The following is a 72,089-nucleotide window of genomic DNA, read 5'->3' as shown; positions in this document are numbered from 1 at the left end:
GGACCTGGGCCTGAGTTTAGATTTTTTCCATGTGCCCTAACCCGACTTGAATTTTGGCGAGAGCCCTCATGGCCCGACAATGAGTCCGGCCAAATTTACACCCCTACATAAATTTTCCTAATATATTTATCTAATTATATAAGGAGTAATACTACCGACCCGAAAAGTTTTACTAAATTTTTTACCACTCACATCTAGGGCTGCAAACGAACCGAGCCAAGCCGAGCTTTGCTGAGCTCGAGCTCGGCTCGTTTACTTATCGAGTTCGTTTATTGAGCTCGAGCTCGGCTCGATAAGGAGCTCGGCTCGAGCTCGGCTCGGCTCGTTAATTTTAATGAAACTCGAGCTTGGCTCGACTCAGCTTAGCTCGATAAATTTTTTTTAATATTATTTATATATAAATATTTAAATAAAAAATATTAATTATATTATTTAATGTATAAAAAATGTATTTATATTATTATTTATATATATATATATATATTTATATATTATTTAATATATAAATAATATATTTATTATATAATTTAAATAAAGATAAACGAGCCGAGCTTAACGAACCGAGCTTATGCGAGCTCGAGCTCAGCTCGTTTGGTAAACGAGCCTAATATTCTAGTTCGAGCTCGGCCGAGCCGAGCCGAGCCGAGCTCTTAATGAGCCGAGCTGAGCTTGTTCATGAACAGTTCGATTCATTTGCAGCCCTACTCACATCATGTGAATCCCATACCTATATAAGACATTTAATAAAAATTTTAATAGAATTTTCAAAAGTTCTACCATTTTTGTTATATAAGTAGTTAGTAAATGGTTTGTCCGCTTGTCACACTGCTTTGAAGGTTCATGAATTTGGGACATTAATTAGCTTGTGGTTTTGACTCCTCCTTGCCTATGGATTATCGGATCATAGCTTCATCAAAGCCAACATTGACATTTCTATGGACTTTTCTGAAGTAGAGTAGATTATTTATTAAGGTTGCCTTTTGATTTATGGATTTTATATTAAAAAAATTGTGAACATTAATGGAGAATAACTTACAAATTAGAATATGAATTTTAATGTTGAATTTGAGAGTCTTTTATATCATGATCAATTTAAAAATTAAGGGCAAGTTATATATACCTCCCTCGAGGTTTAGTTAAATTACAGATACCTCTTGGGATTTCAAAAATTACAGATACCCCCCTGAGGTTTATATTTTCATAACAAATTATCCCATAAAATTTATATTTTCATAACAATTTGTCCCCTAATTTGTTATGCAAATACAACCTTCAGGGAGTATCTATAATTTCTTAAACCTTAGGAGTGTCTATAATTTTACTAAATCTCGTGGGGGTATATGTAATTTGCCCTTAAATTAACAATGTAAATGCTATTGTTTGAAATCCTTTGTACGAATAATTTTGTACAAAGACAATAACAAAGTTTTCTTTTGTTTGTTTGTTTTTTTTTTTTAATAAAGTATTCTGTTTATAATAAAAAAATCCACTATACTCCAATAAAGTTGAACTTTAAATTCTTTCATTTAAAAGTCATTTATCCAAACTTAAGCTAACTATTCACGATCTCATAATATAGGGCCATACTAATGAGTATATTGACAGCCCAATGGGTTCTCAATAAACGGAAAAATGTTTAAAAAAAAAGCATATCATAATTGCAGAATTTTTTTTACAAAAAGGTCAAAAAGTTTATAAATATTAATAATTAAAATTATAAAATGTTTCAGCTTTTTGTAAAAAAAAAAATTCTACACCCCACTTACATGTAATTTCCCTTACTTTTTACACATTCTAAAGTAAATTTACATATTTTTACACATTTTAATACAGTTTTTACACTCGAAATTATACAATCTTTGGCCCTTTATTAATATTTCTTGTAAAAACATCTTTGAGCCACTCTATGCTCAATAGGTTTAACAACTCCTTACTATGTTTTTGGCCAGGTCTTCCTTCTAGACAACAAAGAGTGGCACAACTATATAGGTCAAAAATGGAGGATGAAGAAAATTGGCTGTAGGTTGATAGTGGATGGGATCTAGTTTTTTAAAAATTTAAAATCAATTAAAAATAAATCATGTGACCATGAGTTCAAAGGCACCAAACAAGGAACATGAACTTTTTTTGGAACACAAGATCCTGTGCCCAGTTATAAAATTAGCAGATTCTGTGAAAACAAATTCGTATAAAAAGATGAACGCGACTAATTAAACTAGATGTTTTGGCGAGTTGGAACAATCTTCTTGCTGCGCTAACTCTGTCGCATCTTCAGCCCTCCAGAAATCGTGCTCAACTCTTATGACATCACGAGAAGTGAGAATTGTCAAAAAGAAAGCGTTCACTTATTTCAAATTCCTTAAGTCAAAATTTTTGCAAGTGGAGAGAGATTTTTCAAAAAAATAAAAAATAAAAAATTTGGAGCAAGTCAAAAATTTTGCAAGTGGAGAAAGAGATTTTTCAAAAAAAATAAAAAATAAAAAATTTGGAGCATGATGGATTGATATATACCACAAGTTTGATAGAAGAAAAGGGCTGCTTTCTTTTTGTTCAACCCAAAGGCTAGCTGATTAAGGGATTCTGTTTGAGAGGTTCCTGATGTATCAAAATGTCTCTTGGCTGCCTGTAGGCATCAAGTCCAACATGAAGCATAAATTAAAAGATCGAAAATTAATATAGGACATTGAATGGTTCAGTAGAATCTTAAACAGAATGTTACCTTCAAATAGAATCAGTTATCATGTCAAATGGTGGATTGAAGATTTTTTTTTGAACTCAGGCAGATTAAAGATTGGTTGCTTTCCACGAAGAGATCCGCAGAGGTAAAACATGAGAATTGAACAATCCTAGGAGAGCTAAAATGAGGTCATTTACTATTGCTTACAATTAAGTGGAATGAAAAGGTCAGATGAGCAAATTACCATTCTCAGGTGTCAGGCCGTTTTCAGATAGTCTAGCTAACTTGAAATTTAGGTCCGGTTGCTGCCATGAATTCTCCTCAGCTACTGGTTCAAGGCCACTCCAACTGTGTCTAGATGAAGCATATGGCCTTTTCTTGTTGGACCTGAACAGTTTGAACTTCTCATTCAAAACCAAGCACTAAATAGTTTTGATGAGGCACTAGAATATAGTGATTATGACTCGTCAAAATAAAATTTCCCCTAAAATTTCAGAGACAGCTAACATAAACCATTTTTTGTCAATCACCTTACAATTACATGGATTCACAGTGGGAGTAGTGTAAGAACAAGTGTACATTTATGTATGTATGTAAATGACACTCTACTAACCTGCCTGAATTAACATTTGAATTATTTGACAGGAAACTATGCCCAGATCCTGAATTGGGAATAGATTTTACTTTGTCTCCTGTGGTAGAGTTCAGCCATGAATATCTTGATCTTAAAGAATTGTGAGAGAAGAGAGAGATGATAAGAAGATAACGTACCAGAATTTCCAGGCGTGACCATCACATTGGCCTCATTCACCCTCACACCATTGTTCCCAAGGTTGTTGCTTAGCCCCAGTATGAGGACTTCAGGTGGTATCTCGTTAGTTTTGAGATTTGTCCGAAGCTTCTCTCTGGAAACTCCCAATGATTGGGAGCCAAGTCCACTGTGAAAATCTTCAAAAGGCTTCACATTCAAGTATTTTATCAGAGAGAGTACAGAATGTTTGTTTTTGGAGATGCTGAAGTAAAAGATTAATAGATTGGCTTACAAATCCCAATGGATCATTATAATGTGCTTTATCTGGTGGTGACGATGAAGAAGGTTCCGGAGGCTGGGGTGGGATTTCCTCCCTGCATCCAATTGTAGATTAGTTTTACCTTTTTATTCTTTTAATAAAGATAATTCCAAGAGCTACCATCATAGAACTCTGACCAGAAGGAAAATCACAGGTAGGTATGGTACTTCTCATCCATAGTACCAAAAGACGTGCTGGATAATGTATTTCTCTTTCCAGTTGTGGAAAGCCCACAGATTAGTGCCACGGGAGGCAATTCCATGAGGTTTCCTATCTTTATGGTAGACGTGGCATCATAGATCTGAAATGTATAAAGCATGAAAGCATTTTATTGGAAGAGTAATTTGCCTCAATTGAATTTAAATAACCCACCAAGTCTATGCATATAGAATGGAATAAACTGGCAGGTGTGTATCAGAGCATGCCTTTCTCTTTCTTCCTCTTTTTGACACAATATCAGAAGTTCTCTGAAGCCAGGATTGGTATATGTGACTGGGGATGATAGTTTGTTCGCAATCCTTGGCAGAGGCCGCTGACTTTCTTGCTTTCCTTCGAGTTGGTCCTTGCCTCTGGTGATCCTGCTGGGGCTATGACATCACATGCACATTCCAGGTTTGTTAATTTATTTTGAATCACAAATTTGTTTTAATTTTCACACATTGTTACAGTATTTACATATGTTCTAAACCTGTCAAAGGGGGCCTATCCAAAAGCCAGTATTGGCATTAAACAGGACCTAAACTACTCAAGAAACTGATCAGGTTCTATATGAATGATTAATGACAAATTAACAAATTTCTTGCTATTGTTACACTGTTACTTACAGCTTGATTTGCTGGATTGTTATCTATCTGATCATTGTAGATACCCGATTGTGTAGTTGGCTTGAGAGTGAGTTGACCTGATTTGACCACATTCATGCATAGCAGATTTCAGCAGCAAAAGCCCTCATTGATCAGCCAGCTTCATACTCTGCTACCAATAGTCCCCACAGGAGCAAACTCCATTCCTGAAATGATGATAACGGATTGGATCCCTGATAACAATGTTCCGATGCTCCATCTTTGCTACGAGTTTGGCAAAGACATGACAGTCCCCACAGATCCTGAGGTTTTTCCTGATCCTAATAGTTTTCTCCCTCGACAAGCTCATCATACCAAACACTATTGCCAGTTTCTCACTGTGGTAAGAGAGTGAGTCTTCCTTCTGTTCGCCTTCAAGATCTTGCAAGACAAAATTTGTGTCAGGAACATAACCCAGTTCCTTTAATCTCCAAATGAACTGGTCCAGTTCCATCCTGATCGCTCCGATTTGTGGGTGTGACTTATCTCCTAATATGAAAGCATGGATCTGTTTATCTACTTCAATCCAGCTGCAACCTGGTTCCTTCCCAACCCCTCGACCCCTCATAGCCCTCCTCACTTCTGCAACATCTTCCCACCTTTGAGAGTTAGCATAAATGTTGGACAAAAGTATGTAGGTTCCTGCATCATTAGGCTCGAGGTTTAAAATTTTCTTGGCAGCATATATAGCAAGATCTGTGTTGCGGTGAACCCTACAAGCGCCAAGTAAAGCTCTCCATGTCACAGTATCTGGTTCACATTCCATTTCATGGATAAGCTTAACTGCTTCATCAAGCTTTCCAGCCCTTCCAAGGAGATCAACCATGCAGCCGTAGTGCTCTCTTCCAGGATCAATCCCAAAACACTTGTTCATTGATTGAAAGTAGTACTGCCCATCTTCTACAAGCCCTGCATGACTGCAGGCAAACAGAACCCCAAGGATTGTAATATAGTTTGGTTTGGTCCCTGAAGCTTTCATTGACTCAAACAGTTGCAGTGCTTTGCGACTAAAACCATTTTGGGCCAAACCCATGATCATGGTACTCCAAGATACGACATCCGTCTCCACCATCCGACTGAAAACGGAGTTGGCATCTTCCAGACTGCCACACTTGCAATACATATCAAGAAGAGCATTGTTGAGGATTAGATCTTGATTGAACTTGAGTACATGAACATGAATTTGTCTCCCCAATTCCAGAAGTGCTAGACCAGTACATGCTCTCAATACGCTGGTTAGTGTCCCTTGATCAGCCCAAAACCCAGCACGCTTCATCCTCTTAAAAAGATTCAAAGCCTCGTAACCATCGGTGTTCTGAGCAAAACCACCAATAATAGAGTTCCAAACAACCAAATCGGCAGTTACCATCTCATCAAAAACGCGCAGGGAATTATGCAATTCACCCCATTTAGAGTAAATATCGATGAGGGCACTGCGAACAAAGACATCAGAGTCTAAGCCGGTCTTGATTATACTAGAGTGGAGCTGTTGAAGGTTGGGTAAACCATGGGAGGCTCTCAAAACAGAAGAGTAAGTGAACATGTTAGGCCTGACACCGTCTCTAAGCATGAGAATCAAGAATTGCAAGGCCTTGTCGTGGTGGAGCATAGCATTAGCGTTAGCATAGGCAGATATCAGAGTTGTCCAGGAGACAACGTTTCTGTGGGGCATTTGATCAAACAAAGCTTGAGCGTCATCCAAGAGATTAAATTTGACGTACATGTTGAGGAGGATGTTAATCAAGAAGGTTGCGGGGCGGTGACCGTGGGAGAAAAGGTGCTTGTGGATGAGCCTACCATGGTGGATGGCATGGTGGGCCAAACAGCACTTGATAAGCTCAGAATAAGTGATGGAGTCGGCCCATAATTGGTGTTTTTGCATGGATTCCATGGCTTTCATGGCCCTGGGGAGGTCTCTTTGATAGCAGAATCTAGTAAACTCGTCAATTAACAGAGACGGAGATGGCGAGAAATCGGCTGTGGCTGTGGCCGTGGCCGAGTATGGACGCAAACGTAGCAGAGTACAAGTGGAGAATGAACAAGAAGAGGTCCAATATTGAAGGATGAAGGGAGGAGTGGGTTTCATCCTTCTGACATGCATACTACTGGAGTAGTATACCATGGTACACATGCGAAAATGAGGCAATTTCATGCTTTCTCAGTCATGACCAACAACACATGAGGCATAACTAAAATAAGTTGGTAATTATAGAAAAAAATGGTAGTAGAATTTCCCTTAATACATATTACATTACATTATACATCCCCCATCTAATGCTAATCCCCTTTTAGGTTTAGCAATGATATCATTCATCAACTAAAATTGCTCAGAAAGTATGAACCAATTCACATTCAGTTCAATCGCACAAATTACCGTCAATATGAGCTAATACGCAGAACAAACAGAGGTACAAAGAAATTGATATTCAAGTAACGGAGAGAGAGAGAGAGAGAGAGAGAGAGAGAGAGAGAGTTTACAGTAATTTCGATCAATTGGTGTTAAATGATGAGAAATAAATAGGAAGGAAAACAAAATTTGAAAATCACCATATCTGTCCTAGGGGAGCTTTCCGAGCCAGAAGCTGGTGAGGGTATAACATTTGATCGTTGTTGAAATCTACGACACTTCAAACAGAAGACAGAGAGCTATAAGAATGAGAGAGAGGGAGAGGGAGAGGGAGAGAGAGAGAGAGCCGTCAATGGCGTTAAAATGGGCCAATTTCCCTCACTAGGGTATGTCCAAGACTATTGTTAGGGGCACTTAACAGTATGTGTGGCACTGAGGAGAGAAAGGAAAGAAAATAAAATAAGAAAAAGAAAAGAAATAATTGTAATTTTTTTTTTTGGATAAAGAAATAATAAAAAAAATAATTATGACTTCTCGTATTTTTATTTGATTAGATTTTATTAAGAAAAAAGAAAAGAAAAGGAATTATTTTATGTTATATTATCAAAATAATCTTTTTATATTTTTAATCATTTTATTTCTTTTATTTTTATAGAATTAAAATTGGTATTATGAAAATAGTGGTTTCTTTTCTCTCTCAATCTCTCCACTTTTGAAAAGATTGAAAATAAGGCTCATAAGATAAATGAGTTTTTCTCTATTTCTCTCCACTTAAGTTATCCAAACAAGTAAGAAAAATACATATCTCCTTATTTCTTTTCTTTTCTTTTCTTTCTAAATCACTCAATCCAAACATAGCGTTAAAATAAAAAAATAATATCATGAAATGTTTTATGTAAAATTTTTATTATAATATTTTTTTTATTATCTCTACTGTTACTTTAAAATAAAATATTTGTATCAATTAATTTTATATATTTTTAATTAGAGTAAATTATAAATACAATCTTTGATACTTATTTAAATTATAAATTATCTCCTAATTTTAGAAATTACATTATGTCTCTTAAGATTTTTAATTTCATAACAAATATGTCATTTTATTAATAAATTATCAAGTTAGTTAACAGTTTTTGATAATGTTAAAATTTTATTTCAATTAATAATTCAGATAATTTTATTATTATATAGGTGAACAATTAGAAATTTCATTTTTTCAACTAATTTTATTAAATAAAAAATTATGATAGAGAGGTATTTGTAATTTTTCAAATCACATGAGACAATTCGTATTTTAAGCAAACCTCAGGGGTGTATTTATAATTTACACTTTTAATTATTATCAAAAAATCTTATTCTTCTTTTTTATAAAATTAAAACGCTGTTACATTTCACCATCGCCGGATTTCCGTCAGACAGTTATTAGAGAGTCAAAGGAATGTTTAATATCACCGGAAAGTCATCGAGCATTGTCGGAGTATCGCCGAAATGTTCTAAACGTCATTAGAAGTTGTCGGAATGTCCAGAATGTTCACTAGACGTCAAGAATATTATTAGAGACTCACTGAAATGTCCAAAATATTGTCCAAAAAAAGAATATATTGATAAATTAAAGCGAAAAAACATTGCAAAATGTGATAAAAATTAATAAAGTGAAATAAATAAATAAATAAACAATAACAACAACAAACAACAACAATGAGAAAAAATATATATATTATTTTTCAATTTTTATAGGGTTTAATCAAATAACCTCCAATATTGATCAAACTGAAAAGCAAGTTTTGAAACTGTGAAATGTTATAGTTTTAAAATATGATTCTATTAAGTATTTATCATTATTAATCAAGTTATAAAACATATTATGAAACTGTAAAATTTTATAATTCTAAAGAATATTATGAAATTGCAAAATTTTATAATTTTAAAATATGATTCATTTCAGCATAAAAAAAAAAACTAAAACTGAAACTGTAAAATTTTATAGTTTTCACTTCTTGTAATTAAAACTCTTAACAACTTGTTCAAAACTTGAAAATTTTCTCTATTAAAACAGAAAATAGAAGTGTATAGTAGAGAAAATATAAAAAAAATGAAGGAAACCTATATAGAGAATATTGTATTCCGACAACTATTTTTGGCTTAGATCTAATCGAATTTGATGTACATCTACTCAGATTTGAGTAGATCTATTCATCTTTGATGGAAACTTATTTACTTCACCGTTGATAAGGGTGGAATAAGGAGTCGGTGTTTGTCGATAAACCTCAATCAATGGTAGTTGTCGCTTGTCGGTGACTATATATCATAAAGAGAATGAGAAAAAGTAAGGTATAATTACCGGTCTCTAAAAATCAGGAATAGAAAGAGACAGAGAAAAATAAAGGCATAGAGAAGAAGGAAGAAGAAAAATATATAATAGATTTTTTAGAATATTTAAAAGGTTATTGAACTAAGTAAATTTCTCCTATTACAAATAGAACTTGCAAGTAATTAGCTCATATTGTTGTTCTTTGGTAGATTTTTACTTTATTTCCAAAACAGCGTAAAACAGCTTTTCATAAACCGTTTTCAAGAAAATGGCTTTTTAAAAACAGTTTTGGAGGTTTAACTTCGATTAAAATAATAAAAAGAATATAACACAGGAATCGACTTTTGAAAATACATTTTTGATTAAGTTATTTTTAAAATTTAATTAATCAAAATTGACTTTTATAAAGACATTTTTACGTCCAAAAAAAATTTATTTATTATTTTCAACTTCAATATTTTATTTTTAATAAAAATATTTTCTTTTCTAAAAGCGGGTTTACAAAGTCCGTTTTTTATAACATCTTTACAAAACTCATTTTCTAAAATGTCTTTACAAGACACTTTTTACACTTAAATCGTATAATATATATATATATATATATATATTTTTGTTAATTGCACTGATCTCTTTTGTTAAAGTTATTTAGGTCTCGTTTGGAAAGCGATCGGTTTAGTCAAAAAATTAAAAAATTATTAAAAAAATTAAAAAGCTAACAATCCAAACTAAAAAGTTAAATATTTCATTTTTTCTCTACTTTTTACATATCTTTTCGTAAAAAGTCAAAAAATCATGCCAAACATACTAGTTTTTTTTACATCACATTTTAGTCAAAAAGTTAAAAAGTTACTAAGGGAAGTGGGTTGGCTTTTTAATTTTTTGGCTATTTTAGCTTGGGCTAAAAAGTTTGGTTTGGGAAAGACTTTTTGACTTTTTTGACTTTTTTTGTGAGAGAAGAGTGTAATGATTATGGATTGGATGTGATGTTTGTTTGTTGTGGCTAAAATAACCTATTTTGTCTTTTATGGCTAAAATAGTCAAAAAAGCCCACAACCTATCTTTCCAAACGGAACCTGAAAAAGCATGTCCCCAAAGGAAGCCTTAGTAACCAACCTTAACAACAAATAGATAATTACTATTTTAGCCTTAGATAGTATTAGAATTCCATTACAACATATATGTGATCAAATAAATAAATAAAAAATATTGGTTGTACTTGATTTGTATTTTAGAAAAAAAGAGAGGATAAATTACACTGACACCTCCTGAGGTTTATGTTTATTACAGTTCCCCCCTTCACATTTAGGAAATTACACTGACTCCCTGTTAATTTAATTTTATGTATGATGATCATTACGGTGAGGAGGGAACTGTTATGAAACTTTAAACCTTAAGGAGAGGAATGTAATTTTTAAAAGGTGAGAAGGAAAACTGTAATAAATATAAACTTCAGGGGGTGTCAATGTAATTTATTCAAAAAAAGGTACAATTTTTTTAAAATAGAAAATAATTAAAATGTCATTATTGGCGATTATTGTTGTTAGCGATTATTGTCAACCCATTGGAATGTCATTATTGGTCCCGTTTAATAATGCTTTGGGTTTTTTAGAAAATTGGCAAAAAGATTTATTTATCAATTAATTGTAAAACTAGGAACATGAAGGGTATTTTGATATCGAGCAATGCTCCAGACCATGCACTCCCACACACATTTGTGAGAGGGAAGGAGGAGAGAGAGAGAGAGGAGAAAACTAAATAAATAAATAAAAAACAAATATAATGTGTGGCTATAAATTAATTGGAGGTTGTGGGGATCAAAAATTATGAGGGTCTCAAGTATTTTCCTTTAATATTTTAGTTCAAAAATTGATGATGCCATCATATTTCCTCCAATTGATAGAAAGCGAATTAGGGATAAATGTTACGCAACTACAAACATTAAAAGAGGTTGTAATTATCTCATACTGATGGGATCAAGAGTGTTTTTACCAACACTCAAAGAAGATCTATGTAAATTATGCTCCTGTTTTTTCAATAAAGGAAATAAATAATATAGAATTGGACATTCAATTGGAAATATGTTGTTAGGTTGGATGAATTCATTTTAGAATTTAGTTTAGTGATTTGAACGGTTCTTTTAGTAATGTTTATTGAGCAAATCGTTCATGTAAAAAATTATATTGATATTACTATATAAGCAGATTACATTGATCTTTTTGTCTTAAGAAAATAAGTATAATGTCTTAAAATTTTATAATTATTTTTATTCACCTATATTACACTTATGTAGGTTATTTTAAAATTTTAAAACTATCAATAATAAAATTGGTTGATTTGTATAGTATTTCTTTATACTCAAAACCTTATAAAATATTACATTAAATTAGGTAAAAGTTTCTTTCACACTACGTGACCTCAATTTCAATCCAAATGTAGGTGAGAGAAAATTTTAAAGAAATTATTCAATACCCGTACAATAAGTTTAGATAGTATTCTAAATTAAAAATTATTGGTCTAAGTTATAGCACTTATCCCTTTTGTGTTAGAATTTAAAGATATAACTAATGTGCAATGTGTGAATGAATAAATGGAATTGCTTCAAAAGCACTGAGAGCATTTCTAATTTTTCATCAAATCTTATATGAAATTTAAATTTGATAAATTTTTTTGGTGAAAATGGCTTCCAAATATTTCATCAAACTTATATCAAATTTTCATCAAATCAAGACAAAACAAGTATTTGATGAAACAAACTAGTAATTTTTAAAAAATATTTGATAAAATTTAATGCTTTCAAATTTATGAAACCCGACTCATCGGGTATAACCCATTACAAAGTCCTCATTATCAATTGTGGAGGGACAAAAATTAAGTATGGACCTAAGTGCTAAAGTCGTCTTTGTTGGGTGAACAAGAATGATTAAGGGAGCATAGGCTAAAACCCGAAGGAAGTGAGTCAACAGAAGGCCAAAATAGGTTTAACCCACCAAAAGTCCGAACAAGCTCCATGAAAAAAATTGGCTAAGTCAAGTTGCGGAGGCAACATTTGGCGATAAAATTACTAAGGGACTTTGTCTCAGCGCCGCCATTCTTAGTATTGTCGGTGCTACCACCCCAAGTATTGTCGACGCCGCCATTTGAACTTGCTGAGAGAAAGAGAAAACCGCAACAACTAACTTGAAGAGGTAGCACTTGCAGCGGTCAAGTTACTGAGATACTTTGTTGGCACCGCCATCTCTAGTATTATCGGCACCGTCATTTGAACTCGCCGAAAAAAATAGCTGTCGCAACAATTACAACCTCCGTAACTAACTTGTAGAGGGAAGACTCCACCAGGGTGATAGCAACCTTTGAGAGAGGCTTCCCCTCCACAAATAGAGGTTAATGCTTGGCGCTGATAGCAGGCCCCAAAGCATTACCAACATAGGGCTGATGGCAAGCCTGAAAGTCATTATTAACTCGGCGTTGATAGTAGGTCCCGAAGCTTACTAGCTTGGCGATAATAGCAGGCCCCAAAGCTTACTGGTTAGAGCTAAGAACAGGCCCAGAGATACCAATATACAGCAACAACCTTGTGAAGATGAAAACAAGACAACCCGAAAGTAAGGGACTCCCTTCCTATATACCCAGGTCATGGACCTACCTTGGTTGCATAGGTAGGACCAAGGAAGCCCCCTTGGCTTGGTACAAGGCACGACTCTAGCTATGGCTTTCGCTGTGAGAAGTTGGAGAGTTTGTGGTTAGGTGTCTAAGAGTGGAAGAGTTGCTGAGGTAAACACGAACATGACTGATAGCATGCTATAAAGTCTTGAGAATGCATGTCTTAGCCAAACTGAACTGAGAAGGCAAGTGCATCAGCAGGTATTACTACTGCAAGTGCATTTGCTGAGGTTCAAAAAGGAAGTTGTTGACGAATGTTGTCAAATAGATAGTATAGTGCACATACTGAGGCACTTGTGCCAAATAGATAGTATATAGTACATGCAAAGGGACACGTAGCAACCTCAGCCTGGTAGTCTAAGACAGAATATTCCATATGATCCTTAGGGACGCATGTCTTTACCTTATTTGGCCACTTTGTATCCTTTGGTACCAAGGAAAAACCTATAAATAAGACCCATTTCCCAATATCAAGAGGAGAACTTCTGAGGATTTGGAGGATGTGTTTCCCATTTGTGCATTGCCATTTCCTTCTTCTTGAGCCATTTGCTCCACCCTCACCCAGCTACTCATCCTCTAATCTTCTTAAATTTGTTGACTCATTAACATAGTTTGCCCTCTCTGATTATTCTCATAATCACTGTTCATTTCAAACCTCTACATCAATATACTTAACAAGTAGAAGCAATATTTTATCTCAACAAAACATAAGTCAACATCATACTAAATCCTTATATTTCATTCGTGAGTTTTGTTTAGAGATTACAAATTGAGATCACATGTGATAATACATTCACAAGTCCTAAGACTTGAATCTATAGTGTACGGGAAAGAAATAATTCTTCTCATATAATCCTGTTGACTAAGTCTGTGCTCCTCCGTACGACGTCGCTTTGTCACCTGAAAACACAAACGTAAGCTAGCCGGCGGGTGTGTGTCGGAAACCTCTCCGATGCCTAAGTCAGCAAACTTGACAAATAGACAAAGCTCTTTGTATTCAGAAAGCAAAGTTGTGTGTTACCTCCTCCAAGGTGATGTTTGTGAGCTTTTATAAGTTTCGAGTGGCACAATCCTAGTAGAACTTTTATTTCTCCATGCAGAGTCCTTCTAGGATTCATACTCCTGTAGGATAATGCTTATCCTTTAACACCCCCCACTGCTTAAACCAAGTGGGATGGTTTTTACCATGGCCGAACAACCATACGACTGAGATAAAACTGGCTATGCTGAGCCACAGAGTAGGCCGAACTATCCTTAGTTTGGTTCTTTCTTTTATTCTTTCCTATCTCGGTTCTCTTCTGTTCAACCCATGGTGTGTTTAGACCGAGCTACCGAGTAGCAAGGTTTTGACCGTTCTAACCACAAAACATCATGATCGGACTACCACCGAGATCGGTCGAACTCCAAATTGCTTCCGGACCGGAGTAACTTTGTCTCTCTTGGGCCGGAGTAACTTTACAATTCTTGGGCCGGAGTAACTTTTCGGCCTTTTTACCCAGTCCTTCATACTTTGGGCCACAAAGTCCATCTCATAGCTCGGCCCAATTTTTACCAAAAATTACCCTCTCAATTGCCCCTTAATTCCACCTGCACAGCATGATTGGGATTACCTGTCTACCAGCCGAGCTGAAGTTTTTAAGCCTTTCCAGCCGAGCTAAAAAACCGTTTAGCCTCTCCAGCCGAGCTAAAAAAACTCTTTAGCCCTCCAACCGAGCTTATTTCACTCCGGGCTCTACTCGTTCGGTCAAAACGTCTCTTCAATCACAGTGACTGTAACGCTTCACTTTCCAATGACACGTGGCAAGCTCTGATAGGCTGTGGGCAGCTGTCACGCCGCCCTCGTACTACGAAAAATTTGAACAGTTCCCGCTTTTTTTGTCTCGTCCTTTTCACAAAACAACCCCTCTATCCTTGAATCATTCACCCACACTTTTCACCTTCTTCTCTCTTCGTGCCTCTGCTTCTCCAACCTGAGTTCGTGTTCTTCATTAGTGCTGTTGCTCCCATCACCAGCTTCATCTTCTTCTGGTAAGCTTCACAAAATCTGTTTTGTTTTTCTTATTTCTGCTTTTTATGTTTTTGCGAAACATGCTTGTACATTTTTGTTTTTGCTTCTGTACTTTCATGGAAAAATCAGTAGAACCTATGAGTATATGTTATATATCCCATAGAAAACTCGCTTTTGATCCCGAATCATGTCCCAACCGAACTAGGAAACTGTTTGTGATATTTAGGTAGATCAATTCAGACGATAACCGAACTAGATACACTTTAGCCGAGATATGCTTACCGAACGAAGTTCTGTTCTCAGTAAACTAGGAACCTTGGTATTCAACTGAGCTAGGCCTTGGAGCTAAGCCAGCTTTCTTAGTTTCTAAACCAAACTCAGAAAGCTGCCCCTAGAGGCTCAACCGAAGTAACAAAACTCATAGTTCAACCGATTTAGGCCTTTGGGGCTAAGCCAGCTTTCTTAGTTTTTTAGACCGAACTCAGAAAGCTGCCCCTAGACGATGAACCGGTCTAACAAAATTGTTTCCAAAGCCAGTATGCCGAAATGCTCACCAAGGTCTTGGCTAATAAAAAACCCTGCCCAAACCGAGATACCAAGCATTTTGCTGAACCGAGATAGAACCTGTCCACAAAGCTGAAGTAGGGCTCTTTTACCTTGCTTTTAATTTGTAGCACGGTCCAATGATCTGTGCTTAACCCCTTTGTTTTCTACTTTGCAGACTTAGGTTGCCCAGGCACTCCTCCGTGCGCTCAACAGAGCTACTTAGCACAACTTTTGCACTGATATAACTTATTCATAATTTATACCTTAAATGGGGAAATATAGGTATCTAGTAGACACTCCAGGCGGCCTAGCCGAATTCAGAAAAGACTATAATATACCTGATGACGTCCACCTGTCTTTAGCCGAAAAAGATGTCATTCCTTGGGATAATGAAGGCTTTGTCCCCTTCACCCTTTTGTCAATTATTGAAACCAGACTACAATTTCCAGTCCAACCTTTAATCTGCAAGTTTCTTAGGCAAACTAGATTATGCCCTACCCAACTATCCACCAATTCATACCGCATCATTATGGGAATAGCCGAACTGAACCGCCAAGCCGGACTAAACCTTGGCCTGGTCGAAATCTTCCACTAATACTCCATTGGTTCAAAAGAAGATGGGTGGGTCTACTATTTGAGAATACGTCGTTGCCGAGAGAAGATAATAAAACACACACCGGATAAAGACTTAAACGACGACGACTTTTTCTGGGTGTCTGGGAACTTTGAGGATCACCAAGCCCAGATTCCCGGCCATCGTTCTTCCTAACAATGGTTCAAACATCTTGGTGACCATTTGTTGGAATGTTGCCCCTGCGTTCTTTAGGCCAAAGGGCATGACCTTGTAGCAGTATAGTCCTCTCGGAGTTGTAAAAGATGTGACCTCCTGGTCTGGTTCATGCATGGCGATTTGGTGATAGCCTCTGTATGCATCCAGAAAGCTAAGTCGGTTGTGCCCCGCCGTTAGGTCCACCAGTTGATCTATCCGTGGTAGAGGAAAGCTGTCTTTAGGGCACGCCTTGTTGACTGTTTTGTAGTCGATGCAGACGCGCCACTTGCCATTCTTCTTTGGTACTACGACTGTGTTAGAGATCCATCTTGGGTAGTGCACTTCTCTAATTGCTCCTGCCTCCAGCAGGTTACCTACTTCTTCCGCCACTATTTCGGCATGGTGAAGTGCCGATTGGCGAGTGCGTTGAATGACCAGCCTGGCGGATGGGTGGACATTGAGTTGGTGACTGATGAAGTTTGGATCAATGCCTGGCATGTCGTAGGGTGTCCAGACGAACACTTCGATGTTAGAGGTCAAGAATTCCAAGACCTCTAATCTCTCAGTGCTGGACAACGACGAGCCGAGCAAGAAGAACTTATCCGGGTTCTTTTCATCTATTTTTACCTCCACCAAGTCCTCCACCGCTTTCTGATCAGCCTCTTTGCCGACATCTGCGAATAGTTCATTGCTTTCAGGTTCTTCCACCGAATGAACGTATCCTTTGGCAGCGCGGCTGCCATTCACCGTGGCGAAACATTGCTTTGACATAATCTGATCTCCATAGACTTCTTCAATTATACCGGTGTCGTTGGGGAACCGCATTACTTGGTGGTAGGATGACGCCACCGATCGCATGGCATGCAGCCATGTTCTGCCCAAGATGATGTTATAAGTGGAGGGGACCTTCAATACCTAGAACTCCACTTGTTTCGTCACACCTCCTGCTCTAACTGGAAGAATTATTTTGCCGACGGGCCATTCTGGCATGGAGTTGAATCCAATTAGGGGTGATACAGCAGGCGCCAAGTCTTTGTCTTGTAGCTTCAGTTGTTTAAATGTTTCGTAGTACATGATTTCACATGAACTACCCTGGTCAATCAGAATTCGCTTGACGTCAAAATTTTTGACTCGGAGAGTGACGACTAGGGCATCATTGTGTGGACAGTATATCCGTTCTAAGTCTTTATATGAAAAAGACATGACGTTTGTTGCCTCTGTCTTCCCCTTCTTTGTGGCTGGTTGGGCACTTAGCACCTCTCTTAAATGTTCAGCCTTTCTGATTGATCCCCTAAGCTCGCATACACGCTCAGGTTCAAAGACTCCATGTATCACATTGATAATGCCTTGAGGTGGGGCGTCGATTGGCATTCCGTTGGGGTTATTGTGATCCTAGGGGGCTGGTTACGTCCCTCCTTCAATGTACTTGTCCAAGTGGCCTGCTGCCACCAACTCTTCCAGGTGTTGTCTCAATGGTGTGCAATTCTCCGTGCAGTGTCCCTTTTCTTTGTGGAATGTGCACCGCGATCTTTCGTCATAGTCCTTCTGGGCTTCTCCCAACTTGGCTGGCCACTTGACGAAAGGCTCATCTCTTATTTCGCTTAGAATCCGATATATCGGTTTCTTGAACACCGTGGTTATGGCAGTGCGGATTCTCAACCATCTTTTATTCGGGTCTTCTCCGTTATCTCGTCTGCCACGTCCGTTTTTGCTCTGACGATCTACTGCATTGACCTTCGCTGAGGTCTTCTTTTCTGGTACTATGGTCGCACTAGATTTTGCTTTGGCACATGCGCCATCCTCTTCTACCTTGATGTGCTGATGCACTCTTTCCATCAGGGCTTCCATAGTGAGGGGTGGCGTCATGGTGATTGAGTCCCTTAGTCTGTTCCCAACTGGAAAGCCTCTTTTATACTGTGCAATGGCAAGATTGGTGGGGCAGTCCCCAATCTGATTGAATGTCTCCCAATAGCGACTGTTGTAGGATCTTAGGGTTTCTTTATCGCCCATGTCGATGGAGAGTAGCTGGTCGATCTCCACCGGGGTTTTAGTGTTTGTTTGGAACCTTGTCACGAAGGCTTCTGCCAATTGTGCCCAAGAGGCTATGCTGCCTTTTGGTAGTTTCTCGAACCATGTCAAGCCTAGGTCGCTAAGACTTGATGGGAAGAGTATGCACATTAAGGCCTCGTTTCGCCTGTATACAGCCATGACTTGGCGAAAGTGGCTCAAGTGTGAGTAGGGATCTGTCTTCCCTTCATATGTAGTGAATTTTGGCTGAAGGAAGCCTGATGGTAGGGGCGCGTTTTCAATCGCCGGAACAAACGGTGAAGTCTGTAGCCTTGCTAATGCCTTGTCCGTTGGTTCGTAGGCAGGGCGCGGTATTGGCATTCCAACCTCGACGCTTTCATGCGTCTGAGGAGCCAACCGCTGTAGGGCAGAAACTCTGTGCGGATCCCGCGCCCTGGCATCCTCCTTGCATCGTGCTTTTTCTTCGAGCACGATTCGTAAGTCAGATGATCTGGGTAATTCCGTCTGTCTAGATCTGGTTTGGTGCGAATGCGAGGGCCAATACGTGCTTCCTTCAGTGTATGATCTTTCAGATCTCGTCCTCTCAGACCTGGAGTGACGAGTTCTGGAAGACCAGGATTGAGTGTCGCCTGTCCTGAGGCTTCTGCTCTCTCCTTGTGAGGGTGTGGTATTCCTACTACGATTTTCTGAGTGGCGAGGGGGCGTCTTGTTTTTGCGCCCCTCTCCTGTCGCCACTTCTTTTTTCTTCATCTGGCGTTTCAAGGCCTCCATGTCCGCCGCCATCTTTCTTATCAATTCATCTTGATCTTTCACGCGATCTTCCAGAGCTTGAGGGTCAATCCTCCTTCTTTGCCTATCAGGACTTTGAGAATGAGATTGACGGGGGCTGTGAGTCCGCCTTCCCCTTGTATCTCTCCTGGGGTTATGTCGTTGGGACTCCAAGTCCGCCATGGGAGGGACAGAAGGTAATCCTTTACGCCTTGCGCCTCCATCTGGAGTTAGCCCGTCGACGGCGGACTGCGGCAATTCTTCAATGTGTGCCATTGATTGTAAAGGGGAGAAGCTTTAATCAAGAGGTTTTGTTCTGTCTGTTATTCCCACAGACGGCGCCAATTGTACGGGAAAGAAATAATTCTTCTCGTATAATCCTGTTGACTAAGTCTGTGCTCCTCCGTACGACGTCGCTTTGTCACCTAAAAACACAAACGTGAGCTAGCCGGCGGGTGTGTGCCGGAAACCTCTCCGATGCCTAAGTCAGCAAACTTGACAAATAGACAAAGCTCTTTGTATTCAGAAAGCAAAGTTGTGTGTTACCTCCTCCAAGGTGATGTTTGTGAGCTTTTATAAGTTTCGAGTGGCACAATCCTAGTAGAACTTTTATTTCTCCATGCAGAGTCCTTCTAGGATTCATACTCCTGTAGAATAATGTTTATCCTTTAACACCCCCCACTGCTTAAACCAAGTGGGATGGTTTTTACCATGGCCGAACTACCATACGACCGAGATAAAATTGGCTATGCTGAGCCACAGAGTAGGCCGAACTATCCTTAGTTTGGTTCTTCTTTTTATTCTTTCCTATCTCGGTTCTCTTCTGTTCAACCCATGGTGTGTTTAGACCGAGCTACCGAGTAGCAAGGTTTTGACCGTTCTAACCACAAAACATCATGACCGGACTACCACCGAGACCGGCCGAACTCCAAATTGCTTCCGGACCGGAGTAACTTTGTCTCTCTTGGGCCGGAGTAACTTTATCTCTCTTGGGCCGGAGTAACTTTTCGGCCTTTTTACCCAGTCCTTCATACTTTGGGCCATAAAGTCCATCTCATAGCTCGGCCTAATTTTTACCAAAAATTACCCTCTCATATAGCATGTATTACAATAATTAAAACTAAACAAATATAGGTATATGTCATAAGTGATTTTACAAAAATACATAAATTGAATACAAATTAAAATAAATTCATTAAAACTTGCGTGATTATGCAAATTTGTGTTTAACTTGCCTATTTTTGTGAGATCACTTATGTAAGTTTGTGAAAATTTACGTAATTTTGTACAGGATTGCATACGGTGTGTATTGCACATCGGAATTTTTTTTATTTTTTACATATTTTCACACATTTTAATGCAGTTTTTACACTTGATATTATACAATCTTTGGACCTATATTAATATTTTTTTTTGTAAAAACACCTTTGGGTCACTATATGTTAAATGGGCTTAACAACTACATACTATCTTTGTCTTCCTTCTAGATAGCAAAGAGTGGCACAACTATGATATATTTCAAAACTCGAGGATGAAGAAAAATGGCAGGACTAGGCTATAGGTTGAAGGTGGATGGGATCTAAATTTTTAAAAATTTAAAATTAATTAAAAATAAATTGTGTGACCATGAGTTCAAAGGCACGAGACAAGGAGCATGCATTTTTTTTTTTTTTAAACACAAGATCTGGTGCCCGGTCATAAATTTAGCGGATTCTATAAAAATAAATTCATATAAAGAGATGAACGAGACTGATTAAACTAGATGTTTTGGTAAGTTGGAACTATCTTCTTGCTACACATAACAAATTATGGACTTATAAGACACCCTTCATCTTTCTTGCAACAAATTCTGATTATCCTAGCTTTCCACAAAAGAAGCCCAAGTTTGGTGTAACTTACGGAACTGCTTACAACTTTTTTATTTAGAAAATTTGTGTTAAGACTATCTGATCCATTTTTTGCTTACAAATTATGAGAGTCGAAAAAAATTGATTATTGAAGAAATGGGCACTTTTAGATTCTACAATCCGATTATCAAATTTTAATTTGCCAACGCCTGCACCGAACATGCCCAAAGTACTAAATGTTTAATTTGCCAAAGCCTGCACTGAACATGCCCAAAGTACTAAATGTGAGTGTCGGGAAGAGTTCAACTTCATGAACACATTGGAAGGAATAGCAAATCATGGCAGTGATCCAAACCTAAAAATCTTTGAATGACAGAAATTCTAACAATCAAGCAAAATAAAAACTCCTACTAATTAACTGCTGCAACTTACAAGAATATATACTAGATTTGAAAAAGGCTAAACCAAGAAAACCATATGTACCTCCGAAAACTAGTCCTTTTACTTTCCTAGCCTAAATAAGACCGTGCCCAAATTATCCTATTCTAATTGCAAGTCACTAGACAAAAAACCCAAAAAATTTGTCTGCATGAAATCCATCCAAGAGAAGGATTACCAAAGAAATTTATCATGTTGGAGGTGCTCATTTTGACGTCGTCACATCTTTAGCCCTCTAGAAATGAGAATATCTCCATATGGAACCTCTTGCTCAACTCTTATGACATCACGAGAAGCAAGAACTGCACAGAAAGAAAGCATTCACTTATCAAATTCCATTGAGTCAAAATTGTTGCAAGTTGAGAAAGAGATTTTTCAATCAAAAAAAATAAAAATAAAATTTGGAGCATGATGGGTTGATACCACAAGTTTGATAGAAGAGATGGGCTGCTTTCTTTTTGTTCAATCCAAAGGCTAGCTCATTAAGGGATTCTGTTTGAGTGGTTCCTGGTGTATCAAAATGTGTCTTGAGCTGCCTGTAGGCATCAAGTCCAATACGAAGCATAAATTAAAAGATCGAAAATTAATATAGGACATAGAGTGGTTCAGTAGAATCTTAAAAAGAATGTTACATTCGAATAGAATCAGTTATCAGGTCAATGGGCGGATTAAAGATTGGTTGTTGAGTTTGTGTAGGTCCAGTTTCCACCAAGAGATCTGCAGAAGTAAAACATGAGAATTGAACAATCCTAGGAGAGCTAAAATGAGGTCATTTACTATTGCTTGCAATTAAGTGGAATGGAAAGGTCAGATGAGCTAATTACCGTTCTCAGGTGTCAGGCCATTTTCAGATAGTCTAGCTAACTTGAAACTCAGGTCCGGTTGCTGCCATGAATTCTCCTCAGCTACTGGTTCAAGGCCACTCCCATCGTGTCTAGATGAAGAATAAGGCCTTTTCTTGTTGGACCTGAACAGTTTGAACTTCTCATTCAAAACCGACCACTAAACAGTTTTGATGAGGCACTAGAATATAGTGATTATGACTTGTCAAAATAAAATTTCACCTAAAATTTCAGAGAAAGCATAACAAACCATTTTTTTTTGTCTCACCTTATAATTATATGGATTCACAGTGTAAGAAATGACACTCTACGAACCTGCCTGAATTAACATCTGAATTATTTGACAGGAAACCATGCCCAGATCCTGAACTGGGAATAGATTTTACTTCGTCTCCTGTAGTAGATTCAGCCATGAATATCTTGATCTTAAAGAATTGTGAGAAAAGAGAGAGATGATAAGAATATAATGTACCAGAATTTCCAGGCGTGACCATCACATTGGCCTCATTCACCCACACACCATTGTTCCCAAGGTTGTTGCTTAGCCCCGGTATGAAGACTTCCGCTGGTATCTCGTTAGTTTTGAGATTTGTCCGAAGCTTCTCTCTGGAAACTCCCAATGATTGGGAGCCAAGTCCACTGTGAAAATCTTCAAAAGGCTTCACATTCAAGTATTTTATCAGAGAGAGTACAGAATGTTTTTGGAGATGCTGAAGTAAAGATTAATAGATTGGCTTACAAATCCCAATGGATCAGTATAATGTGCTCTATCTGGTGGTGATGATGAAGAAGGTTCTGGAGGCTGGGGTGGGGATTTCCTCCCTGCATCCAATTGTAGATTAGTTTTACCTTTATATTCTTTTAATAAAGATAATTCTAAGAGCTACTATCATAGAACTCTGACCAGAAGGCAAATCACGGGTAGGTATGGTACTTCTCATCCATAGTTCCAAAAGAGGTGCTGGATAATGTATTTCTCTATTTCCAGTTGTGGAAAGCCCACAGATTAGTGCTACGGGAGGCAATTCCATGAGGTTTCCTATCTCCATGGTAGACATGGCATCATAGATCTGAAATGGATAAAGCATGAAAGCATTTTATTGGAAGGTAATTTGCCACAATTGAATTTAAATAACCCACCAAGTCTATGCATATAGAATGGAATAAACAGGCAGGTGCGTATCAGAGCATGCCTTTCTCTTTCTTCCTCTTCTTGACACAATATCAGAAGTACTCCGAAGCCAGGATTGGTATATGTGACCGGGGATGATAGTTTGTTCATAATCCATGGCAGAGGCTGATGGCTTTCTTGCTTTCCTTCGAGTTGGTCCTTGCCTCTGGTGATCCTGCTGGGGCTATGACATCACATGCACATTCCAGGTTTGTTAATTTATTTTGAATCACAAATTTGTTTTAATTTTCACACACAGTTACAGTACTTACAGATGTTTAATTTAGGCTACCTGAATAGCTTCCTTTTGTTTATTAGATTGCTGATTGACTTGGTCTTCCGGATGCTGGTCCAGGATTTCATCAGCTGCAAGAGGGCCTGATTTAGCATCTCTAGGCAGATAATAGTTCTCTCTCTCAAGTTTTTATGTCTTTGATCATGATATATTTTAATAGGCTTTTCAATATCCAAGGTTTAAGATTTTTGCTTGCATCGAAGTCAGTTTCTGTGATTTGCGGAAGAGTAATATATACTTAGTCACTGATAAATGAACCTAAGAAGCAAGAACTTAGAAGCTCTATTAACCTATGAGCTTCATTAATGAACTTAGAAGGAAGGACATACATATAAGCTTTATTAACCAGTAAGTAAATAATACTTGGCTTTATTAACCTATTTAACTTGAGGGCTTCATAGTAATCAGCATGTGAATGTCACATAGCATCGGACTGGGAAAAAATCCTTGAATTAACCATGGTGCGCTTGCTAGAAACTCCTTACTGAGAGCCTATACACCCTTGGGGATTAGTTGGGCTTTGAACCGGATAACCCGGTGCCAATCAAAAAAAAATGTCACATAGCATCTAGTAAATTTTTTGTATATATGATGGCTACAATATTTGGCAGATTAACAGGCAGAAGCATCTAGACACACCACTCTCAATAGAAGAATTAGGATCTCCTTCAAACTCCAAAGCTCAAGTGGAAGCACCAAAGAATTATATTGTTACAATTATTTATCAAGTTGATATCAGTTGCAGAAGTTGCATTGCTGGAATTAGCCAAGCATATTACCCTAATCACCTCAAATGCCATCTGTTCAGCCTTTGGGCATGCTTTCCCAGTTCCCAAAAAAAAAGGCACTATATGTTCATGCATGTGATTGTAAAGGTTTTGCTTGGCAAATGATAAAAGATGCATATTTAGGTAATGGATGGGTAAAAGCAACAAATATCAAAAACTCATCCTACAACATATATGCCTTTTTTCATTTTAATAACATGTTTAATGCATCATAAATGTATCAGTAGGTCATGCATTCAATAGATTGGACATATCATCCTTTTTGCTCAAATAAGGTTAGCCTTATTAAGGGAGGTTATTATGAGAAACTCCATAAAAAAGCATTGCAAGTTAAATTCAACATCTTAAAAGTGAAATTGCTCGTATTTATAATTTGAAAACCTACAATGCATGTTTTCATATTCCCTACAAAGTACTATTCAGAAAATGTACAATAGATATCATCATTTCATGTTTAATTTTTATTATAAAAGACCTAGTATTTCAACATGTCACTTCAAATTCAAATTCAAAGAGAACACACAATAAGATCTTTTATAGTGATCACTAACCAGCATAGTTTCTTACATTTGAACTTGAGATAAAATTTTACTGTTCAACATGGTAAGTATCCTTAACTAAAATATGAATTTCTAACTTTCAGGTTTACGAGAATTAGAAGCATTAATATGTTGCTTACGTTTTTGAGGCCCTGCTGGACGTGGTGGAGAGGGTATTAGAGTACTTGGAATTTGAGTGTCCTCTTGAGAATTAAAATTCAACTGTGTCTCATTGTCCCCTTCAATATCAAACCTGCCAAATCATTCAAAAAATAACCCCCCAAAAAAAGTAAGCCGAACCCATGAATTACCCAAAATGCAGTGTTTCCCTGCTTGGGACATATGATTAGGACTATAGGAGTTATTACATAACCATTTAGGAGAGTAGAGTAAGAAGCCCCCCGAACGAAAATTTACATTACATCATTATTCAGAAATTACCTTTCAAAGTGATGGTATGGCCGCGTATCTGTCTGATACGAATCAAATAAGGTGATGTTAGCGGCATCAGCTGTGAGGGAGAAAGAAGGATTAGCTGACGATATTACTAACAAATCTAGCATGATGATAAACACAGAAAATCAACATGTTTAATATTGTGTTTGGTTAGGGGATTTGATTAGGAAATTTAGAAAGAAAAATGAAAAAATACATGTGAAATTAGTTGAAATATAAACATATTTTTTTCATATTTTACCTCTCCTTTTATTTTCCCTTTCCAAATTCCTTTCTCAAGTCTCCAACTAAACACAGCGTAAATGATCACAAAGAAGAAAAAGGTTATGGGAGAAAGTAGAAAACCTTGATGGTATTGTTCTGATTGATCTTTTTCACTGGGATTGTTGATGTTAATGTAAGGCTCATCGACATTATCTAGTCGCTGCACAAATGGGAAGGTCAAGCAGAGATTTTAGTTTAGCCCTACAGGGTTTTGGGTGAATTGGGTTGGGGGTTTTGGCACATACATAACTTCTGAAAATTAAAAATAGAAAAGACGTAGAGAAAAAAAAAAAGGGAATGTTACCATGGCAATATAGCCAGTTTGTTGAAAACCCATCATTGTTCTTGTGTTAGTGAGGGACTCTTCGATCTCTCCAAGCTCTCCCTCTTGATTATTATAAGGTAATGTCACGGCTTCGTACCTTCAACCAAAAAAAAAATATGAAAATGGAGAGAGAGAGAGAGAGAGAATTCAAAAGTTGTACGAATTGACGATCCTACCCTTCCTATTTCTCACGCCTCTCTCCCGCGAAAATGCACTTCAACGTTGTGATATCGGCTAAAGTGCGCCGTTAGTGAAACTTGAAACTTAAAATCATGATGAAATGCGCCATTATGAGCAAAACGAATCAAATTTCTATCATGCACCGATTTTCACTCTATACCTAGATGATGCTAAATTGCGCTGATTGTTAAGGAAGAAGCTAAAGTGCGCCGTTAGTGAAACTTGAAACTTAAAATCACGATGAAATGCACCATTATGAGCAAAACGAATCAAGTTTCTATCATGCACCGATTTTCACTCTATACTTAGATGATGCTAAATTGCGCTGATTGTTAAGGAAGAAGAAGAAGAAGAAGAAGAAGAAGAAGGAGAAAAGAGAAGGTGGGACTGACTTGGCCTGAGATTTGCCCTTGGGGAGGAGGGTCGGATCCGGAACAGATTTCACCTTCCATGCTTCGTTTAGCTCCACCTGAGAGAATCGCAAATTACTATGGAATTATTTTTCTCGTTATTCAAAATTTAAATTAAGCAAAAAAAAAGAGTGTATTCGATCATCGATAAAGGACATAAGGAATTCACAAACGTACGTACCAGAAAACGATTCACATCATCTACAAAAACACATCAGAAAAACTTATTCAGACTCTGCAATTCAGATATACGCCAAAGAGAAAACTAAACAAATAAGATTCTAAAGCCTACCGTAAAGGAGCTTGACTTTTCGTTCGTAGACAATCACTACTCCACCTGAGAACGAACGAACGAACGAACGAGCCGAACAAAGCCAACGGTTAGTCGAGAACAGAAATTGAAAATTGAAATTGAGGTGAATTTACAGAGCTTTACCCATTAGAATTCCAGAGAGTCTCAGAGCCATTGGAACTGATGGATTTAGGATTTCTTCACTGTCAGGAGGTTGAAGAAAATCAATTTGATTGAAGTGAGTGAATGATAGGTATAGAAACTAGAGAGAAAACTCACCATATTGTGATGATGTTGAGCTTATTCAGCTTCCTCCGATTGATCTTCGCGTGCATTGTCGCTGCCATCCTTGATTACACACATACAGAGAGAGAGAGAGAGACAGAGAGAGCTTGAATTAGATCCATGTTCGTTAGATTACGAAAACAGAGAGAGTTGATGGAGATTGCAAATGCATTAGGAGTAAACTTGCATAAACAAACATAATTCAGATTCAATATGACCAAATATGGGAGGAAAATTTCACAGAAACAAAACAGAGTAAGAACCAATTCCCATTCAGTCGAATAAATTGCAGTGAATATGAGCTAAACACAGGTTGCAGAAAAACACACAATTCACAGACGAAGAAATTGAAAACCAGGTTAAATTATGAAAAGTAAATAAAAAGGAAAACAAAATTTGAATCACCATATCTGTCCGAGGGGAGCTTTCCGAGCCAGAAGCTGGTGAGAGTAGAACATTTGAGCGTTGTTGAAAACTACGACACTTAAAACAGGCAGAGAGCTATAAGAATGAGAAGAGAGAGAGAGAGAGAGAGTCGTCAATGGCGAGAGGAGAGAGAGAGAGAGAGAGAGAGAGAGAGAGACAGAGGTGTCACATAAACCGCATTGCGCAAGGATTTTCTGGGGTGCGGGATGGGGATGCTGCTGTGCTTTCAGCACACGCGGCTCTACGGTGCCGTTTTGGGCAAAAAAAAAAAAAAATTACGTCTATTATTTCTAAGAAATTCCTTTACATTTTGGTTGTATACATTACGTTTTTTTAGAAAAAAATAGATATTATGTAAAATTTTGGCAAATTTATGAGAATTTTTAATTTAGAAATAAAATTTAGCTTGTTTGTTTTCATTTTTCAGAAAACATTTTTCAAAAAATTCTACATTCTTATTTTCCGTATTTTTTTTGTTTTTACTGATTTTTTTTAATATTTTAAGCAATTTTTTTTATTTTGTAGACACACCTAGCATAGATACACCTAAAAAGTAAAAAAATTGTAAATTTTTTTTTTAAAAAATTCACTAAATACCAAAAATATAAAAAAAAATACAAAAATTCAGTATATTTTTTGTATTTTTATGCATTTATTAATTTTTTAAAATATTTTTTCACAGTTTTTTTTACTTTTTAGATACATCTAACTAAGGTGCATCTAAAAAAGTAAAAAAAAAATGTTTAAAATTTAAAAAACATTCACTAAAAACAAAAGAATACGAAAATAAAAAAATTTAGTTTTCAAAAAACTTAATCCAGAAAACTCAAACCAAACAATTTTGTGATAATGTCATAAATTTTTTCATACTACTATTTTTTAACCATAAAAAATATTTGATCAAGCTCTTCTCCGGCTCGAAATTAGATTGGAGCATTCTGTTGGTCTGTGGAGCTTACTATGGATTCCTTTTTGATGTTTCAAATTGTTTCAATATTTAGAGTTCTTCGAGTAATTTATTCCTATAAAATAATCACGTTGATTAAATATCGATAACCACTTGATCAAATCATATTTTTGTCAATAGTAAATATTATTTTAAAAATAATTTGTTAACAAAAATGTATTCTAATCAATTGGCTATCGATATCTGCTTAGCGTGATTTTCTGCATAGATGAAGTACTCGGCGAATCCTACACATTGATCAGTTTAGATTATCAAAATGAAACTCGTGATGAGTCCCACAAGTCCAAACAAAACCCTCTAGACCCTAAAATATGTTACATTACTAAAAAAATACATAATATATATGACAAAAATATATGATAAGATGCATCTAATACACACCATTTAAAGAGTGTGGGATTTCCTTTCTATAAAATTTCAATTTCTTACATAATTTCATTTAATTGAATAAGAAAGTAAGTAAAATAGAATTTTAAGCTCAACATAATTTGTTTGCTTTCTATTTGAATGAGTCGTTTAATAAAATAATATAAAAATAGTATTTAATCTATTAAAAATTCATATTTCACAAATTTTATACATTTTTTTTACTTACTTTAATATAATTTTTTGTGCACATACCAATATTAACCACCTCTTAATGACCCATGGTAAATATAAATGAAATTACTCACAAAAATTGGGCCTTGTATGGAAAGTGATTTTTTTGAGATTTTTTTTACTAAAATATGATTTTTTATTTTATTTTTTATTTTACACCTTTTACAAAAAAATGCATTCAAAAAGCAAAGCGAATAGAAATGAATTTGTGACTTTTTTGTATGAGTTAAAATATATTTGATTTTTAAAAAAAAAAATTTTGACTTTTAAAATAAAATAATCACTTGCCAAACAAGTAACTCAATCTCATCTGTAAATTTCAAAAATCAAAATCTATTTATTTTTTATTAAAAAAAATGCTAAAAATAGTCCTAAAGACAATTGTTAGTGTTGAAAAATTGTATACAAAAATGTGTTGCAGTGAAAATGTATGGAATTTCTTAGAAATGAGTGTTTGGTTTGTGTTTGTAGAGTAGTTTTTGAGATAAAAAGTACGAAAACTTGTTTGGTTTGTCTTTTTTCAGAAATGGTTTTAAAAAATTATTTTGGAGAGAGAGTTTTAAAAAAAGTGATTAATTTGATGTGTATAAAAGAGAGAGTGATTTTGAAAAGTAAGTAATCAAACAAAATTTTGAGATTTTTTTAAAAAAATTTTGTTTAATTTGATTATTTTTGAAAATTTATTTGTAGAAAAACATTTCAAAAATTTTTCTGAAAAATAAACCACGCAAGCCCACTATTTAAAAAGAAAAAACAAAGGGACAACTTTTAAAAAAAAAGAAAAACGATATACAGCTGAGAAGTAAATCAATGTTTTTTGGCCCAAAATGACACCGTACAGCCGCGTAGCAGCCTAGCGGGAGTTGCTGTTCTTTGAGCATAGCAGCATCCCCTATATATATATATTAATGCATAAATGAAGGGGCATTCTAAAATTTTGTTCAAAATTTATAATGATTTTCCTTGTTAATCGTCTCACGTCGGTTCAGTCCCAACCAGTTCAAACCGGTTTAGCCAAACCCTTGAATCGGCAACAGCCTGATCCAGGAGATTTTTCTGCTCGTTCTCGCTCATTTCAAAGTCATTTTCAGTCATTCAAAAGCCAAAATTTCCAGAATTCTTTGAAGAATTTTTCCGTGGGTAATTTTACTAAATTTCCAGAAGAAATAATTAGATAAGGAGGCTATCCAAGGGTGTTACCTAGGAAAACATCAGAAAGCGCTATTGTGTTCCTTGGGCTCGTACCTATTTTCATAAAACTCATAAGAAGAGAATTGTGTTTAATTATCCATTGGGTTTTCATCATTCTTCTTACCCAAGGCAAGGAGACCATTCTACTCCTCCACATTGATATTTTGCTTGTCGCAGGAGCCGACTCAACAACTACAAGGCTCATTCTTATTAAAACTTGTTGTTATATTTATTTTACTTATTTGTTTATTTTGTTTGTAATATCCACATTTGTACTTTTATTGTAACACATTTGTTTTAGAATGGCTATTAAAAATGCTATTGATTCTTCAAGAATTGAGATGCTTAATGGAAATAATTTTCGAGCATGGAAATGCCACATTTCTTATCTTCTTACACATGAAAAAATGTTGCACACTTTATTCACTTACAAACCAGAAGATGATTCTAATTGGTTTCAAAACAAATGGATAGAGAATGATGCAACGACAAAGGCAACTATGTTACATAATATGAAAGACAACATTATTCCGCTATTTGAAGAACCTGAAACTGCAAAACAATTGATGGAAGCACTAGAAAGTAAATATGGAGTTTGATCAAACACTCAAATACAATTGCTCTTGGACAAATATAATAACACTCATATGCGTGATAATGATAGTGTTGGTGATCGTGTTAATCAAATGGAATTAATTGTTAAAGAATTATCCAACGTTGATCACTCTTTGTCGGACAAGATGCAAGTAATTACCATACTTAATAGTCTTCCATTGGCTTAGGATCATATTGTCACATCTCTAACTCGTAACAGACGAGAGATTTCAATGGTGACATTGCATGTACTTTTAGTTTTGGAAGAAGAAAGAATGAAGCGAAGGCGTAAAAAAGAATTGTTTTAACTTGTTGATGGCTCAATCATTGCCACCTCCACAAAATAATTCCCACACACCATTCAACAAGAGAAAGACTACTTCTTTCAAGAAAAAATGGAAGAAGGGGTTCTAGAAAGGATGGAAGAAACAAGGATGACACAAATAACAACATCACAAGAATCAGGCTGGTCCATGTTATAATTGCAGTCAAAAAGGTCATATCAAAGCCACTTTTCTTCAAAACAAGCATAAAAAGGATCATAAACCCATTGCCACGACAATTTCTAAAGAAATGGTCCTTGAACCTTCATCAAATTCATGGTGGATTGATTTTGTTGCAACTAGGCATATTGTGCAAAACAAAGGCTTGTTCGTGGAGTTTACTGAAAAGAATATTGGTGAACACAAAATCTATATGGGCAACAACTCGTATAGTGATGTTTTGGGTATCGACAATTGTCAATTCTCTATTAATGAAACTTCAATCGTGCTTCATGATGTGCTTTATGTACCTAGTATTCGCCGAAATTTAGTTTCAGTTCCAGTATTAATCCAAAAGGGTTTTGAGATTAAGTTTAGATTTAACACAATGTTGATTAAGAAAGGAAATGTATTAGTGAAAGGTGTAAGAGTGAATGACATGTACTCTTTTCCTATTTATAATAATAAAGTATGTGTTTATGATTATTTGTTGTTTTTACCAATAATAGTTCTTATTTATGGCATCTAAGATTAGGTAACATTAATAAAAATAAAATGCCTCGAATGTTTAAAAGTGGCCTATTGCCTAAAGTGTGTTTCGATTATTTTGATACATGTGAGCCATGTATCAAAGGAAAAATGACTAGCAAGCAATTTTGAAAACATTGGAAATCATTACTTGAAGTAATTCATTCAGACATTTGTGGCCCTTTAAGAACTAAAACTCATCGAGGCATGGACTACTTCATTACTTTCACTGATAATTATTCAAGATATGGACATATCTACCTTCTTAAACACAAATCACAGGCAATTGAAAAGTTTAAGGAATATAAATTAGAGGTAGAAAAGCAACTTAGTCGGTCCATTAAAAACTTGAATAATGATAGAAGTGGTGAATATGATGCTATGGATTCTTTTTGCAAGGACAATAGCATAAAACATTTGTTTACAATGCCATACACTCCACAACAAAATAAGATTGCAGAAAGACGAAATCGTACTCTAATGGAAATGACAAGGTCTATGATGGCTCATGCTGACCTTCCTATTCATTTTTGGAGATAAGCCTTATCCACCGCTGCGTACATATTAAATAAAGTCAAAACAAAAGCTAAACTTCTAACTCCTTATGAATATTGGAATGGTACTAAACCTAATGTTCTAAATCTCAAAGTTTGAGGATGTAAAGCACATGTACTTATTCCAAAACCTTAAGGAATGAATTGGGATGTAAAACTTGGGAATGCAAGTTTATTAGCTATGTTGAAAATGGGAGTAGTTCTCATTTTTACCATCCTGAACGTGGATTAATAGAAAGTAGAGATGCTATTTTTCTTGAATCCACTGATTTTGTTACTTCTATTGAACAAATTGAATTGCTTTTCGAGATATTTCAAGATTTTTCTTTTCCCTATTTGTCACCAGCACCACAAGTTCTCCCAGAACCACCTAATAATGGGCGGAAAAGAAAACCACATGACGTTGTGTTACTTGCTTTGAATCTTGAGATAAATGGGAGTAAGAGAGCAAGACGTCTATCTACATTTTTGAAAGATCATTATGTTTTTCAAGTTAACGAACTTAATAACTTGGTAAAAGATCCTATTAGTTATAATGAAGCAATGAGTAGCAGTGACGCTACACAATGGTTTGAGGCGATGAATGAAGAACTTGGCTCGATCAAGAAAAATGATGTTTGGGAATTAACCGATCTCCCGAATGGAAGAAAAGCCATTGGTTGCAAATGGGTTCTTAGAAAGAAATTCAAAGTAGATGGAAGTTTGGAGAAATACAAGGCAAGGCTAGTAGCCAAAGGATTCACACAACAACCTGGAGTAGACTTCGTGGATACGTATTCTCCTGCTGTAAAATTTGACTCAATACGGTTTCTAATGGCGGTAGTAGCCAGGATGGATTTGGAATTGCATCAGTTAGATGTTAAAATAGTTTTTCTCAATGGTGAATTAAAAGAGAAAATTTATGTAATGCAACCTGATGGTTTCCAAATCCAAGGCAACGAGGATAAAGTCTACAAGCTAAAAAGATCCCTGTATGGACTCAAACAATCGTTAAGACAATGGTACTTGAAATTCCACCAAACTATTTTAGAAATGTGCTATATTGTGAGTCTAGTAGATCATTTCGTTTATATCTGGAAAAATGATGATAAGTTAGCAATATTATCTTTATATGTAGATGACCTATTATTAGCATGAAATTGTCTAGATATGATTATGAAAACCAAAACTTTATTAGCATCTAGATTTGAAATGAAAGACATGAGTCTTGCAACCTATGTTCTAGGAATTAGAATTTCAAGAGATAGAAATTCAAAGTTAGTGTATCTAGATTAAGAAAAATATATAGACAATGTGCTGAAAGAATTTAATATGGATAATTGTAATTCTTTAAGCACACCTGGTTACAAGGGACAAAGTTTTAGTAAAAGTATGAATCCTCAAACTAAGTCTCAAATTGAGGAAATGAGAGATGTCCCATATGCTCAGGCAGTAGGCAGCCTAATGTATGTAATGACAAGCACAAGACCTGACATCTGTTATGCAGTCGGATTGGTAAGTGGGTTTCAATCCAATCCAGGTAAGGAACATTGGCGAGCAGTCAAAAGAATATTCAGATATTTAAAAAGCACTAACAATTTGAAATTATGTTTTGGTTTGTGTGATCTAGACATAAAAGGATACACAGATGCAGATTTTGCCGGAGATATAGATGACAGAAAATCTACTAGTGGTCATCTGTTCTTGTTTGGTGGAACGATAGTTTCTTGGTTAAGTAAGAAACAAAATTGTGTTGCAAAGTACACTATGGAAGCTGAATACATAGCTTGTAGCACAACCGTTAGCAATGCGATCAGGATAAAACGATTTGTTGACAGTTTAAGTGGAGTGAATAGCTGTAAAGGAAAATGTATTGATGTAAATTATCACTACATTCAAGATATAGTGGAGATGAGAGAAATTAAAGTCAACTATATACCCTCAGAAGAGATGGTGGCCAACCCTATAACCAAAGAGTTGTCTCTGGAAAGATTCAAAGAACATGTAGCTAATATGGGATTGAAATGCCTAGTTAGGTGGTTTGGCTACTTATATAAGGGTATAGTCGGATGACTCTGGGCACGCCTGGATAATCAATGTTATGTGACTCTATCTTGCATGGAAACATGTGTTTTGTCAAGTAATAAGGTAAAGGAACTGACAAGGAACGGATATCATAATTAGCACGATATGTAAAGTCCATGATATGCAACATGCTGACTAGATGATGTTGTCTGCTTGATCAACAAAAAGTTGCTGATAAAGTGTGTTAAGAAAAACCTTCAAGAATGGGCCTTAGATGAAGTACTTAACAATAATTTCTTCACAGGTCAACACATGAGGAATGTGCAGGGCTAAAGTCATCAATGGTGATTGGGTATAGACTATGAACCCAACACTGAAAATTGATGCCATTCACTTGAAATATAGTGAATTGAAGTCATTTGGAGTGTGTTGTCACTGGGAGAGCATATTTGTACGGATGCGGTCAGATTGGTGGCAAAAACGTGTGCACGTATGGCCAAGTCACAATTGAACGTCAATCTATGAGGTAAATTCATAGATGAAAGTTGGCTTAAGGCAAAATTTTCGTACCAAGGTAAACATGCCCAAATCAGGTTTTATCACCAATATTATAGTGTGCTCAAGTGGGAGATGAAAGTATGAGAGGTGTTCACACCATAATATGGTGGATCTTCTAACACCAAATCATAGCCCACATAACTGCTGATTCTTAAACCTTCCCTTAGGAAGAAAGAAGAATCTGGAAAATGGATTTGAATTTTAAATGAAGAGGTACAATGCTTTGTGAAGCATTATGACTCTATTCTCTTGTATGATATTCCTAAGGTTGTGACTTTTTTGTAAAGACACCATGATGTCTATAAATACTTGGCCAAGAGCAATGCAAAAAGGCACTTGAACACCAACGAATATTATATTCTTCGCTTTCTAGATTATCGACTTTCTTGCGTGATAAACACCCTTACGGGATCACCAATCAATTTGCCATTGTTAGTTAAACTTTCAATTTCTACTAGGCTTTTAGGTCATCCTACATGGAAAACATTTTCAAGTATTGATGGTATGCCTTTATCAAAGTAATGACATGCAAGGATCTGGGAGCTTGAAGCTCATTTTTGTTTATTTGCTTTTGTAAAGCAAAAGGTTTACGTATGTTGGGTTTTGTAACTCTTGTTGATGTAACTGGGCTATGCCTTGGAATTTGTAACTTTTAACGTATAACTAGTTTAGATGTTGTTTCTTATCAATCACATGCAATAGATTCGTGTCTTAAAATCAATAAATGTATTAATACATGTGATGTGATTTTGTAATACTGAAGGGATGTTAATGGATGAAATATGCTTTCAAAAATGTTCTTATATCGAATGATTGTAATTAATTAAGCTTCCGCATTACTTAATGAGAATGAATGTTAATGGGGCATTATAGTGAGTTATTTGGTATCCATATTTTCGGGACGTTATAATTTTTGTGAATTTTTTTGGTATAAATTGTATATATAAATAGAGTTTATAAATAAGAAAGAAAGAAAGAAATTAAACTTCTTTTAAAATATGAAATTCTCTTCTTCTTTTTTCTTTTCTCTTTTTTTTTTGTTCTTTTGAAATAGAAAACATAGGCAATATATTAAAAGAAAAAGAAAACGTTTTTTAAAGCAAGGAATTTTTAATTACTTACAAAGACATTTTTTTTTTGTTTCACAATTATTTTGTCTCTTCTCTATTTTGTTTCTCACAAGTTGAAAAATTTAATCCGATTAAATTTTATTAAGTTTTTATTACTCAAAGATTAATAACATAATACTTTAAATTCATTAAAGGTTGTTTTGAAAATGGTTCAAGACTGATTTTTTTGACTTTTTTTAGCTTTTTTTAAAAAAACGTGTAAAAAATGTGAGAGATGATGTGACCCAAAATAAGTTAAAAATTGGAAGATGACTTTTGACCATCTTTTTAAAATAGCCCTATTTATTATATATTTGTGCATATTGAAATTGATAATGTGTAAGGATTCACTCTAAACTCATTTTTATAATTCAAACTATCTATTTTATAAGATTCTTTCAAATAAATAATTTAGGTAAAAAAATCAAATTAGTTAGATATCAATGATCATATTATATTTGTTTTAAAAAAATTAACCGTACATAGTGGTGGAGGGAAAGCAAGCCGAGGGGGTCACGTGCCCCCCTCAGTTTTGATTTTTTTTTTTGTCATATATAAAATGTATATTTTTTTTCTTAAAATATTTTTTGGCTAAGGATTTATTGTATTGTTTACAACAAATAGTTATTTGATATTTTGAGATTACTATGTTGTATTATTTATGTAATAGTTTAAACCAATAGTTTAGCGAATTTTTTTATAAATTGGATATAATGAACTCATTATTTTTAGGCAGTTGACAGACTACTTAGTGTGATTTGTGATTTCACTTGATTTGAGCATCATGTTGGCAATGCTATATAGTATTCTAAGTTAGTTTAATAATTTTCTTTCAAAAAACATCATTTATAAACAATGTCATCTCTTAATAAATTTCTGTCAAATAAAAATTAAATAGATTTTATAATAATTTGTGCTATAAAGGATGTGTTTTTATTTTTTAAAATTAGGAATTTTGATCCATAATTTTTTGTGTTAAAATTGTAAACTTACATCACCATCTCGCACAGAACTATTCTACACTATTATAGAATTTTAATTTGTTCCTATTAATAATGAATATGTAATTTTTTATGCTTAAATTTAGCTCATAAAATTATTATTATCTTAATATTGATTATAATTTTTTTTAATAATACCCCTTCTAACTTAATTTTCTGACTCCGTCACTGACCGTACATATAATTTTAGAATAGAAACCATCCACTTATTGAAGACAAATATATCTCTAATATCTACAATGGCTCAAATAAAAAAGTAGAAGAAAATTTAAAGTTAAATTTCTATTGGGCCAACTGAAAATTCAGACTAAAGATTACATTATTAGCACACTATAAACGGCTAGCCATGTTTATGATTGATCTTCCATCTATGTGGGATTGGTTTGTCATGGTAGGAGTATCAAATGTTTGCAGGGGCTATACACATGCAAACACCTGCTGAACAACACAACTTACATACATATGAAGTAAATTGTAGAAAACATTTGAATAGATTCAAAAAGCATTCTCAAACACCTTACTGGTTGCTGTTCAAAAAAAGAAAAAAAACACATTACTAGTTGAAACCTGTAGGGGTATTTTTGGAATAAAAATTGTATAAAACATTTGAATAGATTAGAAAGAGTCTGCTAAATGCTCTTACCTTTTTTCTTTGGAGTGTTGCTATTAGCACCTGCCAAAATTCTTTGGACCTCCCATTTTATAATTTTTTTTTATTACAATTATACTATAAAGTAAAATTACATTAAAAGACATTATTAAATGGAACAACCACCTATCAATAAGAACTAATACTCTATAATATTGGACACCCACCCCCACCTCCAACTCCAACTATACGTATTCCATATTTGTAAACCCTAAACCGATTACTTTTCATAACCAACCAACATAAACCCTAAATCTATTATTTTTCATAATCATCTTAAATCCTGAATATGTCATCGTCATCACCATCATCAACGTTATTGAACTTGAAAGTTTTGCTTCAAGTATAATGTATACTTCATCACTTATTTCACTGTGTAGAGCAATGGAGGACGAGGACAACAATTCTAGTGAGATCGGCGTTCCATTGGTAAGTTTATCTGCCTTGTATTAACATTCTCAGTCGTTTTTGGTCATTCTTGTTTCGTTCGAGCTGTTCAATATTGGTTTGCTAACTGTTAGAATTATGTTTGGTGATACAGCACTGAACATAATCCTTTCGTTCAATACATAGGTTTCGAACATTAATGCAGATAGTCAGTACAATTAAACCGAATATCATCTTTATTTTCATCACTGTAGAACGGAACAAAACCATTAGTTTCGGGACTGTTGAAATAAACATCATTTTTTCAATTTTGAAATTACATTCACACGTGTTTTCAGGGTGATGCTTCGACTAGAGACAGTAAGGTTGATTCAGAACTTGTAATGGATTATAGTAATGAATTTGTTACTCATGAGATGAGTCTTTGATTGTTTTACAAATAATGTATCTTTTTTATGTGCAATAATTTGTTAGTTTAATTTATTTATTTTAGATATTCAAGAGTTGAGATGAGTTAATTCGATGGGCACGTCAAGTTAGAAGAAGAAATGGATTCGTTATTGTCGTGCAGAAATCAGATGAGGGTGGTATTTGAGGTAGGAAGCCAAGACTTAGCTTAGCTTGTGAGAGGAATTGATCTTATAGGGACACTCGAAAAAACAGCAAGCCTAAGACAAAAAAAGCAAATTGACTGGTACAAAAAAAATGTGATTGTCCTTTTTTATTGAAGGGCAAAAAATTAGCCACAAATGATAACTGGATCTTGATAGTTGTTTATGGTGTGCATAATCATCCTGCTGCAGAATATCTTGAGGGTCATTCTTATGCTGGAAGGTTGTCACATGAGGAAACCTCTTTGTTGGTAGACATGTCGAAGAGTATGGTACGACCGAGTGAGATATTGGTTACATTGAAACAACGTGATGATGCAAATGCTTCCACAATGAAGCCAATTTACAATGCACGTCATAGGTATAAAGTTGCTAAGAAAGCTGGGAGATCTCAAATGTAACAACTATTAGGTCAGTTAGCAATGAACAAGTACATTAAGTGGCATAGGAGCTGTGCAGATACTGAGACAGTGATTGATTTGTTCTTCGCACATCCTACTAGTTTGAATTTGTTATGTGCATTTCCAAAAGTATTGTTGATGGATTGTACTTATAAGACCAATCGATATCGGTTGCCCTTTCTAGAGATTGTAGGTGTGACATCGACAGACATGACCCTTTCAATTGCATTTGCATACCTCCAGTATGAGGAGGAGGATAATCATACATGGGCACTTGGTCTTTTGCGTAGTGTCATGGATGAAAATACTCTTCCTTCTGTTATTGTCACAGATAGAGAATTGGCCCTTATGAATGCCATATGTACGGTATTTCCTGCAACTACAAATTTGTTGTGTAGATGGCATATTGGAAAAAATGTGCTTGCTAATTGCAAAAAGATGTTTGAGACAAAGGATAAATGGGAAATGTTTATAATGAGTTGGAATATGTTGGTTATGTCATCGTCTGAAGAAGTATACATGCAACGACTGTCTTTGTTATATAGTGAGTTCAGTACTTATCAAGATGCACTTCATTATGTTACCTCATCTTGGTTGGATACATACAAGTCGAAATTTGTGGCTTCTTGGACTGACACATTTATGCACTTTTGAAATTCTACAACAAATAGGTAAATACGAACATTTAAATTTATTAGTTGTTTGGTTTTTTATAACAGTTTATTTTCATATATAGGGTTGAGAGTTCACATGCAAAACTTAAAAGATATCTTGGATCAAGTCAAGGAAATTTTGAGTCGAATTGGACAAGGATGCACAATTTACTTGAGTTGCAACATAGTGAAATAAAATCATCATTTGAGAAAAGCAAGATAGTTGTGCAACATGATTTCAAACCTGCACAGTTTAAGGAGCTTCGTGGTAATGCCTCAATTACTGCATTAGAGATCATATTGGCAGAGTCTAAATGAGCATCTTCTGTTGGTATTGATATTACTGCATGTGAATATGTTGCTCGACGTACTCATGGTTTGCCACGTGCACATGAGATAGAAAATTACATGAGGAAAAATCGGCCAATTCCCCCCACTTCGGTTTATTCATATTGGACTAAGCTTGATATGTTGAGTACCCCACACACTGCAAGTGACGAGTGGACTTGTACACCTGAGTTAGAATTGTTTGCCAAACGATTCGAGGAGGTAGATCCAGATGTGAAGAGGCTTTTGTTACAAAAATTGAGGGAGTTAGCCAAACTTGATGTACATTTTTGATTGAGCCGGAAGTGAAGTCTAATCCACGGGGTCGGCCAAAATTGAAGATTGAGAGCTCCACTTGTCGTGAGCCATCTGCGTTTGAAATAGTTGCTTCAGCACAAGATAGTTATTCACCCGGAGTCATTGCCAAGGCGAGTGTAACAACAAAAAAGGTGAAAACAAAGAAGAAAGAAAATGTATATGGTTTACTAGTGAGGTATGTAATTGTGTCATATTGTCTACTTTATTGTCTAACATTGGCATTGGCCTGTGATAGATTCACCGGCTTCGATCATTGAATCCAAATTGCTTCTTAGAGGCATTCTCTTCTGAATTGAGACGATATATTAAATACGTTAAAGATGTTGCAGCAGATGGCAATTGTGGGTTCGGAGCTATTGCTGGTTTGATGAGTTTTGGAGAAGAATGATGGTTACAAGTGAGAAAAGATTTACTTAAAGAGTTGCATGCGCGTAGTGACTGGTGGATGACGATGCCTGATATGGATCATCTTATATCGTCTTTCTACCAAGTCGTTTTGGTCCACTTGTCTATGCAACAATGTTTGACATTCCTCCCTCTTAGGTCAATACCGACATCTGTTGCCTCTCGCAAGGAGATATGTATTGGCTTTGTCAACAACAACCATTTTGTTCAAGTATTGGTTTCTAATATTTTTGTACATTCTTGTACATTATAACGACAAATTTCTTAATAACGACAATATTTTTGTACATTCTAATATATATATATATATATATATTTCGTAGCTCATTTTGGAGCCTAGTCATCCTATTCCACCTATAGCAACTAACTGGTAGAGGTACCATGACCCTTGTACAGTAGGCTGGGAGGTTACATAAAGTTCCAGAGTGCAACATTTCAAATCAATCATCAGTCTAGATGTAGCCACAATCGAAACAATAGACCTGGATGAGGACTAATGTCATACGAGTGAGCTAGGAAATAAAATTAGAATGGATTTCAGTTATGTAATTTTCATTGTTAAACTAACTTAGAATGGAAAAGGGTGAATTGGAATGGATTTAAGTTATGTATTTTGAATGGATTTAATTCATGTTATTTTCTTTGTTCTAATGAATTAGAATGGTAAACAGTGAATTGAAATGAATGTTATTTTCTGTGTTATACTGAATTGAAGTTGATGAAAAAAGTGAATTGGAATGGATTCAAGTTACACAGTGATGAATAAATTTTGTTCGGACATACAGTGCTGACAGGATCATTATTGTTCGACAAAACAGTTCTAAACAAAATATATTTTTTCGGCTACATAGTGGTGAACAAATTGTTTTTATTCGGTTCAACAGTGCTGAAATAAGTAGGCCAGCAACTGTGAAAGGGCTAGCAAGCATTTATGTTTGGCACTACAGTACTAAAAAAACCACATATGTTCGGCATTACAGTGCTAAACGAAGACTACCTGTTCAGCATTACAGTGCTTGGTGAGTCAGTTTGATTCAGTTTTACAGTGCTGAACGAGGGGAATTTGTTCGATTAGTCAGTGATGAACACAAAATTCATATTTATTCATTAGTCCAGATTTGTTTATTCAGTGATGACCATAAAGCAATAAACAAACTAATATTTCAAACAAACAAACTATTAAACCAATTCAAACCATCAAACTAATTCCAAACCATCAAACCAATTCTAAACCATCAAAATAATTCATTGAGTGCCCAAAAAGGTATGGTAAAGTCATATACAAGCCTAGCTTATACTTGTGTCATATACAAACCACCATCAAAATATATGCCAAAAATTTTTCTCAAACAAACTAACATATACTAAAGTATTATCTGGCCTTTGTTATACTTGTGTCTAACACCATCAAAAAGTCTAACATATGTGTGAGACTAAGATTTCAAAATACACATTTAAAACATTTGAACCCAACAAATACTAAAGTCTGAGACGTTGCTCCATGCTTCCTGCGACGAGTGTACACCAAGTTCTCTGATGGTGTATGTTCTTCAGTGGACTGTTGGCCCTCCAAGACTTGTGTTATTTTCTTCATAGCATTGCGTAACATATCTCGGGTGGGAGCTGCTTCATTGTATCCGATTTCGAGCATTGAACGTGAAATGCTTAAGGCACTGTCAATGCGCTGCAAACAATAAAATAAAACTTAACAAATGCCTTAAACAAAATATATATGAAAATCAAAATGGTAAAAATTGACATACGAATTGAAGTTGACGATAATCAGCTGATGTCTCAGTGTGTGGGTTATACTTAGAACGATGTGTCGGGTTTTGAACTTACACGTGTGAAATGGAAGTAAACCAGTCCAAGTAACCTGGCACACAATCCCATGGATGCAAGACTAGAACACTACGAGCTATCTCAGATAACAAGTGATTTTCCCAACTCTCCCAAATTGTATCCAAGTATTTATAGGCAATGATGTACTGTTTTGCAGTGGATCCTCTAGCGGCTCAAACTGGAGCAAGCGGAGGTGAGGGAATAATTTGCACCCTACCAAACTGTCTCAGGACCCTATCTGGATGGTATGCTTCAACAATGTGCATACATTTTAAGCATCCGCTATAGTAAGCAACATCAGAAAAAGGATGCTCAATATGCTTATCTTGGTATGGATCCCAAATAACCTACAATAGTAAAAATTTTATATGTAAGTTATGAATTAGATTGAATAATAGCAAGTAATATGTACATACATTGACATAAGATTGACACTTATGTCATGGGCCTCTAATCTGTCGAGGTCCTCTCGCAACCTTTGTAAAATAGACGTTGACGAACCAGATTGGGTGCGAGAAATCTAACGAAAGACACGAGGCTGATCTTTTTTATAGTCCAAATTGGGGTGGGGTCTAGCACCAACAAAATGCTCATAAATCCAAGCTTCCAGCAATGTCATGTATCTCGCCATCTATTTTACGGCATACCTTGTGGCAGTACCCAATTGCCGATATAAAAAAGCCAATGCGGCTGCACCCCAAGCATAAGAAACAACTGATCGCAAATCCATAAGAAAAGACAAATACACTACCGGAACACGTGTTCCTGTCTTGTCTGCAAATAAGGTACAACCTAACAAATATAACAAATATGCCCTAGCTGCACATTCAATGGTATTATCATTGTCCGCGTTAGACACTGACCCAAACCGTTGTCTTAACCATTCTACCTTGATAAACTGGCCCCGTGCTACCTTCAACGCTACATTTGCCTCATTTATTGTTACTCCCAAAGCGTCAACTAGCAAATTTGCAGCATCAACATTTGATAATTTCTTGCAAGAGACTGATTTACCAATCACTGGAATCCCTAGAATTACACTAACATCATCTCAGGTTGGTGACATCTCACCAAATGGTAGATGAAACATGTTTGTCTCTGGCTACCATCTTTCCATAAAGGCCGAAACTACAATTTTGTTTACAAATTTATAGGAGCAACTCACTAAAGAAATCAACCCCGAATCCATAATTAAACCATGAAATTTGGACTGTTCATTATCTTCCAAGTTGAACGACCAGTCTCCAACTTTAAAACCATGATTTAAGCATTTAAGTATTCCACGTTCCTGCAACATAGAATAAAAAAAAAGAAAAAAAAAATTACTAAAGTTGAAACAAAATTTAAAATATTAAATTAATGTAAGACAATGACTTACATCATTATGCCAAATTTTGGCTGCTATGTGACAATGAAAACTCTTCAAAATTGAAGGATCATATGGCCCTCCAGGAAAAAGTCCAGTAAGATCTTCATTAACTTTTTCAGTTGCATCTGCTGGTTGGTCTTCATAGTCACCCATGTCTGTTGGTTCATCACCCGGATCATCACCTATGTGTGTTGGTTCATTACCCATATCTATTGGTTCATTACCCAAATCATCACCCATGTCACTCACATTCAATTGATTGCCCCCATCATTTTCAACCTCAACCGTTTTTGCTAGAGCAGCACCTATGTCATTCATGTCATGTTCATTAACTCCACTACCTTGATCCTTAGTCTTACAAGTGCATCGAGGTCTCTTAGCCACTTTTTGAGAAAGTACAACATTACGTCTCCTAGACACTGTTGGGCGATCTCGAGCAGTTTCCACCATAGCTGTCCACCAAGTACAATTAGATGTGTCATTGAAGCCTATCTTAAATAGGTGTGTCATGACCAATTCAAATAGGAAACAACAAACTAAGATAGTTTCTTACCAAACACAAAATGAATAAATGATAAAAAGAAACTACTAAAAATAAGATATTTGAGTTGAACCAAAATTTGAGAATTGAAATGCATTAGAAGCATGCTAAGAGCAAGGTCAAAAACAAAAAAATCCCAAATAAAATTATAGACAAAAACAAAGCTTTCGAAAAAAAGTGCAAAAATTTGAGAGCCTAAACAATGAAATTTGGTTTTAAAAACAAAAAAGGCTTAGTACACAGCAAAAGCTGTGTGTTTTGCTTCTTAGGACATTTCGGATTGATTATTAGTACTTAAAGAAAATTCAACATTAGCCCAAAGCCTATAGTTGCAATATAATCACATGCATCTCCAAGTTGATATAATGTGCTAAAATTAGCACTGTTTTCAAACAGCCCACCTACCTGTTGTTAGGTTTATGATGTGTATTGTGCTAATTAGAGTTAGTTTATGTGGAAGACAACTAGTACAAGTGTTGTTTGATTATGTGGCTATAAGTTGATGTATGAAAATACATGAAAAAAAAGCTAAAAATGTGAATTAAATAATCTTGCTGGTTGCTGCCCTGAATTAAAATTCAGATGTAATAGAAGTCTAAATTTTCATTTTCTTACTTCTTACCCACCAAACAAATATAAACTTGGAATTTATAGGGTACAATATTTCATAAAAAAGAACATAACTTTTTTGGCTCAAATAGGGTACAATATTACAGACTCAAGTGCCCTTTTCTTTGTTGACAATTTCTGATTTGTCATTTATAACAAACAATGTATAACAAAAACTAACCTAACCTCACTACTAGTTAATGTTTAAGTAATAAAAGTAACACAAAAGAAAAAAAAAACAAAACAAAACAAAAACAAAAACAAAAACAAAACAAAACAAAACAAAATTTAAAAAAATTATAAAATGAAAGTACTTCAAAACAGAAGCAAAACCAATGGCAATGGCAATGCCTTACAACAACAGAAAAAAGACAATTTTATACTATATGTACAGTACAAACATAAAAATCTCACACTTAAAAAAGCAACTGGTCCCAACACTCCAAGACAAAGGATCAGCCAAACAAATTTTGTTTTCTTTATGCACAAAGAAAATACAACCAAAATACCCAACACTCCAAGACAAAGGACCAACCAAACATATTTTCTAAAAAACAAAGGGTTCTAATATATTTTTTTTAAATTTTATTTCTAGTTGGTATGTAGACTTCTATTACATTATAATATTCAAGCCATCCATAAGATTATAATATTCAGACCTCTATTCCCCAAAAAAAATTGAATTTTATGTGGAATCAGGCCATCCATTACATTATAATATTCTCCCACAATTAAAGTTTTGTGTGGTTGTAGTTTTGGTTGGTAAAGGGTTTTTTGTTTGTGTGGTTATGATTAATTGAAGAGAAAAGATAAATAGATTATACCTTTGATGGTAGATGAAAAAGTCTACAGCAGTAAATTGTACCTTTGTGTTGAATTTCGAAAAAATTGCAGCAGCACTTGATTCAAAAGCATTGAAGCACTTGTAAGAAAAAAGAAAAAAAAAGTAATGTCCCAAGCACTTCAGCGGCAAAATGGATTCAATCGGTGTAGAGAAGATGAATATAGTAGACCGACGGTCAGGGAAAGAGAGGTATGAAAAATTAGGTGGGTGTGCATTTGATTGTGAAAATATTATGAATATAGATAGATTTGGTAATAAGTGGGGTGTCCAAAAAAATATTATTAAAATTTAGGCTTTAGGGTTGGGGTCCAAAGAAATGGAGGGTCCAAAAAATTTTGACTGGTGCTAATAGTAGTACTCTTTCTTCGGACCCCCATCTCTTCTAAATTTTTTTTTATTACAATTTTATCCTAACATCAATTTACATTTTTGACCCCATCTCTATTCTTCCAACTCAAACCCTAAGCCCAACCCTAACCCCAACCCCAATCCCATCTCCATCTCCACATCGCCCGCGACCACCCTTACATCACCTCTCACCACTGCGACCGATGACCTCTCTCCCACCGAAGGCAAGGTTCAATTCAACAGAGACACAAAAAACCCTTTCGAAGCTCTTATCTTCTCGCTTCACATTGTTTTTTAGAGAGAAAGAGAAATATCAGTAAAGAAGAGTCCAAAAATGGTGGTGTCATTAGGTGTGTTTTGGAGCTTCTTAGCCGGCGATACATCGTCGTCGTTGTCTTATCCACGGTTTAGTCTTCAGTCAGTTCCTCATGCTCAGGTTAACTTGCGCTCTGTGTGTGTAGTAACCTCCGCTAACGCGTCGAAGCCGGCGATAGACCAACCCAACCGACGACGACCCTCCCACCGACGGACCGACTTGTAATCGGCGCTATGAATGCAAACCTAGATCTTGAACGAAAGCACAAGCAAGGAACGCCACGTTGTCGCTATGCTGCCGTGGTTGACTGCTAGGGTGGTGATGGTTGATTGCCAGTGAGGGATGGAGGTTTGAAGTGTTTACGAATATGGGTTCGAAACATTTGATATTCTAGTTGGTGAATGTTGGGTTTTCCCCAAAGATCTTTTCGGGGAGGACAATGAAGATAGTGATGGGATCTAGAATTCTTGTAAGCCAATTGATTGAAAATGGTAGTGCTAGTTTCATCTTTTTGATTAGAAACATTGGATATTCTGAGTGATGAATCTGGGATTTAGTCCAGAGGTCTTTCTGGTGAGGAAAATGAAGACAGTGGTGGGGATCTAGAAAAATGAAAAAAAATTTGGGCTGAGTGCTGTGGAAGGGGTCGCTGAAGTTGAGGGTGACGTTGTCGGTTGAAAAATGAAAATTTTGTAAGGTAAGGATATATTTGGGATTATGGTAGGGGTATAAAGAAAAATAATAAAGGTAATAATGTTGGTGATTTTACTTACACCGCTACTTTACTTCTTTACACATTTTATATGAGTTTTTTTTCCTCCCAATTTTATCCATGTGTGAAATTACCTTTAAGGACAAAACACTAAAATTAAATATATTTTGTTATCTCCTTACACCACTTGATCTTCAATCCATAATTCTCTTTTTTCTTTCTTATTTTTTTTTCTCTTACACATCTCTTTTTCAAAAAGTGAGAATCATAATATTTTGATCATTAAAGAAAGCAATGGATGAAGAAACGGTGGTGAAGAACCATAAAAGAAGTGAAAATTGTGAGTTTTTTTATTTATTTGGTAAGTTTTTGTTTCGTTTTTCTGGACTAGTGTTCGACCTTCGTTCGGTGGTTCGAAATCGAACAAAATAAAATAGTTTGGCATCATATTGCCAAACCAAAAATATAAGTCTGGTAACCAACTACCGACTAAAAGATACATTTCTGGTAACCTCAAACCGAATTTTTTTAATTTGTTCGGCTTCTCATTACCATGTATTTTCAGTTTCATTTTTTTATATTTTTTATTTTTTTGCGTAGAAGGATTATATACTCATTGCAACAATAAAAGTACTGCAATATAAGTGAACTCTAGTCATGAATTCTTTATAGACCAGGTTTGTTATGTTTTTTTTTTTTTTTTTTTATAAATACGAATTTTTCTTATTTTTAATTTGTATTGAGTTTTATTAATAATTTGACGTATAAATATATTTATTATCTTTAGATTTTTAGTAGCTGTGAAGCATTAATTAAATGGGTTTCTGACGTTGAGAAGCAGACTGGATTTGTCATTGTTATAAAGACATCATATGCGGGAGACAATGGTAGAAAACCAAGACTTACACTTACTTGTAAAAGAAGTGGTTACTATAGAGACAACAAGAAGATCAAAGGGAAACGATTGAGGTTGACAGGTTCTAAAAAGTGTGGATGTTTATTTCTATTAAATGGGGGGAAAATTACCAAGACCAATTGTGATAACATGTTTGATTGATGAATACAAACAATGACAAATTTTATAGATACTTTATGGATATTCGTACACTTGATGTTTTTATGAATAATTTTAGGAATACTTTTTATGTATGATTTTATGGATGCGTGTTTGATTTATGAATTTTTTTATGGATGCTTTAAGAAAAAAGTAAATCTTTCAATGTACAGTGACAAGGGCCTAAACAACCCTATTGTAGTTTGACAACATGACATTAGAGTAATCACATTTGTATAACAATGTATCACTGAACATGCACTTTACAAGTGGCCCAAATTAATTTCTTGTTATCATTTAATTGGACAACAACATAATGCTGGGAAAAAAAAAAAATATTGTCCGGTAACATGACACTAGAGTAATTCAAATTAATTAGCGTTGTATTACCGAACAGGCCCACCACAAATTAAAAATTATTGTTTGGAAGAAAGTGTCTCTGTAAATGTATAATAACAAAATGCTGGAGAGATCTATTTTTTTCGACAGCATAACACCGGAATAATGTAAATTGTTTAGCACCGTGTTACCAAAATTAGTGGTGTAAAGAGATGAAATAGTTAATTTAGGATTAGTTTTGGTAATATATTGAGGGTGTAATAAGAATTACATTTTTTTTAATGGTGTAATGAGATAGAATGTGTAAAGAAATTAAATAGTGGTGTAAGTAAAATCACCCTAACAATTTTGGTGGTGGGAGAAGGAGTTCAAAGAAGTGGGGTTTTTTTTAAGAAAAAATGTGAGAATATTTAGCAGCTCTCATTAAAAAAGCATCCTCAAACACATTATTATTATTATTATTATTTAACTTTTCACCTCATAAAAATAATAATAATAAAAACACTAAAAAAAATTTAAGATAAATTATAAATACATTTGTTAAATTTACTGAAAATACAGGTAGCATTATGATTTAAAAAATTACAAATATTCTATTGTTAGAATTTTTTATTTAATAGAATTAACAAAAAATAAAATAAAATTTTCAACTATTCTCCTATACAACGAAAAAATTACATGAATTATTAATTTAAATTAATTTCTAAAATTATTAGAAACTTTTAATTGGCTTAATAAATTATTAATAAAAATTCATTTATTATGAAATTATAAAATTCAAGAACCTATCACTGTGTTTGGTTTCAATTTTCTGAAATTGAGTTTTTTATTTTTTGTATTTTTTTATTTTTAAAGAATATTTTTAAAATTTTAGCAGCGTTTTTTTTTTTTTTTTTAGATGTAACTTACTTAAATGTATCTAAAATGTAAAAAATATTTATAAAAAAATATTTTAAAAAATTGATAAATACACAAGAATACAAAAAATATACTGAATTTTAGTATTTTTTACAATTAGTGAATTTTCTAAAGATATTTTTTACAAATATTATACTTTTAAGTATATTTAAATTGGGTGTATCTAAAAATTAAAAAAAAAAATCTTAGAATATTAAAAAAATTAAGTGAAAATAGAAAACAAAATAAGAAAAACAACTTTATGTTTAATTCTATCCCTTACTTTGAGTGTATTGTTTGGTTATAACTTTAGAAAATTAATTTCACACCTACTTTTTAAAACACTTTTCAAAACACCCATTTTTCAATATTATATGTCACATTATTCAATTCAAATTCTTTTTAAAATTCATAACCAAACAAATTTTCTACACTCAAATCATAATTCCAAAACTCACAAACTCAAAAGACAACTATATTCGCAAATCATAATTCTAAAACTCTATCAAACGCAAACATTTTTTAAAAAGTGAATCCTAAAAAGTCAAACAAATTGTATAATTTTTAAAATTACATGAGATAAATCATAATTAAGTAAATTTAAAAGAGTGTATCAGTAATTTACGAAAAATGGTAATTTCCAAACACAATCATGAATGTGTAGTTTATATGTGGTAATTTCCAAACACAATCATGGATGTTTAGTTTATCAGCTCTAGTACAGTGCCTGAATATGTAAGAGCTCCAATGGCTCGAAACTGGTTTCCCTTCTAAAAATTGATTTGGAAAATATTTGAGGGTCACAATTTTGTGGTCACAATGGCTCAAAATTGTCAAAACGATCGTTAGAAGGGAAACCACTTTCGAGCCATTGTGGTCACAAAATTGTGACCCTTTAGCATTGTTGAATTGATTTATGTACCAAAGGTTTGATCCTCTGTTTTTGTTTTTATCGATTTATGTGGCAAGCTCATGTGTTCTATCAAACTAATGAAACAAAAACAGAGTTCACGTTTTGGATTTTTTTTTTCTTTTTTTCTTTTATCTTTCTCTATTCTGAGAAGAAGAAGAAGAAGAAGAGAAGGGGAGGGAGCTGGAAAATATTCTATACACAAATAAAAAAAACAACACCACCATCAGATCTTCTCTTCATCTTCTCCCCTCTCATCCCATTAATACAGCATCATCAACACATTAATACAGATCCTCTCATCCCATTAATACAGATCCAACAAATACAGATCTATTTCTATACACTACACAGACAGATCCAACAATACAACAATCACAAAAACAAAAAAAAAAAATAATCTATACACATATCATCAAAAAAGAGAAAAAAAAAACAACACACATCTATATGTGTATATATATATATATAAGAGAGAGAGAGAGTTGGGATGAGAGGATATGTATTAATGTGCTTCCTCTTTCTTGCCATCATAACAAATACAGATCTATATATATATATTCATCTTTTTCATCTTCTTCTTCGTCTCCTTCTTCTCTTCCTCCCCCTTCTCTCATCTTTTCTCCTCCTCTCTCAGCTGTACCTGCTCTCTTTCTTCCTGTTTCAAAAAGGAAAGGGAACGGGAATAAAAAGAGAAAAAAAATAAATAAATAAAATTCAAAACGACGTCATTTTAAATTTCGACCCAACTCAAGCCAACGGGATTCTGAGCCCTCAACCATTTTTCTGTATCAATTCTTCTGAGTTTGGCCATTGTTAAACTCAACCAGGTGTGAGACACAATTCAAGAAACTATGAATATTGGGACACAATTCTTTATCTCTGCAAATCAAACTCTGAATTTCCACCAAGCTACTCTGTAAAATTCACAACCAAACCAAACCCACCCACTTAAAATGTCACTCTCTCTCCTCCTCCTCATCACTCTCTCTCTCCTCTCCACCACCCCACTTTCTCTCTCCTCCGCCACAAACCCACCAGACCGTTTCATCAAATCAATTCCACCACACCAGTCTCTCCGCCACTCCAAACCCCAAGAATACATTGAACTCACCCACCCACTTCCCTCCGATCACCTCATCCCTTCCTTCTCTCTCCAAATCCTCCACCACTACTTCGCCGACACCATCGGCCGCCCACCCATCTCCGCCCCCTACTCCCCTCCCTCCGCCTGCCCTCCTCCGTGGTCCTCCGTGGTCCTCCACCTCCAAGCCTCCTCCTACGGCGACCAGTACGACCGCATCGCCGCAATCTGGCTCGCCGGCGCCGAGATCCTCCGCACCAGCACCGCCGAACCCACCCCCGACGGCGTCTTCTGGAATGTCCGCAAGGACGTCACCAGGTATGTCTCGTTGCTCCAACGGTCGAATCTCACTCTAACAGTCATGCTCGAGAACGTCGTTAACGACGTCTTCACCGGCGTTTACGACGTTCGTCTCACTCTCTTGTATTACAAAAGTAACCCGGTTAGGGTTCTGTCATCGGCAGATCATCATCACAACAAATTGAGTAGGAAATTAGGGCTTTTGAAGGATTACAGATGTGTGGATAGCAAATTAGGGTTTGAGTCTGAGAAATTTAGGGACAATACAGTGATTGTGCATGAAGAAAAACAGAGAAATTCATTGAATTTGTATGAAACTCCGGCGGATTTGATAATTCCCATATCCAATGTGGTTGAGAATGAAGGGTTTTGGTTCAGAATCGAGAGCGAATCGGGTGTTCGTTCCAAGGGGGTTAAGATTCCTCAGAATACTTACAAGGCTGTTCTTGAGATTTATGTATCATTTCATGGAAATGATGAGTTTTGGTACTCTAACCCACCCGATTCATATATCAGGATGAACAATTTGACCACCGGGCGAGGCCATGGAGCCTATAGGGAGGTTTTTGCAACAATTGATGGGAGTTTTGTTGGGTCTGTGATTCCATTTCCGATCATATTCACTGGCGGAATCAATCCACTGTTTTGGGAACCTGTTGTCGCGATTGGTGCGTTCAACGTTCCTTCGTATGATTTCGATTTGACTCCATTTTTGGGGCTTGTTTTGGATTGCAAGACTCATTTGTTTGGGCTTGGAGTGGCTGATAGCATTCCATTTTGGCTTGTTGATGCGAATTTGCACCTGTGGTTGAGTCATGGCTCATCGGCAATCAATGCAAAATCTGTTCATACACATACTCCGTCTCTTTCAATCAAACGCAGCTCGGTTTTTGATCAACTTGATGGATCATTTGAAATAAGAGCAAAGAGGACGAGTCGATTCTTGGGGTGGGTGAAATCAAATGAAGGGAATTTGACTACTCATGTCTTGCACCATCTCAACTTTAAGAACTCGATAAGGTTTGAGAGAAATGGAACATATAAATTAGTTCGGCAAAAAGTGAAGACAAAGACTGAAGTGAAGGTAGAATCTGAGATGGGTTTGTTGATTGGTCACGTAAGGATCAAGAGGAGATACCCTCTTAGAGTGATCACCTCAACTCTACCCGGATCAAGAAGCAATGTGTATAAGATGGTCACAAATGTTTCTCATTCATTGACAGAGAAATTGTCTTGTGGATGCTTCTCAAGATCTTTACGTAACAGTCAAGATTCGCGGGGATGGATGGTGGTCAAGGATCATGATGTTCTCTCTGGATCGGCCAACACTGACCAAAGTTTCAGTTATATGGATGAGTTTGGTTGCTACTCTCGGGTTGTTTCAGCTACTGATGGCAAGCTCGTCAGTGACAACATGACATTCAGTTGCCCATCGTCATTTTAGTTTTGAATCATTTTCTTTTTCTTCACTGCCATGGATTTAATAATGCTTACCACTCCAAGGTCGGAGAGCAAGGATTGAAATCAATCTCATTTCCAACCCAGTAAGATCATGTGCCCTCTTGAAGAGGTACTTGTTCTGAAGCAATCGTGGTAAATGTTTCCAATGGGTCTATGTGAGCATGTATGTGTAATGTAAGTGAATAATTCTTGTCTTTTACCATGACATTCCACTCTGTTTTTCCTTTTATTAAGTTGGCATGCAAAAGAGGGCATTTGTAAAGCAGAAAAATGAATATAAAATGTAATACCATTGATTCTCTTGATGCAAGAAGTTTTCTTCTACATGATTCTATAACAGATGTTTGTATAAGGTTATTCTCTAGCCTAGGGCTGCAAACGAACCAAGTTAGTTATACTTAAAGTTCTTTCATTTGTACATTGGAATTGAGCTTTAACCTAAACTTGACCTAGATAATTATTCAAATTGAGCTTCAACCTGAATTTGAGGTAGATAATTAAAATGAAATGAGCTCAGCTTAATTGTTATTTGTGTATATTTTAATATAAAATTTACATAATAATATAAAATAATGCAACTTTCGCTTTAAGCTTTCGAGCTGAGTTGGAGTCTGAATTTATCTGTGTGTAAAATGATGATTAATAACTGAGCCGAACTTGAACACTATAGTTCATAGGATATATAGCTGCTACACAATTGCAGCAGTTACTGAATTTGAGGATGTTTTTTTACTGCAATTATCTTAACCCTTAATTACACAAAGATAAATTCAAGTGGATTTTCAGTTTTGCCCCTAATAATAATAATAAATAAATAAATAAATAAGTTTATTTTCAGTTGAATACTCCAAGAGGAGTTATTGGATTTTCCCACCAATTTCAGAATAACTTTCGAACCGCATGCATGAACGATTAGATTAACCATCCAAAATGGTTCACTTGTAGTGGAATTCCCTAAACCTTGTCTTTTGCAACTGTTGCTTGATGTACAAATAACCTCAAAATAACCTTGAGTCTTACAGAAGCATAATCCAACATATTGGTCGCTAAATTTTTTGGAGCTTACTAAATTAATTGTGGTAGGTTTCTCAAGAGGGTTGCACACTTGTAATTGTACTATATATAACATTTGACAGGTGATCTGCTCTTTCCTTTTTGGGAAAACGGTTTTTTATATTTTCTAACATTTTGGTTTGACAAAAATAAATAGACAACTGAAAATGAAAAGTTTTTTGTGGTTAATGAAAAAATGAGTTGATTTGGATATAAACCATTTTTCGCTTTTTACCAATGCCATCACCATTGTCACCACTACTGCCACAATCCTAACTCCACCTCCACCCCACCACACCGACACCTCCACTACTATCACCACCACCCCTACCACTACTTACCACCGTTGTCGCTGGCGTTGCCACTGCCACTACCATAACCACCAGTATCATTATTTTCAAGTTCACAATCAAACACACTAAAGCCAGGTGACTTTTGAACTATGATTCGAAGGAGAGTTCATAATGGCAATACTACATCACCAAATAACAGTTACTCCTGTACTCATGGGTACAAGTGCTAAGTGCTATCTCTTAAGCTTTCCTCAAAACTCTTCCAAAAGCAAACCACAGAAGGTTCAATAACTCGATTGATTGGATTATCAAATTATTTTCATTATTGCCCGCAAATGCTGTTACAATTTTTTATTTTTATTTTCCATGCTAAAAACAAATGAAATGAATTCATGTCTTGCCACCACAAATTTCTATTCTTGGGGAAAATCTCTGAAGGGGAAAAAGAATATGCATTTTTCCTTTTCTAACTCTGCAAAAGAGAAGATACAACATGGAGTGTTCACACAAAAAAAACTATTGGTGCCTTTCATTATATCCTCATTTTGCCATCGGGACGCCAAAAACCTTTCTTACCAACAAGGAACTGTTCTTGATGTATGGTTATTGACCAGTGAAGCGAACGAAGAATTTGACCAAGACTGTTGATCATTTTGACTGTGTCTTGAACCAAAACAAATCCACCTGGTCTCAATATGCGATCCATCTCAACAACCACAGCTGTCATGTCACATCTGAAAAGAAATTGCAAAGAACTCAAGTCACGATAAAAAGCCAAAAACCTGGTAATTAGGAATGAAACACTCGTGGGAAATGGCTGTGTTACCTTTGAGTTATGTTTCTGAAGAGGAAACTGGAATGCAGAAGATCGTAAGTTCGAGGATATGTATTCAAAGACTCACACCAGTCATGATAGACTCCAATCAGGCCTCTATCGAAGATAACAGATAAAGTATCTGGCCCAGAGACTGGTATTACATTCATTACCCATAGAGGTCGATCAATAATGGCTGCAGCAAATCTGTAACCAATGTATAGAACAACTGAAATGATAACAGAGGAAAGTAGAAGGAAGTATAACTAATTGAATAAATTGATATTCCTTACCCTCCATAACCAGCATTCATATCCATTACATTCCTCACTCTTGACCAGTCTATACCAAGGCGGCTTTCCAGATAAACATCTGAGACAAGTGCAGACCAGTGTTTGGTGTCCTCGTAAAAGATTTCTTCAGCATCTCGTTCAGCTGATAGGCTTGGAGGTTTACTGTTAAGCCTTTGAGGCCATGGGGCGGGCCAGCTAACCACTGCTGGCAGCAGGGCAAGACAACTGTCAAGGGGCACATACCTGTTCATGAATATAAATAACATTAACATTGATAATAATCACACAATAATAACAGTTATTTAGCCATAAAAATATGTTGTGCCAAAAGTATACCATGAACTGTTTGGCCTACTGTTTTGATCACACAAAGGTGGCTTATTGTCCTTGCGTTTGTCATAGCAGGAAGATGAAATAGGCTTCTGATATATAACCATCCCAATACCAGATGAATCAAAAGTTTTTGCCACTACCTTCCAGCATAGAGATTCAGTCAGAACCACCATAGCTGCAAGAAACAAGGAACACAAATGGTACTTAGTCAACTTCTAGAGCAAACCCTTCCGCAATAGCACAAAATTTTACACAACAAAATTTTTTTTTGATTACAATGGTAGATGAGAATTCAATTACAAAAAGCAGGGGTCACTATCGGGAGATTAAAAAAAAAACTACGGAGAAAAGATAGTGACGCAGGAATACGAACAGTTCCAGACATTCTGATCTCTTTTATCATGACGGTATACTGGTGTAGCAGACCAAACAAAGAGCCCTCCAGGCCTAAGGATCCTGTTGAGTTCCAATAGTGGTTTTCCACCTACAGTTTTCAAAGAAAACCATAAAAAACAAGATAACAAGAGGACGGATGAATTACAAAAAAAGAACTAAAAAAGGGTTATACAAAGTACCATCTGCATCCCAGTGAACCCTGCATCGTGCACAGTGAATCATATCATATGCATTATCAGGAAAAGGCAGCCTTTTTGTTCCAATGACCGAGAGAGTAGCAGGAATTCCCCGCTCAAGAGCAAATTGTATCTGAGCCTCATGTTCATCCTTTGGTGCAAATGACATGGTGATGACATCTTTGTCCAACAAATAGCCACCAAAGCTAGCAACGCCACAACCTACATCTAAAATAACCCTTGTGTGCATTCCCCATTTAATTTTAGGTAAAGTCTGGAGTAAAGCAAGGAAAACAAAGTCAGTATTAAGTAACTTATAGCTAAAAACAAATGACATGCATAGCTTATAACCAATTGCAAATCAAGATAAACAAAATAACACATATGTATCATACAAACTTTTAGTTAAATTATGTCATTACTAAAAGTTAAAAAACACCGTGCCGCCAATTTCAACAATGAAGCACAGTGTGTCCTGGTTGGCTGGCCACAAAGGGGGTGTTAATTGATGTTGCTTCTTGGGGTGGGGAAAACAAACAGTACGAAAATACTTTCATCTATACAATGTAATATGACGCCAGTTTACTGAGTGACGCAACTTTCTTTTCTCACGTATCCATCTGATAAAATATAAATATGAAAATTTAACTAGGTTTCAGGGCTATAGTTGCATCTAGTAATAGACCTTATGTTCCCAACCTTTTTCTTTTTATAAGCTCTCGAACAGAAACAGGGATCATTTTTGTTTACTTCGCATTTTGAGCTAACATCTCTCCATCCAATTACAGTTACATGAAACTAAATTTGAGAGATCGTGTTGACAAGCCATAAATAACCCTACCACCATTCCCTATTAGTATGTTTGTCTTCTTCTTAAACATCTCCAAGGAGATCTTTTGTGGGCATGGGCACTCAACAGCAATCCTAGTAGAAGAAACCAAAGCCAAGGTCATCTTCTCTTTTAAATGGAATCTACACAGACTTAGTAGATGGTATATTCTAAAAAAAAAGAGCATTGAAGCATTTATGACACGCAGTATGACACAAATGATCACCTCCTGGACCCTCATGTAGCAGCCCTGGATCTAATCAAGGGGCACAAGGTATTGGCCACTTCCAGACCACTCTATCTAAATGCATGCACGTGTCACATTTCACAATTGTCATTCAAGTCTAATACGGTAACACCTTGCATCATGATGGATGCTAAAGACTAGCACTGATGTCTGTGACTTTTTTGTGGTAAAGGTGGACTTTAGACTTTTACAGCCATTTTACATGAAAAGATAAAAGGTCCCAGGTTAAGTTCATTTAAATGGAGATGGATATCTGGTCACATGCAACAATTAAATACAAGAAAAAGAAGTCAAGCACAGAGGAGCATTCTATTATAGCTTTAGAAAGTTGAATAAAAAAAAAATTAAGCCTACAAGTTCATGTAATACCTTTCCTATGAACTCAATGTAGTGAGTAACTCCATCCTTAAATTGAGTACCACCTCCAGGGAAAACAAGATAGTCACCAGACTTGCGCACCCAATTTTGGTCCTTCTTGTATTCAACAAGCTTAGGGTGAGGAACATTATTAAACCATATCTGGAAACAGATATTTCAAATCCCAAAACTATGTTAGATGGCAACCAAAGCATCAAGGAAATTTATGAACAAGGTGAAACTTTCCTAATATAAATCAATTCCCCCTCTTTTACTTAAAAGTTAAAAGAATCATACAGATTTATATTTTGGGTGAAAGAACTGTCCTTCGTGTAAATGAAAGTAACTTAACAATATTACAAAACCACACTTCAAAAAGTGAAAAGAAGAGTATGTTATATTAAGTTAATTTTACATCAAAGATTAACAAGTTTAAGCTGACACAAAGTAAAAAACAGACATCCATTTGTAACTAAATATTCAAATTGTTACCTATTCCAACCAACAAGTGACATGACTTTACTGGACAATTCATCTTCTGTAACTGCCTGTTTAAATTCAATCCGATGCATGGTTGCAAGAGTTTGGATCAAATTCAACAAGAAAACCAGTGTTCTACATCTGGACTAGACGATAACAGGTCTAACAACAAAAAGGAAAGTGTTCATGAATTTGAGCTGTTGGTTTTTTCATGAATTGTGGTGGTAATTTTACATATAGGGCTTGTTTATTGGGTGGACTATAGCATATGATTGGGATTGTGAATCCATGGGACTCACATCCCATTGTTTGGTTGCAAATTTTATTATTTGGATTATATTCCAATGGCCATTCTATAAAACAAAATTGACCGACGTTTTAATCCTACAACTAAAAACGCAAAACATCCATATAATTGGGGTTATATATTTCCGCATCTATTGCAAAACAAACATGGACAAGAGAGAATTATGTATCTCACCAATTAAGCTGGATAATCAATCCTACACTAATCTCGTGGATTTTTAATCCTTTCAATATTAATCCTGCTAATCATACAGGCCCATAAGATTAAATTAGAGTTCTAGTCAAAGAGTATTCTTATTGGAAATATGTTTTATTTTTTCAAACCTTACAGTTTACCTCAAAGTCCCAGATTTGGCATGCAAGTTGAGACAAGACAAAAGTATTCACCACATTATCTAGACAAAATCACAATTTTGAAACTACAAATTTATGTGAATATCAATTTTCTAAAATTTAATTAAGTAATCACTCTTGTGAACCACTCAATTAGCAATCAAACTTACAAACACACTCATTTTCAATTTATGTCAAAGCTCAGATGTGATTGAGCTAATACACATGACTCTCCTTGTCAAAAACTCAACACTCACTGGATTTTTTTTTTTTTGTTGACTTTTTTCGAATATGATCCGAGAAAATTAAAACTCGAACCAATCTTACCAAAGTATCAATCTCACCATATCCCTGCTCTTAGGCCACGGAACCGGAACCTTATATCCAGGAGGAAGAGGAAGCAAGCACTGCAGACTCCGGTCAGGGCAATGACGCTCTCTGTGCTCCATATGCCTCCTCGATTTCAACGACTTTATGGCCTTGAAATTGTCAAGACAAGGAATATAATCAACCGCAACTACACCATCACAGAGCCTCCAACTCAAATTCACATCATCAGCCTTGGATGAAAAACGATCACGATCTTCTTCAGGTGGTGTTGTCTGTGTGCTAGGGTTTGAGAGCACCGGTGGAGGCGAAGATTGAGATTGAGATTGAGATTGAGGTCGTGATTGGGCGAGATCGGTGGTGAAATTGATAGGGGATTGAGAGGAGGTGGACAAGAGAATGAATGTAACAAAGAGGAGGAGGACGAAGAGAGAGAAGACGAATGGATATTTGCGCTCCTTGATGAGGTTTTGGACTGAGATAGCCATTGTTAATCTGTAGAAGCTCCAAATTTTGTTATTCAATCGGAAAGAGCAAGTGAATCAGTACTGAGATCCGATTGTTGGAAGCTGAGACGAGAGAACCAATTAGGTGATTGAGACAAATTGACGAGAGAGAGAGAGAGAGAGAGAGAGAGAGATTCCAGAAGATGGTATTGCGGTAATTGAGCGGGGGAGATGTCGAAATGTCGTTATCGCAGAGAACAAGAGGGCCCCGCCAAAAGCCATGCAGGGGAGGCTTGTTTAGGGCGGTTTTGACCGCGCTAAAGGCAGTTTGGAACAGGCTTTTTTTTAAGTAATTTTTTAGTTTTGTTTGGTTAAAATGTGATGTAAAAAAATTAGTAAGTTTTTGGATGATTTTTTAAATTTTTATAAAAAAATGGGTAAAAAATAGAGAGAAAATGAAATTTTTGATTTTTTGGTATGAATTGTTAACTTTTTAATTTTTTTAGTAACTTTTTGACTTTTTAACTAAAATAGACACTTGTTAAAAGAGGCCTAAATATTTGTTTGGTTGTTTGTTTTTTTTTTTTTTTTTAATTTTTTTATTATATATATATATATATATAAAATAAATTTAAGCTGGGGAAATAAATAAACTTGAAAAGGATGGTGTAATATTTTAAAGTTGCCAAAAAAAAGGTTACAAGTTTTTATATTAATAAATGGAAAATGATACAATATAAGTTCACTTTTTAGATTTATTTTTTAGATTCAACAATGTTTAAGTGATAAATTTGTTAATGATTAGAGAATAAATGAAAGAGAATGTTATCTTTAATATTTTAATTGATTGTCATATGATTGAATTTTAAAATTAAATCTATTTTTTGGTCTTAAATAGTAATGCTCTTAATAAATTTCAAATAATTTGATGAATATTATAATATTTGAAATTAAAAATTAACTACATATATATTTTTTTTGGTTAAAAGACAATTATTGGCTAGCAATGGAGCAATTTTTGGGCATCATATAATTGTGAAGTGGTGCCTTGTTTAAACACCACTGATTTATATAATGAGCTATTATATTTAGGTCCCATTTAGGAATTAGTTATTTTAATTAAATTTTTAATTTTTTATGAAAAGATATACCAAAAAATAGAGAAAATGATACGATAACTTTATAGTAACTTGTTGATTTTTTATTTTTATTTTTGGTTAAAAATCAAAGTCCCCAAATAACGCCTAAGACATCTCCTAAGTTTATATAATTATTTAACTCAGCAAGAGTTGTAAAGCTTTACAAGCAGTAGTTTGATTAAAAATTATAGGAAGAGAACAATCTATATTATGTAGCAAAATTTCATTGCCTTTTTGTAAAAAGATTATTTAATATGATTTTATGACAAACTATATTCTTGGTTTATCATGAAAATTTTGAACATATGATTTAACAAAGGTTTTTTTTGACATAAAAAATGAATTAAGTTTAAGAGGCTTTAATTGAGTTTGTGAGATTCAAGAGTTTTTTAAAATAGCCATGGTATATAATTAGGTTTTTCTAAAGTTTTGAAGGGATTAGAACTCCTTAAAACATCACTAATAAATGAAGACTTTCACATTATAATAACAAAGCCTAGGTTATTAATTGTTCAATCTAATTTTATTTATAACTTTTTATTAATCAATAACCTCACGTTAAATCATTGTGCTTAATATTTATTTTCTTATACCCCTTTCACGTGTACCTAACCCTGTACTGCCTAATTCCACTATAAAAGTGTGAGATGATATGAAAATTTCTCAAAACAGGGGGAACCTTATCTGTACTATATATTAAGTAAAATGAGATTTTTAACCTTAAGGCATTTAATATTTCAATCTGAATTTTTTAAATTTTTTATTTTTTGTTTTAAAAAAAAAACTCAATATTTATTGATTTTGTCAAAATTCTCTGATCAGTATTTATTAACATTTTTTAATCCGCATGTCTTTCTACATGCTTGCATTTATTGATTTAGTCAAAATTTCCTAATCAGCATTCAAAATCCCATTATACAAATAATTATAGATACAATCCATATATAGTTACTGAAGTACCCTTTTCAACTTCTTCTATACACTATGGGTAGTGATAAGATTGTTAAATTATTTTTATAAAAAATCTTAAAAAACATAATTTATATATTAAAAAAATATAAAATAAATATAAATATTTATAATTATCTCATGCATAATACAGATGATAGGTTAATATGTTTTAATGGTAAATGGTGTTTTATTAAAAAACTAAATGTTTAAGTAATAACTTAAGTAAAAAAATTAATGTTTTTAACTAAAAAAAATAAAAATAAAAATAAAAACTAAGGTAGCGTTTGGTAGAGTTTTGTAAATGTGATTTGAGAGTATGAGTTATATTTTGAGTTTGTGTGTTGTGGAATTATGATTTGAGTGTAGAAAATTTGTTTGGTAAAGAGTTTTAAAAATAGTTTTGGAAAAGAGGTTTGATTTGAGTGGGGAATTATTGATGTGACATTTGATATGTGATACAAAAATTTACAACTCATAACTAAATATACAATTCAAAATTATTTTAAAGCACATAAAAAATTTAAAAATTTTCAGAAAATATTTGTCCCGATTATGTAAATCAATTGCAAAAAAAAAAAAAAAAAAAAAAAAAAAAAAAAAAAAAATCTGGAAATCAGCCGGACATCCGGGTGGACATCCGGGTGGTCTACCGGGTGGTCATCCGGGTGGTCTACCGGGTGGTCATCCGGTGGACAGAAAACACGCCTGTGTGTGCAGAGTTCTCTGCAGAGAGCGTAGAAAATTGATTTGAAAACGTAACCAAACATGATGCTCCAAAACACACGTAGAAAATTGATTTGGGAATACAAACAAACAGAGCCTAACTTTTTTACTAGCTTGCGAAGTGAGTTTATAATAATAAATGACAATAAAGTCAGTGCCCCGTTTTGTTAAACTAGTTTTTTATCAGTCAGGCGCGTAACTAGCTGAGAGGTGCTCACACAACCACTAAGAAAACTATAAATTCGGACACAATTAGGGTTGGTTTGGAGTGTACTAAAAAAATGTATTTTTTATCTTTTTACGAAAAGATGTGCAGAAAAGTAGAGAGGTGATATAATGGAAAAAAGATAAAAAGATAAAAAGATGGATTATATAGTAGATGACAAACAAAGTTATTTAAAAAAAAATACAGATTTAGAGGTTGTTTGGAATGTTATAAATAAGTGTATTTTTTAATTTTTTATAAAATATGGATTGAGTTTGAAGTAATGTGATAGAGATGTGATGTGATTTAAATAAGATGATGTAACTTAAATAGGATAATGACTTTTTGACTTTTTATCTTTTTTTAAAGATATCAAATTAGCCTTATTCTACGAATAAATCTTATATTATAAAAATTTAATCTTAATCTCATTTAAAATAAATTCGTAATAGATAATGGTGGATAAATATAATTATTCTTACACAACAGCTAGGTTAATTACACTTTTAACCCATTACTTCAATCAGATTTCCTTAAATTTTTATTGTTTTAGATTAAACAATCTGATTTATACATTTAAGTCTAGTTTTAACTTACGTTCGGTTTGTTTTGAAGGAAAAATATTTTTTTTATTTGATACAATAAAAAATAAAAGTTAACAGAAAATATTTTTCATAATTAACAGAAAATAAGCCTATATGCATAACAAAAAAATTTTCACTTTTAAAAGGTGAAAAACATTTTTCAAACTAAAATCTTACCAATATCACCACACTATCACCATCACTTTCACCTCTACTACCACACTACCATCAACACAGTCACTACCACCATCATCGTTGCTATCACCGCCACCGCTGCCCCACTACCATGCCACCACTACCACCTCCACCTCCACCTCCGCCTTCGCCTTCACCTTTACCTTCGTTTCACCACCACCACCACCACCAAACATAGAAAAATGTTTTCTGAAAATATTTTCCACCCAAACAAATAGAGCGTTAGTCCTTCCGTTCAATTTAGAGATTAAAACTAACAGTTTTGAAATATTTGTCAATCTCTTAAGATGTACATAAAAAAATTTAAAAAATAAAAAAATTAATAAAAATTCGGAAGAAAAGACCAAAATAAAACTAGACTTAGAATTTAAAAATTAAATTGTTCAAATTAAAACAATAAGTACTGTGGTGAAATTCAAGTCAAATATATGGGTGAAAAAGTATAATTAATCCCAATAATTATTATCCACAAACACCACTAAACCAATATGTAAGGCCTTATAAGAGCTGTTATATATTGACATGAAAATTTGCATTTTCTCTTAATTTTATTTGATTTTTCTTTTCCAGAATTGGGTTAACAAAGTGGCATTTTCATATTTGTTAGAACTAATAGAAACAGTCCTTCATATCAATTAATATGACAAGTCACCTCATTGTTTTTCAGAATTGTCACACTTAAACTGCATTGTTCATGGTCTCCATGTTTTACATCATCTCTATTGAGAGGATAATTTATATGCGAATTGGGTCGAGATGGGCTTTTATGGGCCTCAGTACGAAGGGCTGAGTAAAGAGGCCATAAAGTTACTCCGGTCTTGAAGAGGCTTAAAGTTAGCCCGATCTCAAGCCCAGAAGGTAGACCGGTCCGAGGGACTCTTGATGTTAGTCCGGTTGAAGGACGCTTTAGACCGGTTTAAGGGTGCTTTGAACTTATACCGGTCATGGCGCAGTGAAACTAGATCGGTCTAAACCTTGATAAAAGATAGTTCGGTTTTGGGCATACCATGGTTTGTAGAAAACTATGGGCAGAGAACCGAACTAGGTATAGTTCGGCTAAGCATAGTCGTGATTACTTCGGTCGTATGGTAGGCCGGCCATGGAAGAACCATCTCACTTGGTTTAAGTAGTGAGGGGGGTGTTGTGTATGAATCCTAGGAGGACTCTGCATGGAGGAGTAAAAGTCCTACTAGGATTGTGCCACGCAAAACCTATAAAAGCTCACAAACATCACCTATGAAGAGGTAACACAACTTTGATTATTAAATACACAGAGCTTTTGTCTTTGTCCATTTTTCTGACTTAGGCATCGGAGGGGTCTCTGGCACACACTCACCGACTAGCTCACGTTTGTGTTTTCAGGGAGTAAAGCGACGACGTTTGGAGAAGGGCAGACTTGATCAACAGGATTATACGAGAAGGTTTATTTCTTTCCCGTACAATTGGCGCCGTCTGTGGGAAATATCAGACAAGAACAGAACCTCTTGATCAAGCTTTTCCTCTTTAGAAGCAATGGCGCACAACGAAGATTTGCCACATTCCGCCATCGACGGACAAACCCCAGAGGAGGGTGGGAGGCGCGAAGGATTGCCCTCTATCCCTCTTATGGCGGACTTGGAGCAACAGCGACAGAATCCCAAGAGGGATGCAAGGGGGAGGAGGTGGACTAATAGCCCCCGTCACTCTCGTTCACGAAGTCCTGACAGACAAAGGCGGAGGATTGATCCTCAAGTTCTGGAGGACCGCGTGAAGGAGCAAGATGAATTAATAAGGAAGATGGCGGCGGACATGGAGGCCATGAAGCGCCAGATGAAGGGAAAAGGAGTGGCGACAGGAGAGGGACGCAAAAGCAAAACGCCCCCTCGCCGCTCAGAAAACCGTGGAAGGTATTCCACACCATCGCAAGCAAAAAGCAGGAGCCTTAGGACAGGCGATACTCAATCCAGAACCTCCAGAGCTCGTTTCTCCAGGTCTGAGAGAACGAGATCATTGAGGTCTTACACAGAGAGAAGTACCTATCGACCCTCGCGCTCGCACCAGACATCATCCAGGCCAACGGAGTTGCCCAAATCATCCGATTTGCGGATCATGCTGGAAGAAAGGGCACGTTTGAAGGAAGATACTAGGGCGCGCGACCCTCGCAAGGTATCTGCCCTTCAGCGGTTGGCTCCTTGGACGCATGGAAGCGTCGAGGTTGGAATGCCATTCCCGCACCCTACCTATGAACCAACGGATAAAGCATTAGCAAGGCTGCAGACCTCGCCGTTCGTTCCGGCAATAGAAAATGCGCCCCTACCTTCAGGCTTCCTTCAGCCCAAATTTACCACGTACGAGGGGAAGACGGACCCTATATACACCTAAGCCACTTCCGCCAGGTTATGGCGGTATATCGGCGAAACGAGGCTTTGATGTGCATCTTCTTCCCATCAAGCCTTGGTGATCTAGGTTTGACTTGGTTCAAAAAACTTCCATAAGGCAGCATAGCCTCCTGGGCACAATTGGCAGAGGCGTTCGTCACAAGGTTCAGAACAAACACCAAAACCCCGGTGAAGATTGACCAGTTACTCTCCATCGACATGGGCGAAAAAGAGACACTAAGATCCTACAATAGTCGCTACTAGGAGACATTCAACCAGATTGGGGACTGTCCCACCAATCTTGCCATTGCACAGTACAAAAGAGGCCTTCTAGTCGGAAACAGACTAAGGGACTCAATCACCATGACACCACCCCTCACCATGGAGGCCCTGATGGAAAGAGTGCATCAGCACATCAGGGTGGAAGAGGATGGCGCCCGTGCTAAGGCAAAATCAGGCATGACTACAGTACCAGATAAAAGGACCACAACAAAGATCAACGCGGTAGAACATCCGGACAAAAACGGACGAGGCAGGCGAGACAACGGAGAGGACCAGGATAAGAGATGGTTAAGAATCCACACAGCCATAACCACGGTATTCAAGAAACCGATCTACCGGATTCTGAGTGAAATACGCGATGAGCTTTTCGTCAGATGGCCAGCTAAGCTAGGAGAAGCACAGAAAGACTGCGATGAAAGGTCGCGATGCACCTTCCACAGAGAAAAGGGGCACCATACTGAAAATTGCATGCCATTGAGACAGCATCTGGAGGAGTTGGTGGCAACCGGTCACCTGGATAAATACATTGAAGGAGGGACGCAACCAGCCCCCCAGGACCACAATAACCCCAATGGAATGCCAATTGACGCCCCACCTCAAGGTGTGATCAATGTAATACATGGGGTATTCGAACCTGAGCGTGTGTGCGAGCTCAGAGGATCGATCAAGAAGGCTGAGCACTTAAGGGAGGTACTAAGTGCCCAACCTACCATCAAAAAAGGGAGAACAGAGGCCACGAACATCATGTCTTTTTCAGACAAGGACTTGGAAAGAATATATTGCCCTCACAACGATGCACTGGTCGTCACCCTCCGCATCAAGGATTATGACGTCAAACGAATTCTGATAGACCAAGGCAACTCATGTGAGATAATGTACTACGACACCTTCAAACAACTGAAACTGGAAGACAAAGACTTGGCACCGGCTGTATCCCCCCTGATCGGATTCAACTCAATGCCAGAATGGCCAGTCGGCAAAATTATCCTGCCAGTCAGGGCAGGAAGCGTAACAAAACAAGTGGAATTTTGGGTATTGAAAGTCCCTTCCACTTACAACATAATCTTGGGAAGAACATGGCTCCATGCCATGAAATCGGTAGCATCATCCTACCATCAAGTAATGCGGTTCCCCAACGGAACTGAAGTAATTGAAGACGTCTTTGGAGACCAGATTATGTCCAAGCAATGCTTTGTCACGGCTAATGGCAGCCGCGCTGCCAAGGGATATGTTCATTCGGTGGAAGAACCTGAGAGTAATGAACTGTTCGCAGATGTCGACAGAGCAGCAGATCAAAAAGCGGTGGAAGATTTGGTAGAGGTAAGAATAGATGAAAAGAACCCGGATAAGTTCTTTTTGCTCGGTTCGTCGTTGTCCAGCACTGAGAGATTAGAGGTCTTGGAATTCTTGACCTCTAACATCGAAGTGTTCGCCTGGACACCCTACGACATGCCAGGCATTGATCCAAACTTCATCTGTCACCAACTCAATGTCCACCCATCTGCCAGACCAATCATTCAGCGCACTCGCAGATTGGCACTCCACCACGCCGAGATAGTGGCGGAAGAGGTGGGAAATCTGCTAGAGGCAGGAGCTATCAGCGAGGTGCACTACCCCAGATGGATTTCCAACACAGTCGTGGTACCAAAGAAGAATGGCAAATGGCATGTCTGTGTCGACTATAAAACAATCAACAAAGCATGCCCAAAAGACAGTTTCCTCCTACCACGGATAGATCAACTGGTAGACCTGACGGCGGGGCACAACCGACTTAGCTTTCTGAATGCATACAGAGGCTACCATCAGATTGCCATGTACGAACCAGACTAGGAGGTCGCATCCTTTACCACCCCAAGAGGACTGTATTGCTATAAGGTCATGCCCTTTGGCCTAAAAAACGCAGGGGCAACATTCCAGAGAATGGTCACCAAGATGTTTGAGCCATTGTTAGGCAAAACAATGGAGGCTTATATCGACGACATGGTGGTCAAAAGCAAGGACGAGAACGACCATCTAAGGGACCTAGGTGAGATGTTCCAGATTCTGAAGAAACACAAGTTGTGCCTTAATGCATCTAAGTGTGCGTTCGGTGTAGGATCTGGCAAATTCCTGGGCTTCCTGGTGACCAACCGAGGTATAGAGGCAGACCCCTCCCAAATCAAAGCTATTCAAGATCTCGAGAGGCCTAACTCAGTAAAAGAAGTGCAGCATCTCACCGGCATGGCAGCTGCATTCAACCGATTCATTAGCCAATCGTCAGACAGACTACGACCATTTTTTTCAAGCATTGAAAGCCAAGTTCGAATGGGACGAAGAATGCGACCAAGCTCTGGAAAGCTTGAAAGAATACATGTCTTCTCCACCATTGCTGGTCACCCCAATACCTGGAGAAGAACTTTTCCTGTACCTGGCAGTCTCTCAGCACGCAATTAGCGCAGTGTTGGTCCGTGCGAAAGGAATTTAACATCTGCCCATTTATTATGTCAGCAAGACATTGCTGGGTGCCGAAACAAGGTATTTGCCACTGGAAAAACTGGCATTGGCCTTGATGATGGCCTCAAAGAAGTTGTCGCACTACTTTCACGCCCACACCATAATTGTCCTCACAGCTTTCCCATTAAAAGCTCTGTTTGAGAGGGCAAACTTTTCTGGGCGAATCTTGAAATGGGCAGTTGAGTTGGGACAATTCGACATCAAGTTCCAACCCAGGACCGCGATAAAGGCTCAAGCTTTGGCAGACTTTGTCGCAGAATTCACCCCAGGAAGTCATCATATCTGCCCAATCGACCTGACTGATACAACCAAACCAGGAATAGAAATTGACGCCGGAATAGCGCAACCCCTGGTGCAGGATATTCAGTCAGAACCCATGGCAGACCAGCGTAAAGACAGCAAGGAAGAAGCAAACCATGCTACACCAAGCCAAGACTCACCAACAAATAAAGGCTTGGTACAATCAGATAGCGAGGGGCAGACAGCAAGCATAGACCTTGAAGAAAATACCAGCAACATTCTTGACCCCACAACATCATCTGACCCCTCCACTTGCTGGAAGTTGTTCGTTGGTGAGATGTGGAAGCTCTTTGTGGATAGAGCATCTAATCGGCATGGTGCAGGACTTGGCATAGTCCTCATCTCACCAGACGGCCTGGTTATGGAGCAAGCAATCAACCTTGGCTTCCCAACATCAAACAACGAAACGGAATATGAAGCACTTCTTGCAGGACTCAAATCAGCGTTCTACATGAAGGCCACTGAATTAATGGTCTACAGTGACTCACAGCTGGTAGTAAACCAAATTTCTGGCGACTATGAAGCAAAGGATGACAGGATGGCCAAGTACCAAGAATTGGTCAGAACAGAGATCAAGAAATTTGAAGTAGTAAGGATAGAACAGATTGGCAGGAAGGAAAACAGCAGAAAAGATGAACTAACAGGCCACACCATAATTGGCCTTGATGATGGCCTCAAAGAAGTTGTCGCACTACTTTCACGCCCACACCATAATTGTCCTCACAGCTTTCCCATTAAAAGCTCTGTTTGAGAGGGCAAACTTTTCTGGGCGAATCTTGAAATGGGCAGTTGAGTTGGGACAATTCGACATCAAGTTCCAACCCAGGACCGCGATAAAGGCTCAAGCTTTGGCAGACTTTGTCGCAGAATTCACCCCAGGAAGTCATCATATCTGCCCAATCGACCTGACTGATACAACCAAACCAGGAATAGAAATTGACGCCGGAATAGCGCAACCCCTGGTGTAGGATATTCAGTCAGAACCCATGGCAGACCAGCGTAAAGACAGCAAGGAAGAAGCAAACCATGCTACACCAAGCCAAGACTCACCAACAAATAAAGGCTTGGTACAATCAGATAGCGAGGGGCAGACAGCAAGCATAGACCTTGAAGAAAATACCAGCAACATTCTTGACCCCACAACATCATCTGACCCCTCCACTTGCTGGAAGTTGTTCGTTGGTGAGATGTGGAAGCTCTTTGTGGATAGAGCATCTAATCGGCATGGTGCAGGACTTGGCATAGTCCTCATCTCACCAGACGGCCTGGTTATGGAGCAAGCAATCAACCTTGGCTTCCCAACATCAAACAACGAAGCGGAATATGAAGCACTTCTTGCAGGACTCAAATCAGCGTTCTACATGAAGGCCACTGAATTAATGGTCTACAGTGACTCACAGCTGGTAGTAAACCAAATTTCTGGCGACTATGAAGCAAAGGATGACAGGATGGCCAAGTACCAAGAATTGGTCAGAACAGAGATCAAGAAATTTGAAGTAGTAAGGATAGAACAGATTGGCAGGAAGGAAAACAGCAGAAAAGATGAACTAACAGGCTTTGCGTTAATGGCAGATACATCCATCCCTCACCCACTACTAATTGATTACCTACCAAGACCAAGCATTGAAGACCCCGAAGTAGAAGAGGTATGTTGCGCCGAATTAGGCCCCTCATGGATGGATCCCATTATACTGTTCTTAAAAGACGGCATCTTATCGGAAGACAAGAAAGAAGCCAACAAAATTAGAGCAAAGTCGTAGCGATTTTTGCTCTCCCCATCTATGGCATTATACAAAAAGTCATTCTCAGGACCTTACGTAAAGTGTGTCCACCCCTGTAAAGTAGAAGCGTTCTTGTTCGGAATACATGAAGAGGTGTGCGGAAGCCACCAAGGAGGAAGATCGTTAGCTTACAGAGCCATTTCGCAAGGATACTGGTGGCCATACATGCAAGCCGATTCAGAGAAGTATGTGAAGAAATGCGAGAAATGTCAGAAGTTCGCACATCAAATACATCAGCCGGCCAGAGAACTCCTACCACTAACCAGCCCATGGCCCTTTGCAATGTGGGGCTTGGACATAGTAGGACCACTTCCAACAGCACCCGGAAACAAGAAGTTCTTTCTCGCAGCAACAGACTACTTCACAAAGTGGGTGGAGGCAGAAGCATTGGCATCAATCAAGGAAAAAGATGTGAAGAAGTTCGTCTGGCAGAATATCATTACTCGATTCAGCATACCTAAAGCCCTAATATCAGACAATGGCACCCAGTTTGATGGAAGAATCTTTAGAGGCTTTTGTGAAGAATACAAGATAGAATTCTACAATTCTACACCAGCATATCCTCAAGCAAATAGCCAAGCAAAAGCATCAAACAAGGTTGTCTTGGATGGACTAAAGAAAAGGTTAGAGAAGGCAAAAGGCAAGTGGGCGGAGGAAATTCCTCATGTTTTATGGGCTTACCGCACCACACCTCGACGATCAACAGGAGAAACACCATTCTCCTTAGCCTACGGCATGGAAGAAGTAATCCCACTGGAAGTTGGCCTTCCCACAATTAGAAGCGAAAATTTTGATCTAGACTTAAATAGAGAAGCCATAGCATTGGAGCTCAACCTCGCCGAAGAAA

At 36.3% G+C, this 72,089-nt stretch overlaps 4 protein-coding genes across 12 annotated transcripts; 1 reads left to right on the top strand and 3 right to left on the bottom strand.

Annotated features, from left to right (window-relative positions):
- Window positions 1–2,558: 2,558 nt before the first annotated feature.
- REME1 (Pentatricopeptide repeat (PPR) superfamily protein) lies at window positions 2,559–7,361 on the bottom strand. 8 transcript variants are annotated; one of them, XM_082882601.1, is made up of 9 exons: window positions 4,572–7,361; window positions 4,173–4,334; window positions 3,885–4,048; window positions 3,721–3,802; window positions 3,449–3,635; window positions 3,291–3,369; window positions 2,922–3,064; window positions 2,720–2,855; window positions 2,559–2,623 (listed from the first exon to the last, which is right to left on the bottom strand). In XM_082882601.1, exon 1 carries the CDS (start codon window positions 6,739–6,741, stop codon window positions 4,723–4,725), a length of 2,019 nt encoding a protein of 672 aa, XP_082738727.1. In that variant the 5' UTR covers window positions 6,742–7,361; the 3' UTR covers window positions 2,559–2,623; window positions 2,720–2,855; window positions 2,922–3,064; window positions 3,291–3,369; window positions 3,449–3,635; window positions 3,721–3,802; window positions 3,885–4,048; window positions 4,173–4,334; window positions 4,572–4,722. The 8 variants fall into 8 exon arrangements, with proteins under 8 accessions (XP_082738727.1, XP_082738726.1, XP_082738722.1 ...); XM_082882600.1 differs by having other exon boundaries at window positions 3,885–4,334; XM_082882596.1 differs by having other exon boundaries at window positions 3,885–4,334; window positions 4,568–7,350.
- A 13,860-nt stretch (window positions 7,362–21,221) lies between these two features.
- SYN1 (Rad21/Rec8-like family protein) lies at window positions 21,222–27,616 on the bottom strand. Its single transcript, XM_082885161.1, has 20 exons — window positions 27,564–27,616; window positions 27,153–27,221; window positions 27,018–27,076; window positions 26,874–26,918; window positions 26,763–26,782; window positions 26,564–26,640; window positions 25,971–26,088; window positions 25,748–25,826; window positions 25,388–25,457; window positions 25,045–25,199; window positions 23,617–23,690; window positions 23,323–23,508; window positions 23,058–23,223; window positions 22,893–22,975; window positions 22,626–22,812; window positions 22,469–22,547; window positions 22,136–22,278; window positions 21,944–22,028; window positions 21,735–21,847; window positions 21,222–21,613 (listed from the first exon to the last, which is right to left on the bottom strand). The coding sequence occupies exons 1-20, from the start codon at window positions 27,614–27,616 to the stop codon at window positions 21,531–21,533; spliced, it is 1,944 nt and encodes a 647-aa protein (XP_082741287.1). The 3' UTR covers window positions 21,222–21,530.
- A 23,580-nt stretch (window positions 27,617–51,196) lies between these two features.
- On the top strand, window positions 51,197–53,873 carry LOC114291729 (Peptide-N4-(N-acetyl-beta-glucosaminyl)asparagine amidase A protein). The gene has a single exon (XM_028235593.2). The coding sequence runs from the start codon at window positions 51,661–51,663 to the stop codon at window positions 53,530–53,532; it is 1,872 nt and encodes a 623-aa protein (XP_028091394.2). The 5' UTR covers window positions 51,197–51,660; the 3' UTR covers window positions 53,533–53,873.
- Window positions 53,874–55,195: 1,322 nt separating this feature from the next.
- On the bottom strand, window positions 55,196–60,512 carry LOC114291734 (putative methyltransferase PMT23). Of its 2 annotated transcripts, none has more exons than XR_014337662.1 (8): window positions 59,804–60,507; window positions 58,353–58,502; window positions 56,911–57,181; window positions 56,709–56,819; window positions 56,339–56,510; window positions 56,003–56,245; window positions 55,722–55,938; window positions 55,196–55,629 (listed from the first exon to the last, which is right to left on the bottom strand). XR_014337662.1 is itself a non-coding variant. In XM_028235598.2 (8 exons), the coding sequence occupies exons 1-8, from the start codon at window positions 60,272–60,274 to the stop codon at window positions 55,428–55,430; spliced, it is 1,815 nt and encodes a 604-aa protein (XP_028091399.2). In that variant the 5' UTR covers window positions 60,275–60,512; the 3' UTR covers window positions 55,196–55,427. The 2 variants fall into 2 exon arrangements, 1 of the variants encoding a protein (XP_028091399.2); XM_028235598.2 differs by having other exon boundaries at window positions 55,722–55,916; window positions 59,804–60,512.
- Between the last annotated feature and the right edge of the window lie 11,577 nt (window positions 60,513–72,089).

This window comes from Camellia sinensis, chromosome 8 (assembly GCF_055761805.1).
Source record: "Camellia sinensis isolate YWXY chromosome 8, ASM5576180v1, whole genome shotgun sequence".
In the NCBI taxonomy this organism is placed as follows: domain Eukaryota; kingdom Viridiplantae; phylum Streptophyta; class Magnoliopsida; order Ericales; family Theaceae; genus Camellia; species Camellia sinensis.
Note: the sequence above shows the minus strand (reverse complement) of the source record. Positions and strands in the feature narration are given on the sequence as shown.

What these genes read in the sequence shown, in the direction of transcription:
- REME1 (XM_082882602.1), bottom strand. Translation starts at nt 6,741, where the DNA reads ATGAAATTGCCTCATTTTCGCATGTGTACCATGGTATACTACTCCAGT.
- SYN1 (XM_082885161.1), bottom strand. Translation starts at nt 27,616, where the DNA reads ATGTTCTACTCTCACCAGCTTCTGGCTCGGAAAGCTCCCCTCGGACAG. An exon ending in GCTCCCCTCGGACAGATATG is followed by an intron (nt 27,222 to 27,563) that starts GTGATTCAAATT and finishes TGTGTAATCAAG; the next exon opens with GATGGCAGCGACAATGCACG. An exon ending in TGGCCTGACACCTGAGAACG is followed by an intron (nt 22,029 to 22,135) that starts GTAATTAGCTCA and finishes TTACTTCTGCAG; the next exon opens with ATCTCTTGGTGGAAACTGGA.
- LOC114291729 (XM_028235593.2), top strand. Translation starts at nt 51,661, where the DNA reads ATGTCACTCTCTCTCCTCCTCCTCATCACTCTCTCTCTCCTCTCCACC.
- LOC114291734 (XM_028235598.2), bottom strand. Translation starts at nt 60,274, where the DNA reads ATGGCTATCTCAGTCCAAAACCTCATCAAGGAGCGCAAATATCCATTC. An exon ending in AGTAGGCCAAACAGTTCATG is followed by an intron (nt 56,246 to 56,338) that starts GTATACTTTTGG and finishes ATTCATGAACAG; the next exon opens with GTATGTGCCCCTTGACAGTT. An exon ending in TTCAGAAACATAACTCAAAG is followed by an intron (nt 55,630 to 55,721) that starts GTAACACAGCCA and finishes ATTTCTTTTCAG; the next exon opens with ATGTGACATGACAGCTGTGG.